The following is a 70,162-nucleotide window of genomic DNA, read 5'->3' as shown; positions in this document are numbered from 1 at the left end:
TCAGAGGCGGGGAATCAGAGGCGGGGAATCAGAGGCAGGGAATCAGAGGCAGGGAATCTGAGGCAGGGAATCTGTGTTGGGGAACCAGAGGTGGGAAAACAGGCGGGTAAACAGAGGCAGGTAAACATAGGTGGGGAATCAGAGGCAGGGAATCAGAGTCGGGGAATCAGAGGCGGGGAATCAGAGCCGTTAAATCAGAGGCGGGGAATCAGATGCAGGGAATCAGATGCGGGGAATCAGAGGCGCGGTATCAGAGGCGGGGAATCAGAGGCGGGGAATCAGAGGCGGGGAATCAGAGGCAGGGAATCAGAGGCGGGAAATCAGAAGCGGCGAATCTGAGGCGTGGAATCAGAGGTGGGGAAAGAGATGTGGGGAAACGTAGGCCAGGAAAGTTGCGCGGAAAGGGAGGCGGTGAATCAGAGGCGGGGAATCAGAGGCGGGGAATCAGAGGCGGGGAATCAGAGGCGTGGAATCAGAGGTGGGGAAAGAGATGTGGGGAAACAGGCGGGTAAACAGAAGCGGGTAAACATAGCTGCATAAATAGATGCAGCGAAAGAGATGGGCGAAACATAGTGGTTGGAACTTGTGTGTTGAAAATTAGGTAAACAGAACAGATCAAACAGAGTTGTTGAAATTGAGGGAGGGAAAGAGAGGTACGGAAAGAGTGGAGGGGAAAGAGTGCAGGCAAAATAGAGGCATAGAGACAGAGGTGGGGAATCAGATGCGGGGAATCAGAGGCGGGGAATCTGAGGGAGGGAATCGGAGGCAGGGAATCTGAGGCAGGGAATCAGTAAAAAGTTATCAGAGGCAGGGTATCAGAGGCGGAGAATCAGAGGTGGGGAATCAGAAGTGGGGAATCAGAGGTGGGGAATCAGAGGCGTGGAATCAGAGGCGGGGAATCAGAGGTGGGGAATCAGAAGTGGGGAATCAGAGGTGGGGAATCAGAGGCGGGGAATCAGAGGCGTGGAATCAGAGGCGGTCAATCAGAAGTGGGGAATCAGAGGCGGGGAATCAGAGGCGGGGAATCAGAGGTGGTGAATCAGAGGCGGGGAATCAGAGGCGGGGAATCAGAGGCGGGGAATCAGAGACACAGAAAGAGAGGCGTGGAATCAGAGGTGCGGAATCAGAGCCGGTGAATCTGAGCCGGGAAATCAGAAGCAGAGCAATAGAGGCGGTGAAACATGGGTGTGGAATCAGACGCGGGGAATAAGAAGTGGGGACTCAGAGGCAGGGAATCAGAGGCAGGTTATCAGAGGCAGGGAATCAGAGGCGGGGAATCAGAGGCGAGGAATCAGAGGCGGGGAATCAGAGGCGGGGAATCAGAGGCGGGGACTCAGAGGCGGAGAATCAGAGGCGGGCAATCAGATGCAGGGAATCAGAGGCAGGGAATCAGAGGCAGAGAATCAGAGGCAGGGAATCTGAGGCAGGGACTCAGAGGTGGGGATTCAGAGGCTGGGAATCAGAGGCAGGGAATCAGATGAAGGGAATCTGATGCAGGGAATCTGAGGCAGGTAACCTGAGGCAGGGAATCTGTGGCAGGGAATCTGATGCGGGTTATCAGAAGGGGGAAATGAGATGTGGGAAACGAGATGCAGAGAAAGAGGCACGGAAATAGAGGCAGGGAAAGAGAGGCAGGGAATCAGAGGCGGGGAATCAGAGGCAGGGAATCAGAGGTGGGGAATCAGAGGCGGGGAATCAGAGGCGGGGAATCAGAGGCAGGGAATCAGAGGCGGGTAATCAGAGGCAGGGAATCAGAGGCGGGCAATCAGAGGCGGCGAATCAGAGGCGTGGAATCAGAGGAGGGGAAAGAGATGTGGGGAAACGTAGGCCAGGAAGGTTGCGTGGAAAGGGAGGCGGTGAATCAGAGGCAGGGAATCAGAGGCGGGGAATCAGAGGCGGGGAATCAGAGGCGGGGAATCAGAGGCGGGGAATGAGAGGCGGGGAATCAGAGGCGTGGAATCAGAGGTGGGGAAAGAGATGTGGGGAAACGCAGGCCAGGAATGTTGCGTGGAAAGGGAGGCGGTGAATCAGAGGCTGGGAATCAGAGGCGGGGAATGAGAGGCGGGGAATCAGAGGCGTGGAATCAGAGGTGGGGAAAGAGATGTGGGGAAACAGGCGGGTAAACAGAAGCGGGTAAACATAGGTGCATAAATAGAGGCGGCGAAAGAGATGGGCGAAACATAGTGGTTGGAACTTGTATGTTGAAAATGAGGTACACAGAACAGATCAAACAGAGTTGTTGAAATTGAGGGAGGGAAAGAGAGGCACGGAAAGAGTGGAGGCGAAAGAGTGCAGGCAAAAGAGAGGCGTAGAGACAGAGGTGGGGAATCAGAGGCTGGGAATCGGAGGCGGGGAATCAGAGGCAGGAAATCAGATGAAGGGAATCTGATGCAGGGAATTTGAGGCTGGGAATCTGAGGCAGGGAATCGGAGGCAGGGAATCTGAGGCAGGGAATCAGTAAAAAGTTATCAGAGGCAGGGTATCAGAGGCGGGGAATCAGAGGCGGGGTATCAGATGCGGGTCATCAGAGGCGGGGAATCAGAGGCGGGGAATCAGACGCGGGGAATCAGAGGCGGGGAATCAGAGGCAGGGAATCAGAGGCGGGGAATCAGAGGCGGGTAAACATAGGCGGGGAATCAGAGGAGGGAATCAGAGGCGGGGAATCAGAGGCGGGGAATCAGAGGCGGGGTATCAGAGGAGGGGAATCAGAGGCGGGGAATCAGAGGCGGGGAATCAGAGGCGGGGAATCAGAGGCGTTGGATCAGAGGCGGGGAATCAGAGCCGGGGAATCAGAAGTGGGGAATCAGATGTGGGGAATCAGAGGCGGGGAATCAGAGGCAGGGAATCAGAGGCGGGGTATCAGAGGAGGGGAATCAGTGGCGGGGAATCAGAGGCGGGGAATCAGAGGCGGGGAATCAGAGGCGTTGGATCAGAGGCGGGGAATCAGAGCCGGGTAATCAGAAGTGGGGAATCAGATGTGGGGAATCAGAGGCGGGGAATCAGAGGCAGGGAATCAGAGGCGGGCAATCAGAAGTGGGGAATCAGAGGCGGGGAATCAGAGGCGGGGAATCAGAGGCCGTGAATCAGAGGCGGGGAATAAGAGGCGGGGAATCAGAGGCGGGGAATCAGAAGTGGGGAATCAGAGGTGGGGAATCAGAGGCAGGGAATCAGAGGCGGGGAATCAGAGGCGGCCAATCAGATGCAGGGAATCATAGGCAGGGAATCAGAGGCAGGGAATCAGAGGCAGGGAATCTGAGGCAGGGAATCTGTGTTGGGGAACTAGAGACGGTAAAACAGGCGGGTAAACAGAGGCGGGTAAACATAGGTGGGGAATCAGAGGCGGGGAATCAGAGTCGGGGAATCAGAGGCGGGGAATCAGAGCCGGGAAATCAGAGGCGGGGAATCTGAGGCGGGGAATCAGATGCAGGGAATCAGATGCGGGGAATCAGAGGCGCGGTATCAGAGGCGGGGAATGAGAGGCGGGGAATGAGAGGCGGGAAATCAGAGGCGTGGAATCAGAGGTGGGAAAAGAGATGTGGGGAAACAGGTGGGTAAACAGAAGCGGGTAAACATAGGTGGATAAATAGAGGCGGCGAAAGAGATGGGCGAAACATAGTGGTTGGAACTTGTATGTTGAAAATGAGGTACACAGAACGGATCAAACAGAGTTGTTGAAATTGAGGGAGGGAAAGAGAGGCACGGAAAGAGGGGAGGGGAAAGAGTGCAGGCAAAAGAGAGGCGTAGAGACAGAGGTGGGGAATCAGAGGCTGGGAATCAGAGGCGGGGAATCAGAGGCAGGGAATCAGATGAAGGGAATCTGATGCAGGGAATTTGAGGCTGGGAATCTGAGGCAGGGAATCAGTAAAAAGTTATCAGAGGCAGGGTATCAGAGGCGGGGAATCGGAGGAGGGGTATCAGAGGCGGGGAAAGATATGTGGGGAAACGTAGGCCAGGAAAGTTGAGCGTAAAGGGAGGCAGTGAATCAGAGGTGGGGAATCAGACGCGGGGAATCAGAGGCGGGGAATCAGAGGCAGGTAATCAGAGGCGGGGAATCAGAGGCGGGTAAACATAGGCGGGGAATCAGAGGAGGGAATCAGAGGCGGGGAATCAGAGGCGGGGAATCAGAGGCGGGGAAGTAGAGGCGGGGAATCAGAGGCGGGGAATCAGATGCGGGGAATCAGAGGCGGGGAATCAGAGGCGGGGTATCAGAGGAGGGGAATCAGAAGCGGGGAATCAGAGGCGGGGAATCAGAGGCGGGGAATCAGAGGCGTGGAATCAGAGGCGGGGAATCAGAGGCGGGGAATCAGAAGTGGGGAATCAGATGTGGGGAATCAGAGGCGGGGAATCAGAGGCAGGGAATCAGAGGCGGGCAATCAGAAGTGGGGAATCAGAGGCGGGGAATCAGAGGCGGGGAATCAGAGGCGGGGAATCAGAGGCAGGGAATCAGAGGTGGGGAATCAGAGGCGGGTAAACATAGGCGGGGAATCAGAGGAGGGAATCAGAGGCGGGGAATCAGAGGCGGGGAATCAGACGTGGGGAATCAGAGGTGGGGAATCAGAGGCAGGGAATCAGAGGTGGGGATTCAGAGGCGTGGAATCAAAGGCGGGGAATCAGAGGCGGGTAAACATAGGCGGGGAATCAGAAGAGGGAATCAGAGGCGGGGAATCAGAGGCGGGGAATCAGAGGCGGGGAATCAGAGGCGGGGAATCAGAGGCGGGGAATCAGATGCGGGGAATCAGAGGCGGGGAATCAGAGGCGGGATATCAGAGGAGGGGAATCAGAGGCGGGGAATCAGAGGCGGGGAATCAGAGGCGGGGAATCAGAGGCGTGGAATCAGAGGCGGGGAATCAGAGGCGGGGAATCAGAGGCAGGGAATCAGAGGCGGGCAATCAGAATTGGGGAATCAGAGGCGGGGAGTCAGAGGCGGGGATTCAGAGGCGGTGAATCAGAGGCGGGGAATGAGAGGCGGGGAATCAGAGGCTGGGAATCAGAAGTGGGGAATCAGAGGTGGGGAATCAGAGGCGGGGAATCGGAGGCGGGGAATCAGAGGCAGGCACTCAGATGCAGGGAATCAGAGGCAGTTAATCAGAGGCAGGGAATCAGAGGCAGGGAATCTGAGGCAGGGAATATGTGTTGGGGAACTAGAGGCGGGAAAACAGGCGGGTAAACAGAGGCAGGTAAACATAGGTGGGGAATCAGAGGCAGGGAATCAGAGTCGGGGAATCAGAGGCGGGGAATCAGAGCCGTTAAATCAGAGGCGGGGAATCTGAGGCGGGGAATCAGATGCAGGGAATCAGAGGCGGGGAATCAGAGCCGTTAAATCAGAGGCGGGGAATCTGAGGCGGGGAATCAGATGCAGGGAATCAGAGGCGGGGAATCGGAGGCGGGGAATCAGAAGTGGGGAATCAGATGTGGGGAATCAGAGGCGGGGAATCAGAGGCAGGGAATCAGAGGCGGGCAATCAGAAGTGGGGAATCAGAGGCGGGGAATCAGAGGCGGGGATTCAGAGGCGGTGAATCAGAGGCGGGGAATCAGAGGCGGGGAATCAGAGGCTGGGAATCAGAAGTGGGGAATCAGAGGTGGGGAATCAGAGGCGGGGAATCAGAGGCGGGGAATCAGAGGCAGGGAATCAGAGGCAGGGAATCTGAGGCAGGGAATCTGTGTTGGGGAACCAGAGGTGGGAAAACAGGCGGGTAAACAGAGGCAGGTAAACATAGGTGGGGAATCAGAGGCAGGGAATCAGAGTCGGGGAATCAGAGGCGGGGAATCAGAGCCGTTAAATCAGAGGCGGGGAATCAGATGCAGGGAATCAGATGCGGGGAATCAGAGGCGCGGTATCAGAGGCGGGGAATCAGAGGCGGGGAATCAGAGGCGGGGAATCAGAGGCAGGGAATCAGAGGCGGGAAATCAGAAGCGGCGAATCTGAGGCGTGGAATCAGAGGTGGGGAAAGAGATGTGGGGAAACGTAGGCCAGGAAAGTTGCGCGGAAAGGGAGGCGGTGAATCAGAGGCGGGGAATCAGAGGCGGGGAATCAGAGGCGGGGAATCAGAGGCGTGGAATCAGAGGTGGGGAAAGAGATGTGGGGAAACAGGCGGGTAAACAGAAGCGGGTAAACATAGCTGCATAAATAGATGCAGCGAAAGAGATGGGCGAAACATAGTGGTTGGAACTTGTGTGTTGAAAATTAGGTACACAGAACAGATCAAACAGAGTTGTTGAAATTGAGGGAGGGAAAGAGAGGTACGGAAAGAGTGGAGGGGAAAGAGTGCAGGCAAAATAGAGGCATAGAGACAGAGGTGGGGAATCAGATGCGGGGAATCAGAGGCGGGGAATCTGAGGGAGGGAATCGGAGGCAGGGAATCTGAGGCAGGGAATCAGTAAAAAGTTATCAGAGGCAGGGTATCAGAGGCGGAGAATCAGAGGTGGGGAATCAGAAGTGGGGAATCAGAGGTGGGGAATCAGAGGCGTGGAATCAGAGGCGGGGAATCAGAGGTGGGGAATCAGAAGTGGGGAATCAGAGGTGGGGAATCAGAGGCGGGGAATCAGAGGCGTGGAATCAGAGGCGGTCAATCAGAAGTGGGGAATCAGAGGCGGGGAATCAGAGGCGGGGAATCAGAGGTGGTGAATCAGAGGCGGGGAATCAGAGGCGGGGAATCAGAGGCGGGGAATCAGAGACACAGAAAGAGAGGCGTGGAATCAGAGGTGCGGAATCAGAGCCGGTGAATCTGAGCCGGGAAATCAGAAGCAGAGCAATAGAGGCGGTGAAACATGGGTGTGGAATCAGACGCGGGGAATAAGAAGTGGGGACTCAGAGGCAGGGAATCAGAGGCAGGTTATCAGAGGCAGGGAATCAGAGGCGGGGAATCAGAGGCGAGGAATCAGAGGCGGGGAATCAGAGGCGGGGAATCAGAGGCGGGGACTCAGAGGCGGAGAATCAGAGGCGGGCAATCAGATGCAGGGAATCAGAGGCAGGGAATCAGAGGCAGAGAATCAGAGGCAGGGAATCTGAGGCAGGGACTCAGAGGTGGGGATTCAGAGGCTGGGAATCAGAGGCAGGGAATCAGATGAAGGGAATCTGATGCAGGGAATCTGAGGCAGGTAACCTGAGGCAGGGAATCTGTGGCAGGGAATCTGATGCGGGTTATCAGAAGGGGGAAATGAGATGTGGGAAACGAGATGCAGAGAAAGAGGCACGGAAATAGAGGCAGGGAAAGAGAGGCAGGGAATCAGAGGCGGGGAATCAGAGGCAGGGAATCAGAGGTGGGGAATCAGAGGCGGGGAATCAGAGGCGGGGAATCAGAGGCAGGGAATCAGAGGCGGGTAATCAGAGGCATGGAATCAGAGGCGGGCAATCAGAGGCGGCGAATCAGAGGCGTGGAATCAGAGGAGGGGAAAGAGATGTGGGGAAACGTAGGCCAGGAAGGTTGCGTGGAAAGGGAGGCGGTGAATCAGAGGCAGGGAATCAGAGGCGGGGAATCAGAGGCGGGGAATCAGAGGCGGGGAATCAGAGGCGGGGAATGAGAGGCGGGGAATCAGAGGCGTGGAATCAGAGGTGGGGAAAGAGATGTGGGGAAACGCAGGCCAGGAAAGTTGCGTGGAAAGGGAGGCGGTGAATCAGAGGCTGGGAATCAGAGGAGGGGAATGAGAGGCGGGGAATCAGAGGCGTGGAATCAGAGGTGGGGAAAGAGATGTGGGGAAACAGGCGGGTAAACAGAAGCGGGTAAACATAGGTGCATAAATAGAGGCGGCGAAAGAGATGGGCGAAACATAGTGGTTGGAACTTGTATGTTGAAAATGAGGTACACAGAACAGATCAAACAGAGTTGTTGAAATTGAGGGAGGGAAAGAGAGGCACGGAAAGAGTGGAGGGGAAAGAGTGCAGGCAAAAGAGAGGCGTAGAGACAGAGGTGGGGAATCAGAGGCTGGGAATCGGAGGCGGGGAATCAGAGGCAGGAAATCAGATGAAGGGAATCTGATGCAGGGAATTTGAGGCTGGGAATCTGAGGCAGGGAATCGGAGGCAGGGAATCTGAGGCAGGGAATCAGTAAAAAGTTATCAGAGGCAGGGTATCAGAGGCGGGGAATCAGAGGCGGGGTATCAGATGCGGGTCATCAGAGGCGGGGAATCAGAGGCGGGGAATCAGAGGCGGGGTATCAGAGGTGGGGAAAGATATGTGGGGAAACGTAGGCCAGGAAAGTTGAGCGGAAAGGGAGGCAGTGAATCAGAGGTGGGGAATCAGAAGCGGGGAATCAGAGGCGGGGAATCAGAGGCAGGGAATCAGAGGCGGGGAATCAGAGGCGGGTAAACATAGGCGGGGAATCAGAGGAGGGAATCAGAGGCGGGGAATCAGAGGCGGGGAATCAGAGGCGGGGTATCAGAGGAGGGGAATCAGAGGCGGGGAATCAGAGGCGGGGAATCAGAGGTGGGGAATCAGAGGCGTTGGATCAGAGGCGGGGAATCAGAGCCGGGTAATCAGAAGTGGGGAATCAGATGTGGGGAATCAGAGGCGGGGAATCAGAGGCAGGGAATCAGAGGCGGGCAATCTGAAGTGGGGAATCAGAGGCGGGGAATCAGAGGCGGGGAATCAGAGGCCGTGAATCAGAGGTGGGGAATAAGAGGCGGGGAATCAGAGGCGGGGAATCAGAAGTGGGGAATCAGAGGTGGGGAATCAGAGGCAGGGAATCAGAGGCGGGGAATCAGAGGCGGCCAATCAGATGCAGGGAATCATAGGCAGGGAATCAGAGGCAGGGAATCAGAGGCAGGGAATCTGAGGCAGGGAATCTGTGTTGGGGAACTAGAGACGGTAAAACAGGCGGGTAAACAGAGGCGGGTAAACATAGGTGGGGAATCAGAGGCGGGGATTCAGAGTCGGCGAATCAGAGGCGGGGAATCAGAGCCAGGAAATCAGAGGCGGGGAATCTGAGGCGGGGAATCAGATGCAGGGAATCAGATGCGGGGAATCCTAGGCGCGGTATCAGAGGCGGGGAATGAGAGGCGGGGAATGAGAGGCGGGAAATCAGAGGCGTGGAATCAGAGGTGGGGAAAGAGATGTGGGGAAACAGGTGGGTAAACAGAAGCGGGTAAACATAGGTGGATAAATAGAGGCGGCGAAAGAGATGGGCGAAACATAGTGGTTGGAACTTGTATGTTGAAAATGAGGTACACAGAACGGATCAAACAGAGTTGTTCAAATTGAGGGAGGGAAAGAGAGGCACAGAAAGAGGGGAGGGGAAAGAGTGCAGGCAAAAGAGAGGCGTAGAGACAGAGGTGGGGAATCAGAGGCTGGGAATCAGAGGCGGGGAATCAGAGGCAGGGAATCAGATGAAGGGAATCTGATGCAGGGAATTTGAGGCTGGGAATCTGAGGCAGGGAATCAGTAAAAAGTTATCAGAGGCAGGGTATCAGAGGCGGGGAATCAGAGGAGGGGTATCAGAGGCGGGGAAAGATATGTGGGGAAACGTAGGCCAGGAAAGTTGAGCGTAAAGGGAGGCAGTGAATCAGAGGTGGGGAATCAGACGCGGGGAATCAGAGGCGGGGAATCAGAGGCAGGTAATCAGAGGCGGGGAATCAGAGGCGGGTAAACATAGGCGGGGAATCAGAGGAGGGAATCAGAGGCGGGGAATCAGAGGCGGGGAATCAGAGGCGGGGAAGTAGAGGCGGGGAATCAGAGGCGGGGAATCAGATGCGGGGAATCAGAGGCGGGGAATCAGAGGCGGGATATCAGAGGAGGGGAATCAGAGGCGGGGAATCAGAGGCGGGGAATCAGAGGCAGGGAATCAGAGGCGGGGAATCAGAAGTGGGGAATCAGATGTGGGGAATCAGAGGCGGGGAATCAGAGGCAGGGAATCAGAGGTGGGCAATCAGAAGTGGGGAATCAGAGGCGGGGAATCAGAGGCGGGGAATCAGAGGCGGGGAATCAGAGGCAGGGAATCAGAGGTGGGGAATCAGAGGCGGGTAAACATAGGCGGGGAATCAGAGGAGGGAATCAGAGGCGGGGAATCAGAGGCGGGGAATCAGACGTGGGGAATAAGAGGCGGGGAATCAGAGGCAGGGAATCAGAGGTGGGGAATCAGTGGCGGGGAATCAAAGGCGGGGAATCAGAGGCGGGTAAACATAGGCGGGGAATCAGAAGAGGGAATCAGAGGCGGGGAATCAGAGGCGGGGAATCAGAGGCGGGGAATCAGAGGCGGGGAATCAGAGGCGGGGAATCAGATGCGGGGAATCAGAGGCGGGGAATCAGAGGCGGGATATCAGAGGAGGGGAATCAGAGGCGGGGAATCAGAGGCGGGGAATCAGAGGCGGGGAATCAGAGGCGTGGAATCAGAGGCGGGGAATCGGAGGCGGGGAATCAGAAGTGGGGAATCAGATGTCGGGAATCAGAGGCAGGGAATCAGAGGCAGGGAATCAGAGGCGGGCAATCAGAATTGGGGAATCAGAGGCGGGGAGTCAGAGGCGGGGATTCAGAGGCGGTGAATCAGAGGCGGGGAATGAGAGGCGGGAAATCAGAGGCTGGGAATCAAAAGTGGGGAATCAGAGGTGGGGAATCAGAGGCGGGGAATCGGAGGCGGGGAATCAGAGGCAGGCACTCAGATGCAGGGAATCAGAGGCAGTTAATCAGAGGCAGGGAATCAGAGGCAGGGAATCTGAGGCAGGGAATATGTGTTGGGGAACTAGAGGCGGGAAAACAGGCGGGTAAACAGAGGCAGGTAAACATAGGTGGGGAATCAGAGGCAGGGAATCAGAGTCGGGGAATCAGAGGCGGGGAATCAGAGCCGTTAAATCAGAGGCGGGGAATCTGAGGCGGGGAATCAGATGCAGGGAATCAGAGGCGGGGAATCAGAGCCGTTAAATCAGAGGCGGGGAATCTGAGGCGGGGAATCAGATGCAGGGAATCAGAGGCGGGGAATCGGAGGCGGGGAATCAGAAGTGGGGAATCAGATGTGGGGAATCAGAGGCGGGGAATCAGAGGCAGGGAATCAGAGGCGGGCAATCAGAAGTGGGGAATCAGAGGCGGGGAATCAGAGGTGGGGATTCAGAGGCGGTGAATCAGAGGCGGGGAATCAGAGGCTGGGAATCAGAAGTGGGGAATCAGAGGTGGGGAATCAGAGGCGGGGAATCAGAGGCGGGGAATCAGAGGCAGGGAATCAGAGGCAGGGAATCTGAGGCAGGGAATCTGTGTTGGGGAACCAGAGGCGGGAAAACAGGCTGGTAAACAGAGGCAGGTAAACATAGGTGGGGAATCAGAGGCAGGGAATCAGAGTCGGGGAATCAGAGGCGGGGAATCAGAGCCGTTAAATCAGAGGCGGGGAATCAGATGCAGGGAATCAGATGCGGGGAATCAGAGGCGCGGTATCAGAGGCGGGGAATCAGAGGCGGGGAATCAGAGGCGGGGAATCAGAGGCAGGGAATCAGAGGCGGGAAATCAGAAGCGGCGAATCTGAGGCGTGGAATCAGAGGTGGGGAAAGAGATGTGGGGAAACGTAGGCCAGGAAAGTTGCGCGGAAAGGGAGGCGGTGAATCAGAGGCGGGGAATCAGAGGCGGGGAATCAGAGGCGGGGAATCAGAGGCGTGGAATCAGAGGTGGGGAAAGAGATGTGGGGAAACAGGCGGGTAAACAGAAGCGGGTAAACATAGCTGCATAAATAGATGCAGCGAAAGAGATGGGCGAATCATAGTGGTTGGAACTTGTGTGTTGAAAATTAGGTACACAGAACAGATCAAACAGAGTTGTTGAAATTGAGGGAGGGAAAGAGAGGTACGGAAAGAGTGGAGGGGAAAGAGTGCAGGCAAAATAGAGGCATAGAGACAGAGGTGGGGAATCAGATGCGGGGAATCAGAGGCGGGGAATCTGAGGGAGGGAATCGGAGGCAGGGAATCTGAGGCAGGGAATCAGTAAAAAGTTATCAGAGGCAGGGTATCAGAGGCGGAGAATCAGAGGTGGGGAATCAGAAGTGGGGAATCAGAGGTGGGGAATCAGAGGCGTGGAATCAGAGGCGGGGAATCAGAGGTGGGGAATCAGAAGTGGGGAATCAGAGGTGGGGAATCAGAGGCGGGGAATCAGAGGCGTGGAATCAGAGGCGGTCAATCAGAAGTGGGGAATCAGAGGCGGGGAATCAGAGGCGGGGAATCAGAGACGGTGATTCAGAGGCGGGGAATCAGAGGCGGGGAATCAGAGGCGGGGAATCAGAGGCGGGAAATCAGAGGCGGGCAATCAGATGCAGGGAATCAGAGGCAGGGAATCAGAGGCAGGGAACCAGACGCAGGGAATCAAATGAAGGGAATCTGATGCAGGGAATCTGAGGCAGGGAATCTGAGGCAGGGAATCTGTGGTGGGGAATCAGAGGCGGGAAAACAGGCGGGTAAACAGGGGCGGGTAAACATAGGCGGGGAATCAGAGGCGTGGAATCAGAGGCAGGAAATCAGAGGCGGGTAAAGATATGTGGGGAAAAGTAGGCCAGGAAAGTTGAGCGGAAAGGGAGGCAGTGAATCAAACGTGGGGAATAAGAGGCGGGGAATCAGATGCGGGGAATCAGAGGCGGGGAATCAGAGGCGGGGAATCAGAAGCGGGGAATCAGAGGTGGGGAATCAGAGGCGGGGAATCAGAGGCGGAGAATCAGAGGAGCGGAATAAGAGGCAGGGAATCAGAGGCGGGGAATCAGAGGCAGGGAATCAGATGCGGGAAATCAGAGGTGGGGAATCAGAGGCGGGGTATCAGAGGAGGGGAATCAGAGGCGGGGAATCAGAGGCGGGGAATCAGAGGCGGGGAATCAGAGGCGTACAATCAGAGGCGGCGAATCAGAGGCGTGCAATCAGATGCAGGGAATCAGAGGCAGGGAATCAGAGGCAGGGAATCAGAGGCAGGGAACCTGAGGTGGCGAATATGAGGTGGTGAATCAGAGGCGGGGAAACAGGCGGGTAAACAGAGGCGGGGAATCAGAGGCAGGGAATCAGCCGCGGGGAATCAGAGGCAGGGAATCAGATGAAGGGAATCTGATGCAGGGAATCTGAGGCAGGGTATCGGAGGCAGGGAATCTGTGGCAGGGAATCTGATGCGGGTTATCAGAAGGGGGAAATGAGATGTGGGAAACGAGATGCAGAGAAAGAGGCATGGAAATAGAGGCAGGGAAAGAGAGACAGTGTATCAGAGGCGGGTAATCAGAGGCGTGGAATCAGAGGCGGGGAATCAGAGACACAGAAAGAGAGGCGTGGAATCAGAGGTGCGGAATCAGAGCCGGTGAATCTGAGCCGGGAAATCAGAAGCAGAGCAACAGAGGTGGTGAAACATGGGTGCGGAATCGGACACGGGAAATCAGAGGTGGGGACTCAGAGGCCGGGAATCAGAGGCAGGGAATCAGAGGCAGGTTATCAGAGGCAGGGAATCAGAGGTGGGGAATCAGAGGCGGGGAATCAGAGGCGGGGAATCAGAGGCGGGGAATCAGAGGCGTGGAATCAGAGGCGGAGAATCAGAGGCGGGCAATCTGTTGCAGGAAATCAGAGGCAGGGAATCAGAGGTAGGGAATCAGATGCAGGGAATCTGAGGAAGGGAATCAGAGGTGGGGAATCAGAGGCGGGGAATCAGAGGCAGGGAATCAGATGAAGGGAATCTGATGCAGGGAATCTGAGGCAGGGAATCTGAGGCAGGGAATCTGTGGCAGGGAATCTGATGCGGGTTATCAGAAGGGGGAAATGAGATGTGGGAAACGAGATGCAGAGAAAGAGGCACGGAAATAGAGGCAGGGAAAGAGAGGCAGGGAATCAGAGGCGGGGAATCAGAGGTGGGGAATCAGAGGCTGGGAATCAGAGGCGGGGAATCAGAGGGGGGAATCAGAGGTGCGGAATCAGAGGCAGGGAATCAGAGGCAGGGAATCAGAGGCGGGAAATCAGAGGTGGCGAATCTGAGGCGTGGAATCAGAGGTGGGGAATGAGATGTGGGGAAACGTAGGCCAGGAAAGTTGCGCGGAAAGGGAGGCGGTGAATCAGAGGTGGGGAATCAGACGCGGGGAATCAGAGGCGGGGAATCAGAGGCGTGGAATCAGAGGTGGGGAAAGAGATGTGGGGAAACTGGCGGGTAAACAGAAGCGGGTAAACATAGCTGCATAAATAGAGGTAGCGAAAGAGATGGGCGAAACATAGTGGTTGGAACTTGTGCGTTGAAAATTAGGTACACAGAACAGATCAAACAGAGTTGTTGAAATTGAGGGAGGGAAAGAGAGGCACAGAAAGAGTGGAGGGGAAAGAGTTCAGGCAAAATAGAGGCGTAGAGACACAGGTGGGGAATCAGAGGCAGGGAATCAGAGGCAGGGAATCAGAGGCAGGGAATCAGATGAAGGGAATCTGATGCAGGGAATCTGAGGCAGGGAATCTGAGGCATGGAATCGGAGGCAGGGAATCTGAGGCAGGGAATCAGTAAAAAGTTATCAGAGGCAGGTTATCAGAGGCGGAGAATCAGAGGTGGGGAATCAGAAGTGGGGAATCAGAGGTGGGGAATCAGAGGCGTGGAATCAGAGGCGGGGAATCAGAGGTGGGGAATCAGAAGTGGGGAATCAGAGGTGGGGAATCAGATGCGGGGAATCACAGGCGTTGAATCAGAGGCGGGCAATCAGAAGTGGGGCATCAGAGGCGGGGAATCAGTGGCAGGGAATCAGAGGTGGGGAATCAGTGGCGGGGAATCAGAGGCGGGGAATCAGAGGCGGGTAAACATAGGCGGGGAATCAGAGCAGGGAATCAGAGGTGGGGAATCAGAGGCGGGGAATCAGAGGCGGGGAATCTGAGGCGGGGAATCAGAGGCGGGGAATCAGATGCGGGGAATCAGAGGTGGGGAATCAGAGGCGTGGAATCAGAGGCGGGGAATCAGAGGTGGGGAATCAGAAGTGGGGAATCAGAGGTGGGGAATCAGAGGCGGGGAATCAGAGGCGTGGAATCAGAGGCGGGCAATCAGAAGCGGGGAATCAGAGTCGGGGAATCAGAGGCGGGGAATCTGAGGCGGGGAATCAGATGCAGGGAATCAGAGGCGGGGAATCAGAGGCGGGGAATCAGAGGCGGGGAATCAGAGGCGGGGAATCAGAGGCGGTGATTTCGAGGCGGGGAATCAGACGCGGGAATCAGAGGCGGGGAATCAGAAGTGGGGAATCAGAGGTGGGGAATCTGAGGCGGGGAATCAGAGGCAGGTAATCAGAGGCGGGCAATCAGATGCAGGGAATCAGAGGCAGGGAATCAGAGGCAGGGAATCTGAGGCAGGGAATCTGAGGCAGGGAATCTGAGGTGGGCAATCAGAGGCGGGAAAACAGGCGGGTAAACAGAGGCGGGTAAACATAGGTGGGGAATCAGAGGCGGGGAATCAGAGGCGGGGAATCAGAGGCGGGGAATCAGAGTCGGGGAATCAGAGGCGGGGAATCTGAGGCGGGGAATCAGATGCAGGGAATCAGAGGCGGGGAATCAGAGGCGGGGAATCAGAGTCGGGGAATCAGAGGCGCGGAATCAGATGCGGGGAATCAGAGGCGTGGAATCAGAGACGGGGAATCAGAGGCGGGGAATCAGAAGTGGGGAATCAGAGGTGGTGGATCAGAGGCGGGGAATCAGAGGCGGGGAATCAGAGGCGGGGAATCAGAGGCAGGGATTCAGAGGCGGCAATCAGATGCAGGGAATCTGAGGCAGGGAATCAGAGGCAGGGAATCAGATGAAGGGAATCTGATGCAGGTAATCTGAGGCAGGGAATCGGATGCAGGGAATCTGAGGCAGGGAATCAGTTAAAAGTTATCAGAGGCAGGGTATCAGAGGCGGGGAATCAGAGGCGGGGTATCAGATGCGCATCATCAGAGGCGGGGAACCAGAGGCGGGGAATCAGAGCTGGGGTATCAGAGGCGGGGAAAGATATGTGGGGAAACGTAGGCCAGGAAAGTTGAGCGGAAAGGGAGGCAGGGAATCAGAGGCAGGGAATCAGAAGCAGGGAATCTGAGGCACGGAATCTGAGGTGGGGAATCAGAGGCGAGGAAACAGGCGGGTAAACAGAGGCGGGTAAACATAGACGGGGAATAAGAGGCGGGGAATCAGAGGCGGGGAATCAGAGGTGCGGAATCAGAGGCGTGGATTCAGAGGCGGGGAATCAGAGGCGGGGAATCAGATGCGGGGAATCAGAGGTGGGCAATCAGAGGTGGGGTATCTGAGGAGGGGAATCAGAGGCGGGGAATCAGAGACGGGGAATCAGAGGCGGGGAATCAGAGGCGTGGAATCAGAGGCGGGGAATCAGAGGCGGGGAATCAGAAGTGGGGAATCAGAGGTGGGGAATCAGAGGCGGGAAATCAGATGCAGGGAATCAGAGGCGGGCAATCAGAGGTGGGGAATCAGAGGCGGGGAATCAGATGCGGGGAATCAGAGGCGTTGAATCAGAGGCGGGGAATCAGAGGCGGGGAATCAGAGACGGGGAATCAGAAGTGGGGAAGCAGAGGTGGGGAATCAGAGGCAGGGAATCAGAGGCAGGGAATCAGAGGCATGCAATCTGAGGCAGGGAATCTGAGGTGGGGAATCAGAGGCGGGAAAACAGGCGGGTAAACAGAGGCGGGTAAACATAGGCGGGGAATCAGAGGCGGGGAATCAGAGGCGGGGAATCAGAGGCGGGGAATCAGAGGCGGGGAATCAGAGGCGGGGAATCTGAGGTGGGGAATCAGATGCAGGGAATCAGAGGCGGGGAATCAGAGGTGGGGTATCAAAGGCGGGGAATCAGAGGCGGGGAATCAGAGGCGGGGAATCAGAGGCGTGGAATCAGAGGCGGGGAATCAGAGGCGGGGAATCTGAAGTGGGGAATCAGAGGTGGGAAATCAGAGGCGGGGAATCAGAGGCGGGGAATCAGAGGCGGGGAATCAGAGGCAGGGAATCAGAGGCGGCCAATCAGATGCAGGGAATCAGAGGCAGGGAATCAGAGGCAGGGAATCTGAGGCGGCGAATATGAGGTGGTGAATCAGTGGCGGGGAACAGGCGGGTAAACAGAGGCGGGGAATCAGAGGCAGGGAATCAGAGGCGGGGAATCAGAGGCAGGGAATCGGATGAAGGGAATCTGATGCAGGGAATCTGAGGCAGGGAATCTGAGGCAGGGAATCTGTGGCAGGGAATCTGATGCGGGTTATCAGAAGGGGGAAATGAGATGTGGGAAACGAGATGCAGAGTAAGAGGCACGGAAATAGAGGCAGGGAAAGAGAGGCAGGGTATCAGATGTTGGTATTCAGAGGCGTGGAATCAGAGGCGGGGAATCAGAGACACAGAAAGATAGGCGGGGAATCAGAAGAGGGAATCAGAAGTGGGGAATCAGATGTGGGGAATCAGAGGCGGGGAATCAGAGGCAGGGAATCAGAAGAGGGAATCAGAAGTGGGGAATCAGATGTGGGGAATCAGAGGCGGGGAATCAGAGGCAGGGAATCAGAGGCGGGCAATCAGAAGTGGGGAATCAGAGGCGGGGAATCAGAGGCGGGGAATCAGAGGCGGGGAATCAGAGGCAGGGAATCAGAAGTGGGGAATCAGATGTGGGGAATCAGAGGCGGGGAATCAGAGGCAGGGAATCAGAGGCGGGCAATCAGAAGTGGGGAATCAGAGGAGGGAATCAGAGGCGGGGAATCAGAGGCGGGGAATCAGACGTGGGGAATCAGAGGTGGGGAATCAGAGGCAGGGAATCAGAGGTGGGGATTCAGAGGCGTGGAATCAAAGGCGGGGAATCAGAGGCGGGTAAACATAGGCGGGGAATCAGAAGAGGGAATCAGAGGCGGGGAATCAGAGGCGGGGAATCAGAGGCGGGGAATCAGAGGCGGGGAATCAGAGGCGGGGAATCAGATGCGGGGAATCAGAGGCGGGGAATCAGAGGCGGGATATCAGAGGAGGGGAATCAGAGGCGGGGAATCAGAGGCGGGGAATCAGAGGCGGGGAATCAGAGGCGTGGAATCAGAGGCGGGCAATCAGAATTGGGGAATCAGAGGCGGGGAGTCAGAGGCGGGGATTCAGAGGCGGTGAATCAGAGGCGGGGAATGAGAGGCGGGGAATCAGAGGCTGGGAATCAGAAGTGGGGAATCAGAGGTGGGGAATCAGAGGCGGGGAATCGGAGGCGGGGAATCAGAGGCAGGCACTCAGATGCAGGGAATCAGAGGCAGTTAATCAGAGGCAGGGAAGCAGAGGCAGGGAATCTGAGGCAGGGAATATGTGTTGGGGAACTAGAGGCGGGAAAACAGGCGGGTAAACAGAGGCAGGTAAACATAGGTGGGGAATCAGAGGCAGGGAATCAGAGTCGGGGAATCAGAGGCGGGGAATCAGAGCCGTTAAATCAGAGGCGGGGAATCTGAGGCGGGGAATCAGATGCAGGGAATCAGAGGCGGGGAATCAGAGCCGTTAAATCAGAGGCGGGGAATCTGAGGCGGGGAATCAGATGCAGGGAATCAGAGGCGGGGAATCGGAGGCGGGGAATCAGAAGTGGGGAATCAGATGTGGGGAATCAGAGGCGGGGAATCAGAGGCAGGGAATCAGAGGCGGGCAATCAGAAGTGGGGAATCAGAGGCGGGGAATCAGAGGCGGGGATTCAGAGGCGGTGAATCAGAGGCGGGGAATCAGAGGCGGGGAATCAGAGGCTGGGAATCAGAAGTGGGGAATCAGAGGTGGGGAATCAGAGGTGGGGAATCAGAGGCGGGGAATCAGAGGCAGGGAATCAGAGACAGGGAATCTGAGGCAGGGAATCTGTGTTGGGGAACCAGAGGTGGGAAAACAGGCGGGTAAACAGAGGCAGGTAAACATAGGTGGGGAATCAGAGGCAGGGAATCAGAGTCGGGGAATCAGAGGCGGGGAATCAGAGCCGTTAAATCAGAGGCGGGGAATCAGATGCAGGGAATCAGATGCGGGGAATCAGAGGCGCGGTATCAGAGGCGGGGAATCAGAGGCGGGGAATCAGAGGCGGGGAATCAGAGGCAGGGAATCAGAGGCGGGAAATCAGAAGCGGCGTATCTGAGGCGTGGAATCAGAGGTGGGGAAAGAGATGTGGGGAAACGTAGGCCAGGAAAGTTGCGCGGAAAGGGAGGCGGTGAATCAGAGGCGGGGAATCAGAGGCGGGGAATCAGAGGCGGGGAATCAGAGGCGTGGAATCAGAGGTGGGGAAAGAGATGTGGGGAAACAGGCGGGTAAACAGAAGCGGGTAAACATAGCTGCATAAATAGATGCAGCGAAAGAGATGGGCGAAACATAGTGGTTGGAACTTGTGTGTTGAAAATTAGGTACACAGAACAGATCAAACAGAGTTGTTGAAATTGAGGGAGGGAAAGAGAGGTACGGAAAGAGTGGAGGGGAAAGAGTGCAGGCAAAATAGAGGCATAGAGACAGAGGTGGGGAATCAGATGCGGGGAATCAGAGGCGGGGAATCTGAGGGAGGGAATCGGAGGCAGGGAATCTGAGGCAGGGAATCAGTAAAAAGTTATCAGAGGCAGGGTATCAGAGGCGGAGAATCAGAGGTGGGGAATCAGAAGTGGGGAATCAGAGGTGGGGAATCAGAGGCGTGGAATCAGAGGCGGGGAATCAGAGGTGGGGAATCAGAAGTGGGGAATCAGAGGTGGGGAATCAGAGGCGGGGAATCAGAGGCGTGGAATCAGAGGCGGTCAATCAGAAGTGGGGAATCAGAGGCGGGGAATCAGAGGCGGGGAATCAGAGGTGGTGAATCAGAGGCGGGGAATCAGAGGCGGGGAATCAGAGGCGGGGAATCAGAGACACAGAAAGAGAGGCGTGGAATCAGAGGTGCGGAATCAGAGCCGGTGAATCTGAGCCGGGAAATCAGAAGCAGAGCAATAGAGGCGGTGAAACATGGGTGTGGAATCAGACGCGGGGAATAAGAAGTGGGGACTCAGAGGCAGGGAATCAGAGGCAGGTTATCAGAGGCAGGGAATCAGAGGCGGGGAATCAGAGGCGAGGAATCAGAGGCGGGGAATCAGAGGCGGGGAATCAGAGGCGGGGACTCAGAGGCGGAGAATCAGAGGCGGGCAATCAGATGCAGGGAATCAGAGGCAGGGAATCAGAGGCAGAGAATCAGAGGCAGGGAATCTGAGGCAGGGACTCAGAGGTGGGGATTCAGAGGCTGGGAATCAGAGGCAGGGAATCAGATGAAGGGAATCTGATGCAGGGAATCTGAGGCAGGGAATCTGAGGCAGGGAATCTGTGGCAGGGAATCTGATGCGGGTTATCAGAAGGGGGAAATGAGATGTGGGAAACGAGATGCAGAGAAAGAGGCACGGAAATAGAGGCAGGGAAAGAGAGGCAGGGAATCAGAGGCGGGGAATCAGAGGCAGGGAATCAGAGGTGGGGAATCAGAGGCGGGGAATCAGAGGCGGGGAATCAGAGGCAGGGAATCAGAGGCGGGTAATCAGAGGCAGGGAATCAGAGGCGGGCAATCAGAGGCGGCGAATCAGAGGCGTGGAATCAGAGGAGGGGAAAGAGATGTGGGGAAACGTAGGCCAGGAAGGTTGCGTGGAAAGGGAGGCGGTGAATCAGAGGCAGGGAATCAGAGGCGGGGAATCAGAGGCGGGGAATCAGAGGCGGGGAATCAGAGGCGGGGAATGAGAGGCGGGGAATCAGAGGCGTGGAATCAGAGGTGGGGAAAGAGATGTGGGGAAACGCAGGCCAGGAAAGTTGCGTGGAAAGGGAGGCGGTGAATCAGAGGCTGGGAATCAGAGGCGGGGAATGAGAGGCGGGGAATCAGAGGCGTGGAATCAGAGGTGGGGAAAGAGATGTGGGGAAACAGGCGGGTAAACAGAAGCGGGTAAACATAGGTGCATAAATAGAGGCGGCGAAAGAGATGGGCGAAACATAGTGGTTGGAACTTGTATGTTGAAAATGAGGTACACAGAACAGATCAAACAGAGTTGTTGAAATTGAGGGAGGGAAAGAGAGGCACGGAAAGAGTGGAGGGGAAAGAGTGCAGGCAAAAGAGAGGCGTAGAGACAGAGGTGGGGAATCAGAGGCTGGGAATCGGAGGCGGGGAATCAGAGGCAGGAAATCAGATGAAGGGAATCTGATGCAGGGAATTTGAGGCTGGGAATCTGAGGCAGGGAATCGGAGGCAGGGAATCTGAGGCAGGGAATCAGTAAAAAGTTATCAGAGGCAGGGTATCAGAGGCGGGGAATCAGAGGCGGGGTATCAGATGCGGGTCATCAGAGGCGGGGAATCAGAGGCGGGGAATCAGAGGCGGGGTATCAGAGGTGGGGAAAGATATGTGGGGAAACGTAGGCCAGGAAAGTTGAGCGGAAAGGGAGGCAGTGAATCAGAGGTGGGGAATCAGAAGCGGGGAATCAGAGGTGGGGAATCAGAGGCAGGGAATCAGAGGCGGGGAATCAGAGGCGGGGAATCAGAGGCGGGGTATCAGAGGAGGGGAATCAGAGGCGGGGAATCAGAGGCGGGGAATCAGAGGCGGGGAATCAGAGGCGTTGGATCAGAGGCGGGGAATCAGAGCCGGGGAATCAGAAGTGGGGAATCAGATGTGGGGAATCAGAGGCGGGGAATCAGAGGCAGGGAATCAGAGGCGGGGTATCAGAGGAGGGGAATCAGAGGCGGGGAATCAGAGGCGGGGAATCAGAGGCGGGGAATCAGAGGCGTTGGATCAGAGGCGGGGAATCAGAGCCGGGTAATCAGAAGTGGGGAATCAGATGTGGGGAATCAGAGGCGGGGAATCAGAGGCAGGGAATCAGAGGCGGGCAATCAGAAGTGGGGAATCAGAGGCGGGGAATCAGAGGCGGGGAATCAGAGGCGGGGAATCAGAAGTGGGGAATCAGAGGTGGGGAATCAGAGGCAGGGAATCAGAGGCGGGGAATCAGAGGCGGCCAATCAGATGCAGGGAATCATAGGCAGGGAATCAGAGGCAGGGAATCAGAGGCAGGGAATCTGAGGCAGGGAATCTGTGTTGGGGAACTAGAGACGGTAAAACAGGCGGGAAAACAGAGGCGGGTAAACATAGGTGGGGAATCAGAGGCGGGGAATCAGAGTCGGGGAATCAGAGGCGGGGAATCAGAGCCAGGAAATCAGAGGCGGGGAATCTGAGGCGGGGAATCAGATGCAGGGAATCAGATGCGGGGAATCAGAGGCGCGGTATCAGAGGCGGGGAATGAGAGGCGGGGAATGAGAGGCGGGAAATCAGAGGCGTGGAATCAGAGGTGGGGAAAGAGATGTGGGGAAACAGGTGGGTAAACAGAAGTGGGTAAACATAGGTGGATAAATAGAGGCGGCGAAAGAGATGGGCGAAACATAGTGGTTGGAACTTGTATGTTGAAAATGAGGTACACAGAACGGATCAAACAGAGTTGTTGAAATTGAGGGAGGGAAAGAGAGGCACGGAAAGAGGGGAGGGGAAAGAGTGCAGGCAAAAGAGAGGCGTAGAGACAGAGGTGGGGAATCAGAGGCTGGGAATCAGAGGCGGGGAATCAGAGGCAGGGAATCAGATGAAGGGAATCTGATGCAGGGAATTTGAGGCTGGGAATCTGAGGCAGGGAATCAGTAAAAAGTTATCAGAGGCAGGGTATCAGAGGCGGGGAATCAGAGGAGGGGTATCAGAGGCGGGGAAAGATATGTGGGGAAACGTAGGCCAGGAAAGTTGAGCGTAAAGGGAGGCAGTGAATCAGAGGTGGGGAATCAGACGCGGGGAATCAGAGGCGGGGAATCAGAGGCAGGTAATCAGAGGCGGGGAATCAGAGGCGGGTAAACATAGGCGGGGAATCAGAGGAGGGAATCAGAGGCGGGGAATCAGAGGCGGGGAATCAGAGGCGGGGAAGTAGAGGCGGGGAATCAGAGGCGGGGAATCAGATGCGGGGAATCAGAGGCGGGGAATCAGAGGCGGGATATCAGAGGAGGGGAATCAGAGGCGGGGAATCAGAGGCGGGGAATCAGAGGCGGGGAATCAGAGGCGTGGAATCAGAGGCGGGGAATCAGAGGCGGGGAATCAGAAGTGGGGAATCAGATGTGGGGAATCAGATACGGGGAATCAGAGGCAGGGAATCAGAGGTGGGCAATCAGAAGTGGGGAATCAGAGGCGGGGAATCAGAGGCGGGGAATCAGAGGCGGGGAATCAGAGGCAGGGAATCAGAGGTGGGGAATCAGAGGCGGGTAAACATAGGCGGGGAATCAGAGGAGGGAATCAGAGGCGGGGAATCAGAGGCGGGGAATCAGACGTGGGGAATCAGAGGCGGGGAATCAGAGGCAGGGAATCAGAGGTGGGGAATCAGAGGCGGGGAATCAAAGGCGGGGAATCAGAGGCGGGTAAACATAGGCGGGGAATCAGAAGAGGGAATCAGAGGCGGGGAATCAGAGGCGGGGAATCAGAGGCGGGGAATCAGAGGCGGGGAATCTGAGGCGGGGAATCAGATGCGGGGAATCAGAGGCGGGGAATCAGAGGCGGGATATCAGAGGAGGGGAATCAGAGGCGGGGAATCAGAGGCGGGGAATCAGAGGCGGGGAATCAGAGGCGTGGAATCAGAGGCGGGGAATCGGAGGCGGGGAATCAGAAGTGGGGAATCAGATGTGGGGAATCAGAGGCGGGGAATCAGAGGCAGGGAATCAGAGGCGGGCAATCAGAATTGGGGAATCAGAGGCGGGGAGTCAGAGGCGGGGATTCAGAGGCGGTGAATCAGAGGCGGGGAATGAGAGGCGGGGAATCAGAGGCTGGGAATCAAAAGTGGGGAATCAGAGGTGGGGAATCAGAGGCGGGGAATCGGAGGCGGGGAATCAGAGGCAGGCACTCAGATGCAGGGAATCAGAGGCAGTTAATCAGAGGCAGGGAATCAGAGGCAGGGAATCTGAGGCAGGGAATATGTGTTGGGGAACTAGAGGCGGGAAAACAGGCGGGTAAACAGAGGCAGGTAAACATAGGTGGGGAATCAGAGGCAGGGAATCAGAGTCGGGGAATCAGAGGCGGGGAATCAGAGCCGTTAAATCAGAGGCGGGGAATCTGAGGCGGGGAATCAGATGCAGGGAATCAGAGGCGGGGAATCAGAGCCGTTAAATCAGAGGCGGGGAATCTGAGGCGGGGAATCAGATGCAGGGAATCAGAGGCGGGGAATCGGAGGCGGGGAATCAGAAGTGGGGAATCAGATGTGGGGAATCAGAGGCGGGGAATCAGAGGCAGGGAATCAGAGGCGGGCAATCAGAAGTGGGGAATCAGAGGCGGGGAATGAGAGGCGGGGAATCAGAGGCGGGGAATCAGAGGCAGGGAATCAGAAGTGGGGAATCAGATGTGGGGAATCAGAGGCGGGGAATCAGAGGCAGGGAATCAGAGGCGGGCAATCAGAGGAGGGGTATCAGAGGCGGGGAAAGATATGTGGGGAAACGTAGGCCAGGAAAGTTGAGCGTAAAGGGAGGCAGTGAATCAGAGGTGGGGAATCAGACGCGGGGAATCAGAGGCGGGGAATCAGAGGCAGGTAATCAGAGGCGGGGAATCAGAGGCGGGTAAACATAGGCGGGGAATCAGAGGAGGGAATCAGAGGCGGGGAATCAGAGGCGGGGAATCAGAGGCGGGGAAGTAGAGGCGGGGAATCAGAGGCGGGGAATCAGATGCGGGGAATCAGAGGCGGGGAATCAGAGGCGGGATATCAGAGGAGGGGAATCAGAGGCGGGGAATCAGAGGCGGGGAATCAGAGGCGGGGAATCAGAGGCGTGGAATCAGAGGCGGGGAATCAGAGGCGGGGAATCAGAAGTGGGGAATCAGATGTGGGGAATCAGATACGGGGAATCAGAGGCAGGGAATCAGAGGTGGGCAATCAGAAGTGGGGAATCAGAGGCGGGGAATCAGAGGCGGGGAATCAGAGGCGGGGAATCAGAGGCAGGGAATCAGAGGTGGGGAATCAGAGGCGGGTAAACATAGGCGGGGAATCAGAGGAGGGAATCAGAGGCGGGGAATCAGAGGCGGGGAATCAGACGTGGGGAATCAGAGGCGGGGAATCAGAGGCAGGGAATCAGAGGTGGGGAATCAGAGGCGGGGAATCAAAGGCGGGGAATCAGAGGCGGGTAAACATAGGCGGGGAATCAGAAGAGGGAATCAGAGGCGGGGAATCAGAGGCGGGGAATCAGAGGCGGGGAATCAGAGGCGGGGAATCTGAGGCGGGGAATCAGATGCGGGGAATCAGAGGCGGGGAATCAGAGGCGGGATATCAGAGGAGGGGAATCAGAGGCGGGGAATCAGAGGCGGGGAATCAGAGGCGGGGAATCAGAGGCGTGGAATCAGAGGCGGGGAATCGGAGGCGGGGAATCAGAAGTGGGGAATCAGATGTGGGGAATCAGAGGCGGGGAATCAGAGGCAGGGAATCATAGGCGGGCAATCAGAATTGGGGAATCAGAGGCGGGGAGTCAGAGGCGGGGATTCAGAGGCGGTGAATCAGAGGCGGGGAATGAGAGGCGGGGAATCAGAGGCTGGGAATCAAAAGTGGGGAATCAGAGGTGGGGAATCAGAGGCGGGGAATCGGAGGCGGGGAATCAGAGGCAGGCACTCAGATGCAGGGAATCAGAGGCAGTTAATCAGAGGCAGGGAATCAGAGGCAGGGAATCTGAGGCAGGGAATATGTGTTGGGGAACTAGAGGCGGGAAAACAGGCGGGTAAACAGAGGCAGGTAAACATAGGTGGGGAATCAGAGGCAGGGAATCAGAGTCGGGGAATCAGAGGCGGGGAATCAGAGCCGTTAAATCAGAGGCGGGGAATCTGAGGCGGGGAATCAGATGCAGGGAATCAGAGGCGGGGAATCAGAGCCGTTAAATCAGAGGCGGGGAATCTGAGGCGGGGAATCAGATGCAGGGAATCAGAGGCGGGGAATCGGAGGCGGGGAATCAGAAGTGGGGAATCAGATGTGGGGAATCAGAGGCGGGGAATCAGAGGCAGGGAATCAGAGGCGGGCAATCAGAAGTGGGGAATCAGAGGCGGGGAATCAGAGGCGGGGAATCAGAGGCGGGGAATCAGAGGCAGGGAATCAGAAGTGGGGAATCAGATGTGGGGAATCAGAGGCGGGGAATCAGAGGCAGGGAATCAGAGGCGGGCAATCAGAAGTGGGGAATCAGAGGAGGGAATCAGAGGCGGGGAATCAGAGGCGGGGAATCAGACGTGGGGAATCAGAGGTGGGGAATCAGAGGCAGGGAATCAGAGGTGGGGATTCAGAGGCGTGGAATCAAAGGCGGGGAATCAGAGGCGGGTAAACATAGGCGGGGAATCAGAAGAGGGAATCAGAGGCGGGGAATCAGAGGCGGGGAATCAGAGGCGGGGAATCAGAGGCGGGGAATCAGAGGCGGGGAATCAGATGCGGGGAATCAGAGGCGGGGAATCAGAGGCAGGATATCAGAGGAGGGGAATCAGAGGCGGGGAATCAGAGGCGGGGAATCAGAGGCGGGGAATCAGAGGCGTGGAATCAGAGGCGGGGAATCGGAGGCGGGGAATCAGAAGTGGGGAATCAGATGTGGGGAATTAGAGGCGGGGAATCAGAGGCAGGGAATCAGAGGCAGGCAATCAGAATTGGGGAATCAGAGGCGGGGAGTCAGAGGCGGGGATTCAGAGGCGGTGAATCAGAGGCGGGGAATGAGAGGCGGGGAATCAGAGGCTGGGAATCAGAAGTGGGGAATCAGAGGTGGGGAATCAGAGGCGGGGAATCGGAGGCGGGGAATCAGAGGCAGGCACTCAGATGCAGGGAATCAGAGGCAGTTAATCAGAGGCAGGGAATCAGAGGCAGGAAATCTGAGGCAGGGAATATGTGTTGGGGAACTAGAGGCGGGAAAACAGGCGGGTAAACAGAGGCAGGTAAACATAGGTGGGGAATCAGAGGCAGGGAATCAGAGTCGGGGAATCAGAGGCGGGGAATCAGAGCAGTTAAATCAGAGGCGGGGAATCTGAGGCGGGGAATCAGATGCAGGGAATCAGAGGCGGGGAATCAGAGCCGTTAAATCAGAGGCGGGGAATCTGAGGCGGGGAATCAGATGCAGGGAATCAGAGGCGGGGAATCGGAGGCGGGGAATCAGAAGTGGGGAATCAGATGTGGGGAATCAGAGGCGGGGAATCAGAGGCAGGGAATCAGAGGCGGGCAATCAGAAGTGGGGAATCAGAGGCGGGGAATCAGAGGCGGGGATTCAGAGGCGGTGAATCAGAGGCGGGGAATCAGAGGCGGGGAATCAGAGGCTGGGAATCAGAAGTGGGGAATCAGAGGTGGGGAATCAGAGGCGGGGAATCAGAGGCGGGGAATCAGAGGCAGGGAATCAGAGGCAGGGAATCTGAGGCAGGGAATCTGTGTTGGGGAACCAGAGGTGGGAAAACAGGCGGGTAAACAGAGGCAGGTAAACATAGGTGGGGAATCAGAGGCAGGGAATCAGAGTCGGGGAATCAGAGGCGGGGAATCAGAGCCGTTAAATCAGAGGCGGGGAATCAGATGCAGGGAATCAGATGCGGGGAATCAGAGGCGCGGTATCAGAGGCGGGGAATCAGAGGCGGGGAATCAGAGGCGGGGAATCAGAGGCAGGGAATCAGAGGCGGGAAATCAGAAGCGGCGAATCTGAGGCGTGGAATCAGAGGTGGGGAAAGAGATGTGGGGAAACGTAGGCCAGGAAAGTTGCGCGGAAAGGGAGGCGGTGAATCAGAGGCGGGGAATCAGAGGCGGGGAATCAGAGGCGGGGAATCAGAGGCGTGGAATCAGAGGTGGGGAAAGAGATGTGGGGAAACAGGCGGGTAAACAGAAGCGGGTAAACATAGCTGCATAAATAGATGCAGCGAAAGAGATGGGCGAAACATAGTGGTTGGAACTTGTGTGTTGAAAATTAGGTACACAGAACAGATCAAACAGAGTTGTTGAAATTGAGGGAGGGAAAGAGAGGTACGGAAAGAGTGGAGGGGAAAGAGTGCAGGCAAAATAGAGGCATAGAGACAGAGGTGGGGAATCAGATGCGGGGAATCCGAGGCGGGGAATCTGAGGGAGGGAATCGGAGGCAGGGAATCTGAGGCAGGGAATCAGTAAAAAGTTATCAGAGGCAGGGTATCAGAGGCGGAGAATCAGAGGTGGGGAATCAGAAGTGGGGAATCAGAGGTGGGGAATCAGAGGCGTGGAATCAGAGGCGGGGAATCAGAGGTGGGGAATCAGAAGTGGGGAATCAGAGGTGGGGAATCAGAGGCGGGGAATCAGAGGCGTGGAATCAGAGGCGGTCAATCAGAAGTGGGGAATCAGAGGCGGGGAATCAGAGGCGGGGAATCAGAGGTGGTGAATCAGAGGCGGGGAATCAGAGGCGGGGAATCAGAGGCGGGGAATCAGAGACACAGAAAGAGAGGCGTGGAATCAGAGGTGCGGAATCAGAGCCGGTGAATCTGAGCCGGGAAATCAGAAGCAGAGCAATAGAGGCGGTGAAACATGGGTGTGGAATCAGACGCGGGGAATAAGAAGTGGGGACTCAGAGGCAGGGAATCAGAGGCAGGTTATCAGAGGCAGGGAATCAGAGGCGGGGAATCAGAGGCGAGGAATCAGAGGCGGGGAATCAGAAGCGGGGAATCAGAGGCGGGGACTCAGAGGCGGAGAATCAGAGGCGGGCAATCAGATGCAGGGAATCAGAGGCAGGGAATCAGAGGCAGAGAATCAGAGGCAGGGAATCTGAGGCAGGGACTCAGAGGTGGGGATTCAGAGGCTGGGAATCAGAGGCAGGGAATCAGATGAAGGGAATCTGATGCAGGGAATCTGAGGCAGGGAATCTGAGGCAGGGAATCTGTGGCAGGGAATCTGATGCGGGTTATCAGAAGGGGGAAATGAGATGTGGGAAACGAGATGCAGAGAAAGAGGCACGGAAATAGAGGCAGGGAAAGAGAGGCAGGGAATCAGAGGCGGGGAATCAGAGGCAGGGAATCAGAGGTGGGGAATCAGAGGCGGGGAATCAGAGGCGGGGAATCAGAGGCAGGGAATCAGAGGCGGGTAATCAGAGGCAGGGAATCAGAGGCGGGCAATCAGAGGCGGCGAATCAGAGGCGTGGAATCAGAGGAGGGGAAAGAGATGTGGGGAAACGTAGGCCAGGAAGGTTGCGTGGAAAGGGAGGCGGTGAATCAGAGGCAGGGAATCAGAGGCGGGGAATCAGAGGCGGGGAATCAGAGGCGGGGAATCAGAGGTGGGGAATGAGAGGCGGGGAATCAGAGGCGTGGAATCAGAGGTGGGGAAAGAGATGTGGGGAAACGCAGGCCAGGAAAGTTGCGTGGAAAGGGAGGCGGTGAATCAGAGGCTGGGAATCAGAGGCGGGGAATGAGAGGCGGGGAATCAGAGGCATGGAATCAGAGGTGGGGAAAGAGATGTGGGGAAACAGGCGGGTAAACAGAAGCGGGTAAACATAGGTGCATAAATAGAGGCGGCGAAAGAGATGGGCGAAACATAGTGGTTGGAACTTGTATGTTGAAAATGAGGTACACAGAACAGATCAAACAGAGTTGTTGAAATTGAGGGAGGGAAAGAGAGGCACGGAAAGAGTGGAGGGGAAAGAGTGCAGGCAAAAGAGAGGCGTAGAGACAGAGGTGGGGAATCAGAGGCTGGGAATCGGAGGCGGGGAATCAGAGGCAGGAAATCAGATGAAGGGAATCTGATGCAGGGAATTTGAGGCTGGGAATCTGAGGCAGGGAATCGGAGGCAGGGAATCTGAGGCAGGGAATCAGTAAAAAGTTATCAGAGGCAGGGTATCAGAGGCGGGGAATCAGAGGCGGGGTATCAGATGCGGGTCATCAGAGGCGGGGAATCAGAGGCGGGGAATCAGAGGCGGGGTATCAGAGGTGGGGAAAGATATGTGGGGAAACGTAGGCCAGGAAAGTTGAGCGGAAAGGGAGGCAGTGAATCAGAGGTGGGGAATCAGAAGCGGGGAATCAGAGGTGGGGAATCAGAGGCAGGGAATCAGAGGCGGGGAATCAGAGGCGGGTAAACATAGGCGGGGAATCAGAGGAGGGAATCAGAGGCGGGGAATCAGAGGCGGGGAATCAGAGGCGGGGTATCAGAGGAGGGGAATCAGAGGCGGGGAATCAGAGGCGGGGAATCAGAGGCGGGGAATCAGAGGCGTTGGATCAGAGGCGGGGAATCAGAGCCGGGGAATCAGAAGTGGGGAATCAGATGTGGGGAATCAGAGGCGGGGAATCAGAGGCAGGGAATCAGAGGCGGGGTATCAGAGGAGGGGAATCAGAGGCGGGGAATCAGAGGCGGGGAATCAGAGGCGGGGAATCAGAGGCGTTGGATCAGAGGCGGGGAATCAGAGCCGGGTAATCAGAAGTGGGGAATCAGATGTGGGGAATCAGAGGCGGGGAATCAGAGGCAGGGAATCAGAGGCGGGCAATCAGAAGTGGGGAATCAGAGGCGGGGAATCAGAGGCGGGGAATCAGAGGCCGTGAATCAGAGGTGGGGAATAAGAGGCGGGGAATCAGAGGCGGGGAATCAGAAGTGGGGAATCAGAGGTGGGGAATCAGAGGCAGGGAATCAGAGGCGGGGAATCAGAGGCGGCCAATCAGATGCAGGGAATCATAGGCAGGGAATCAGAGGCAGGGAATCAGAGGCAGGGAATCTGAGGCAGGGAATCTGTGTTGGGGAACTAGAGACGGTAAAACAGGCGGGTAAACAGAGGCGGGTAAACATAGGTGGGGAATCAGAGGCGGGGAATCAGAGTCGGCGAATCAGAGGCGGGGAATCAGAGCCAGGAAATCAGAGGCGGGGAATCTGAGGCGGGGAATCAGATGCAGGGAATCAGATGCGGGGAATCAGAGGCGCGGTATCAGAGGCGGGGAATGAGAGGCGGGGAATGAGAGGCGGGAAATCAGAGGCGTGGAATCAGAGGTGGGGAAAGAGATGTGGGGAAACAGGTGGGTAAACAGAAGCGGGTAAACATAGGTGGATAAATAGAGGCGGCGAAAGAGATGGGCGAAACATAGTGGTTGGAACTTGTATGTTGAAAATGAGGTACACAGAACGGATCAAACAGAGTTGTTGAAATTGAGGGAGCGAAAGAGAGGCACGGAAAGAGGGGAGGGGAAAGAGTGCAGGCAAAAGAGAGGCGTAGAGACAGAGGTGGGGAATCAGAGGCTGGGAATCAGAGGTGGGGAATCAGAGGCAGGGAATCAGATGAAGGGAATCTGATGCAGGGAATTTGAGGCTGGGAATCTGAGGCAGGGAATCAGTAAAAACTTATCAGAGGCAGGGTATCAGAGGCGGGGAATCAGAGGAGGGGTATCAGAGGCGGGGAAAGATATGTGGGGAAACGTAGGCCAGGAAAGTTGAGCGTAAAGGGAGGCAGTGAATCAGAGGTGGGGAATCAGACGCGGGGAATCAGAGGCGGGGAATCAGAGGCAGGTAATCAGAGGCGGGGAATCAGAGGCGGGTAAACATAGGCGGGGAATCAGAGGAGGGAATCAGAGGCGGGGAATCAGAGGCGGGGAATCAGAGGCGGGGAAGTAGAGGCGGGGAATCAGAGGCGGGGAATCAGATGCGGGGAATCAGAGACGGGGAATCAGAGGCGGGATATCAGAGGAGGGGAATCAGAGGCGGGGAATCAGAGGCGGGGAATCAGAGGCGGGGAATCAGAGGCGTGGAATCAGAGGCGGGGAATCAGAGGCGGGGAATCAGAAGTGGGGAATCAGATGTGGGGAATCAGAGGCGGGGAATCAGAGGCAGGGAATCAGAGGTGGGCAATCAGAAGTGGGGAATCAGAGGCGGGGAATCAGAGGCGGGGAATCAGAGGCGGGGAATCAGAGGCAGGGAATCAGAGGTGGGGAATCAGAGGCGGGTAAACATAGGCGGGGAATCAGAGGAGGGAATCAGAGGCGGGGAATCAGAGGCGGGGAATCAGACGTGGGGAATCAGAGGCGGGGAATCAGAGGCAGGGAATCAGAGGTGGGGAATCAGAGGCGGGGAATCAAAGGCGGGGAATCAGAGGCGGGTAAACATAGGCGGGGAATCAGAAGAGGGAATCAGAGGCGGGGAATCAGAGGCGGGGAATCAGAGGCGGGGAATCAGAGGCGGGGAATCAGAGGCGGGGAATCAGATGCGGGGAATCAGAGGCGGGGAATCAGAGGCGGGATATCAGAGGAGGGGAATCAGAGGCGGGGAATCAGAGGCGGGGAATCAGAGGCGGGGAATCAGAGGCGTGGAATCAGAGGCGGGGAATCGGAGGCGGGGAATCAGAAGTGGGGAATCAGATGTGGGGAATCAGAGGCGGGGAATCAGAGGCAGGGAATCAGAGGCGGGCAATCAGAATTGGGGAATCAGAGGCGGGGAGTCAGAGGCGGGGATTCAGAGGCGGTGAATCAGAGGCGGGGAATGAGAGGCGGGGAATCAGAGGCTGGGAATCAAAAGTGGGGAATCAGAGGTGGGGAATCAGAGGCGGGGAATCGGAGGCGGGGAATCAGAGGCAGGCACTCAGATGCAGGGAATCAGAGGCAGTTAATCAGAGGCAGGGAATCAGAGGCAGGGAATCTGAGGCAGGGAATATGTGTTGGGGAACTAGAGGCGGGAAAACAGGCGGGTAAACAGAGGCAGGTAAACATAGGTGGGGAATCAGAGGCAGGGAATCAGAGTCGGGGAATCAGAGGCGGGGAATCAGAGCCGTTAAATCAGAGGCGGGGAATCTGAGGCGGGGAATCAGATGCAGGGAATCAGAGGCGGGGAATCAGAGCCGTTAAATCAGAGGCGGGGAATCTGAGGCGGGGAATCAGATGCAGGGAATCAGAGGCGGGGAATCGGACGCGGGGAATCAGAAGTGGGGAATCAGATGTGGGGAATCAGAGGCGGGGAATCAGAGGCAGGGAATCAGAGGCGGGCAATCAGAAGTGGGGAATCAGAGGCGGGGAATCAGAGGCGGGGATTCAGAGGCAGTGAATCAGAGGCGGGGAATCAGAGGCGGGGAATCAGAGGCTGGGAATCAGAAGTGGGGAATCAGAGGTGGGGAATCAGAGGCGGGGAATCAGAGGCGGGGAATCAGAGGCAGGGAATCAGAGGCAGGGAATCTGAGGCAGGGAATCTGTGTTGGGGAACCAGAGGCGGGAAAACAGGCTGGTAAACAGAGGCAGGTAAACATAGGTGGGGAATCAGAGGCAGGGAATCAGAGTCGGGGAATCAGAGGCGGGGAATCAGAGCCGTTAAATCAGAGGCGGGGAATCAGATGCAGGGAATCAGATGCGGGGAATCAGAGGCGCGGTATCAGAGGCGGGGAATCAGATGCGGGGAATCAGAGGCGGGGAATCAGAGGCAGGGAATCAGAGGCGGGAAATCAGAAGCGGCGAATCTGAGGCATGGAATCAGAGGTGGGGAAAGAGATGTGGGGAAACGTAGGCCAGGAAAGTTGCGCGGAAAGGGAGGCGGTGAATCAGAGGCGGGGAATCAGAGGCGGGGAATCAGAGGCGGGGAATCAGAGGCGTGGAATCAGAGGTGGGGAAAGAGATGTGGGGAAACAGGCGGGTAAACAGAAGCGGGTAAACATAGCTGCATAAATAGATGCAGCGAAAGAGATGGGCGAATCATAGTGGTTGGAACTTGTGTGTTGAAAATTAGGTACACAGAACAGATCAAACAGAGTTGTTGAAATTGAGGGAGGGAAAGAGAGGTACGGAAAGAGTGGAGGGGAAAGAGTGCAGGCAAAATAGAGGCATAGAGACAGAGGTGGGGAATCAGATGCGGGGAATCAGAGGCGGGGAATCTGAGCGAGGGAATCGGAGGCAGGGAATCTGAGGCAGGGAATCAGTAAAAAGTTATCAGAGGCAGGGTATCAGAGGCGGAGAATCAGAGGTGGGGAATCAGAAGTGGGGAATCAGAGGTGGGGAATCAGAGGCGTGGAATCAGAGGCGGGGAATCAGAGGTGGGGAATCAGAAGTGGGGAATCAGAGGTGGGGAATCAGAGGCGGGGAATCAGAGGCGTGGAATCAGAGGCGGTCAATCAGAAGTGGGGAATCAGAGGCGGGGAATCAGAGGCGGGGAATCAGAGACGGTGATTCAGAGGCGGGGAATCAGAGGCGGGGAATCAGAGGCGGGGAATCAGAGGCGGGAAATCAGAGGCGGGCAATCAGATGCAGGGAATCAGAGGCAGGGAATCAGAGGCAGGGAACCAGACGCAGGGAATCAAATGAAGGGAATCTGATGCAGGGAATCTGAGGCAGGGAATCTGAGGCAGGGAATCTGTGGTGGGGAATCAGAGGCGGGAAAACAGGCGGGTAAACAGGGGCGGGTAAACATAGGCGGGGAATCAGAGGCGTGGAATCAGAGGCAGGAAATCAGAGGCGGGTAAAGATATGTGGGGAAAAGTAGGCCAGGAAAGTTGAGCGGAAAGGGAGGCAGTGAATCAAATGTGGGGAATAAGAGGCGGGGAATCAGATGCGGGGAATCAGAGGCGGGGAATCAGAGGCGGGGAATCAGAAGCGGGGAATCAGAGGTGGGGAATCAGAGGCGGGGAATCAGAGGCGGAGAATCAGAGGAGCGGAATAAGAGGCAGGGAATCAGAGGCGGGGAATCAGAGGCAGGGAATCAGATGCGGGAAATCAGAGGTGGGGAATCAGAGGCGGGGTATCAGAGGAGGGGAATCAGAGGCGGGGAATCAGAGGCGGGGAATCAGAGGCGGGGAATCAGAGGCGTACAATCAGAGGCGGGGAATCAGAGGCGGGCAATCAGATGCAGGGAATCAGAGGCAGGGAATCAGAGGCAGGGAATCAGAGGCAGGGAACCTGAGGTGGCGAATATGAGGTGGTGAATCAGAGGCGGGGAAACAGGCGGGTAAACAGAGGCGGGGAATCAGAGGCAGGGAATCAGCCGCGGGGAATCAGAGGCAGGGAATCAGATGAAGGGAATCTGATGCAGGGAATCTGAGGCAGGGTATCTGAGGCAGGGAATCTGTGGCAGGGAATCTGATGCGGTTTATCAGAAGGGGGAAATGAGATGTGGGAAACGAGATGCAGAGAAAGAGGCATGGAAATAGAGGCAGGGAAAGAGAGACAGTGTATCAGAGGCGGGTAATCAGAGGCGTGGAATCAGAGGCGGGGAATCAGAGACACAGAAAGAGAGGCGTGGAATCAGAGGTGCGGAATCAGAGCCGGTGAATCTGAGCCGGGAAATCAGAAGCAGAGCAACAGAGGTGGTGAAACATGGGTGCGGAATCGGACACGGGAAATCAGAGGTGGGGACTCAGAGGCCGGGAATCAGAGGCAGGGAATCAGAGGCAGGTTATCAGAGGCAGGGAATCAGAGGTGGGGAATCAGAGGCGGGGAATCAGAGGCGGGGAATCAGAGGCGGGGAATCAGAGGCGGGGAATCAGAGGCGGAGAATCAGAGGTGGGCAATCAGTTGCAGGAAATCAGAGGCAGGGAATCAGAGGTAGGGAATCAGATGCAGGGAATCTGAGGCAGGGAATCAGAGGTGGGGAATCAGAGGCGGGGAATCAGAGGCAGGGAATCAGATGAAGGGAATCTGATGCAGGGAATCTGAGGCAGGGAATCTGAGGCAGGGAATCTGTGGCAGGGAATCTGATGCGGGTTATCAGAAGGGGGAAATGAGATGTGGGAAACGAGATGCAGAGAAAGAGGCACGGAAATAGAGGCAGGGAAAGAGAGGCAGGGAATCAGAGGCGGGGAATCAGAGGTGGGGAATCAGAGGCTGGGAATCAGAGGCGGGGAATCAGAGGGGGGAATCAGAGGTGCGGAATCAGAGGCAGGGAATCAGAGGCAGGGAATCAGAGGCGGGAAATCAGAGGCGGCGAATCTGAGGCGTGGAATCAGAGGTGGGGAATGAGATGTGGGGAAACGTAGGCCCGGAAAGTTGCGCGGAAAGGGAGGCGGTGAATCAGAGGTGGGGAATCAGACGCGGGGAATCAGAGGCGGGGAATCAGAGGCGTGGAATCAGAGGTGGGGAAAGAGATGTGGGGAAACTGGCGGGTAAACAGAAGCGGGTAAACATAGCTGCATAAATAGAGGTAGCGAAAGAGATGGGCGAAACATAGTGGTTGGAACTTGTGCGTTGAAAATTAGGTACACAGAACAGATCAAACAGAGTTGTTGAAATTGAGGGAGGGAAAGAGAGGCACAGAAAGAGTGGAGGGGAAAGAGTTCAGGCAAAATAGAGGCGTAGAGACACAGGTGGGGAATCAGAGGCAGGGAATCAGAGGCAGGGAATCAGAGGCAGCGAATCAGATGAAGGGAATCTGATGCAGGGAATCTGAGGCAGGGAATCTGAGGCATGGAATCGGAGGCAGGGAATCTGAGGCAGGGAATCAGTAAAAAGTTATCAGAGGCAGGTTATCAGAGGCGGAGAATCAGAGGTGGGGAATCAGAAGTGGGGAATCAGAGGTGGGGAATCATAGGCGTGGAATCAGAGGCGGGGAATCAGAGGTGGGGAATCAGAAGTGGGGAATCAGAGGTGGGGAATCAGAGGCGGGGAATCACAGGCGTTGAATCAGAGGCGGGCAATCAGAAGTGGGGCATCAGAGGCGGGGAATCAGAGGCAGGGAATCAGAGGTGGGGAATCAGTGGCGGGGAATCAGAGGCGGGGAATCAGAGGCGGGTAAACATAGGCGGGGAATCAGAGCAGGGAATCAGAGGTGGGGAATCAGAGGCGGGGAATCAGAGGCGGGGAATCTGAGGCGGGGAATCAGAGGCGGGGAATCAGATGCGGGGAATCAGAGGTGGGGAATCAGAGGCGTGGAATCAGAGGCGGGGAATCAGAGGTGGGGAATCAGAAGTGGGGAATCAGAGGTGGGGAATCAGAGGCGGGGAATCAGAGGCGTGGAATCAGAGGCGGGCAATCAGAAGCGGGGAATCAGAGTCGGGGAATCAGAGGCGGGGAATCTGAGGCGGGGAATCAGATGCAGGGAATCAGAGGCGGGGAATCAGAGGCGGGGAATCAGAGGCGGGGAATCAGAGGCGGGGAATCAGAGGCGGTGATTTCGAGGCGGGGAATCAGACGCGGGAATCAGAGGCGGGGAATCAGAAGTGGGGAATCAGAGGTGGGGAATCTGAGGCGGGGAATCAGAGGCAGGTAATCAGAGGCGGGCAATCAGATGCAGGGAATCAGAGGCAGGGAATCAGAGGCAGGGAATCTGAGGCAGGGAATCTGAGGCAGGGAATCTGAGGTGGGCAATCAGAGGCGGGAAAACAGGCGGGTAAACAGAGGCGGGTAAACATAGGTGGGGAATCAGAGGCGGGGAATCAGAGGCGGGGAATCAGAGGCGGGGAATCAGAGTCGGGGAATCAGAGGCAGGAAATCTGAGGCAGGGAAACAGATGCAGGGAAACAGAGGCGGGGAATCAGAGGCGGGGTATCAGAGGCGGGGAATCAGAGGCGCGGAATCAGATGAGGGGAATCAGAGGCGTGGAATCAGAGACGGGGAATCAGAGGCGGGGAATCAGAAGTGGGGAATCAGAGGTGGTGGATCAGAGGCGGGGAATCAGAGGCGGGGAATCAGAGGCGGGGAATCAGAGGCAGGGATTCAGAGGCGGGCAATCAGATGCAGGGAATCTGAGGCAGGGAATCAGAGGCAGGGAATCAGATGAAGGGAATCTGATGCAGGTAATCTGAGGCAGGGAATCGGATGCAGGGAATCTGAGGCAGGGAATCAGTTAAAAGTTATCAGAGGCAGGGTATCAGAGGCGGGGAATCAGAGGCGGGGTATCAGATGCGCATCATCAGAGGCGGGGAACCAGAGGCGGGGAATCAGAGCTGGGGTATCAGAGGCGGGGAAAGATATGTGGGGAAACGTAGGCCAGGAAAGTTGAGCGGAAAGGGAGGCAGGGAATCAGAGGCAGGGAATCAGAAGCAGGGAATCTGAGGCACGGAATCTGAGGTGGGGAATCAGAGGCGAGGAAACAGGCGGGTAAACAGAGGCGGGTAAACATAGACGGGGAATAAGAGGCGGGGAATCAGAGGTGGGGAATCAGAGGTGGGGTATCTGAGGAGGGGAATCAGAGGCGGGGAATCAGAGACGGGGAATCAGAGGCGGGGAATCAGAGGCGTGGAATCAGAGGCGGGGAATCAGAGGCGGGGAATCAGAAGTGGGGAATCAGAGGTGGGGAATCAGAGGCGGGAATTCAGATGCAGGGAATCAGAGGCGGGCAATCAGAGGTGGGGAATCAGAGGCGGGGAATCAGATGCGGGGAATCAGAGGCGTTGAATCAGAGGCGGGGAATCAGAGGCGGGGAATCAGAGACGGGGAATCAGAAGTGGGGAAGCAGAGGTGGGGAATCAGAGGCAGGGAATCAGAGGCAGGGAATCAGAGGCATGCAATCTGAGGCAGGGAATCTGAGGTGGGGAATCAGAGGCGGGAAAACAGGCGGGTAAACAGAGGCGGGTAAACATAGGCGGGGAATCAGAGGCGGGGAATCAGAGGCGGGGAATCAGAGGCGGGGAATCAGAGGCGGGGAATCAGAGGCGGGGAATCTGAGGTGGGGAATCAGATGCAGGGAATCAGAGGCGGGGAATCAGAGGTGGGGTATCAAAGGCGGGGAATCAGAGGCGGGGAATCAGAGGCGGGGAATCAGAGGCGTGGAATCAGAGGCGGGGAATCAGAGGCGGGGAATCTGAAGTGGGGAATCAGAGGTGGGAAATCAGAGGCGGGGAATCAGAGGCGGGGAATCAGAGGCGGGGAATCAGAGGCAGGGAATCAGAGGCGGCCAATCAGATGCAGGGAATCAGAGGCAGGGAATCAGAGGCAGGGAATCTGAGGCGGCGAATATGAGGTGGTGAATCAGTGGCGGGGAACAGGCGGGTAAACAGAGGCGGGGAATCAGAGGCAGGGAATCAGAGGCGGGGAATCAGAGGCAGGGAATCGGATGAAGGGAATCTGATGCAGGGAATCTGAGGCAGGGAATCTGAGGCAGGGAATCTGTGGCAGGGAATCTGATGCGGGTTATCAGAAGGGGGAAATGAGATGTGGGAAACGAGATGCAGAGTAAGAGGCACGGAAATAGAGGCAGGGAAACAGAGGCAGGGTATCAGATGTTGGTATTCAGAGGCGTGGAATCAGAGGCGGGGAATCAGAGACACAGAAAGAGAGGCGTGGAATCAGAGGTGCGGAATCAGAGCCGGTGAATCTGAGCCGGGAAATCAGAAGCAGAGCAACAGAGGCGTTGAAACATGGGTGCGGAATCGGACGCGGGGAATCAAAGGTGGGGACTCAGAGGCAGGGTATCAGAGGCGGGTAATCAGAGGCGTGGAATCAGAGGCGGGGAATCAGAGACACAGAAAGAGAGGCGTGGAATCAGAGGTGCGGAATCAGAGCCGGTGAATCTGAGCCGGGAAATCAGAAGCAGAGCAACAGAGGCGGTGAAACATGGGTGCGGAATCGGACGCGGGGAATAAGAAGTGGGGACTCAGAGGCAGGGAATCAGAGGCAGGTTATCAGAGGCAGGGAATCAGAGGCGGGGAATAAGAGGCGAGGAATCAGAGGTGGGGAATCAGAGGCGGGGAATCAGAGGCGGGGAGTCAGAGGCGGAGAATCAGAGGCGGGCAATCAGATGCAGGGAATCAGAGGCAGGGAATCAGAGGCAGAGAATCAGAGGCAGGGAATCTGAGGCAGGGACTCAGAGGTGGGGATTCAGAGGCGGGGAATCAGAGGCAGGGAATCAGATGAAGGGAATCTGATGCAGGGAATCTGAGGCTGGGAATCTGAGGCAGGGAATCTGTGGCAGGGAATCTGATGCGGGTTATCAGAAGGGGGAAATGAGATGTGGGAAACGAGTTGCAGAGAAAGAGGCACGGAAATAGAGGCAGGGAATCAGAGGCGGGGAATCAGAGGCAGGGAATTAGAGGCGGGGAATCAGAGGCGGGGAATCAGAGGCGGGGAATCAGAGGCGGGGAATCAGAGGCGGGGAATCAGAGGCAGGGCATCAGAGGCGGGCAATCAGAGGCGGCGAATCAGAGGCGTGGAATCAGAGGAGGGGAAAGAGATGTGGGGAAACGTAGGCCAGGAAGGTTGCGTGGAAAGGGAGGCGGTGAATCAGAGGCAGGGAATCAGAGGCGGGGAATCAGAGGCGGGGAATCAGAGGCGGGGAATCAGAGGCGGGGAATCAGAGGCGGGGAATCAGAGGCGGGGAATCAGAGGCAGGGAATCAGAGGCGTGCAATCAGAGGCGGCGAATCAGAGGCGTGGAATCAGAGGTGGGGAAAGAGATGTGGGGAAACGTAGGCCAGGAAAGTTGCGTGGAAAGGGAGGCGGTGAATCAGAGGCTGGGAATCAGAGGCGGGGAATGAGAGGCGGGGAATCAGAGGCGTGGAATCAGAGGTGGGGAAAGAGATGTGGGGAAACAGGCGGGTAAACAGAAGCGGGTAAACATAGGTGCATAAATAGAGGCGGCGAAAGAGATGGGCGAAACATAGTGGTTGGAACTTGTATGTTGAAAATGAGGTACACAGAACAGATCAAACAGAGTTGTTGAAATTGAGGGAGGGAAAGAGAGGCACGGAAAGAGTGGAGGGGAAAGAGTGCAGGCAAAAGAGAGGCGTAGAGACAGAGGTGGGGAATCAGAGGCTGGGAATCAGAGACGGGGAATCAGAGGCAGGGAATCAGATGAAGGGAATCTGATGCAGGGAATTTGAGGCTGGGAATCTGAGGCAGGGAATCGGAGGCAGGGAATCTGAGGCAGGGAATCAGTAAAAAGTTATCAGAGGCAGGGTATAAGAGGCGGGGAATCAGAGGCGGGGTATCAGATGCGGGTCATCAGAGGCGGGGAATCAGAGGCGCGGAATCAGAGGCGGGGTATCAGAGGTGGGGAAAGATATGTGGGGAAACGTAGGCCAGGAAAGTTGAGCGGAAAGGGAGGCAGTGAATCAGAGGTGGGGAATCAGACGCGGGGAATCAGAGGCGGGGAATCAGAGGCAGGGAATCAGAGGCGGGGAATCAGAGGCGGGTAAACATAGGCGGGGTATCAGAGGAGGGAATCAGAGGCGGGGAATCAGAGGCGGGTAAACATAGGTGGGGAATCAGAGGAGGGAATCAGAGGCGGGGAATCAGAGGCGGGGAATCAGAGGCGGGGAATCAGATGTGGGGAATCAGAGGCGGGGAATCAGAGGCGGGGTATCAGAGGAGGGGAATCAGAGGTGGGGAATCAGAGGTGGGGAATCAGAAGTGAGGAATCAGAGGTGGGGAATCAGAGGCGGTGAATCAGAGGCAGGTAATCAGAGGCGGGCAATCAGATGCAGGGCATCAGAGGCAGGGAATCAGAGTCAGGGAATCTGAGGCAGGGAATCTGAGGTGGGCAATCAGAGGCGGGAAAACAGGCTGGTAAACAGAGGCGTGTAAACATAGGCGGGGAATCAGAGGCGGGGAATCAGAGGTGTGGAATCAGAGTCGGGGAATCAGAGGCAGGGAATCAGAGGCGGGGAATCAGAGGCAGGGAATCAGAGGCGGCCAATCAGATGCAGGGAATCAGAGGCAGGGAATCAGAGGCAGGGAATCAGAGGCAGGGAAATTGAGGCGGCGAATATGAGGTGGTGAATCAGTAGCGGGGAACAGGCGGGTAAACAGAGGCGGGGAATCAGAGGCGGGGAATCAGAGGCGGGGAATCAGAGGCGGGGAATCAGAGGCGGGGAATCAGAGGCGGGGAATCTGAGGTGGGGAATCAGATGCAGGGAATCAGAGGCGGGGAATCAGAGGTGGGGTATCAAAGGCGGGGAATCAGAGGCGGGGAATCAGAGGCGGGGAATCAGAGGCGTGGAATCAGAGGCGGGGAATCAGAGGCGGGGAATCTGAAGTGGGGAATCAGAGGTGGGAAATCAGAGGCGGGGAATCAGAGGCGGGGAATCAGAGGCGGGGAATCAGAGGCAGGGAATCAGAGGCGGCCAATCAGATGCAGGGAATCAGAGGCAGGGAATCAGAGGCAGGGAATCTGAGGCGGCGAATATGAGGTGGTGAATCAGTGGCGGGGAACAGGCGGGTAAACAGAGGCGGGGAATCAGAGGCAGGGAATCAGAGGCGGGGAATCAGAGGCAGGGAATCGGATGAAGGGAATCTGATGCAGGGAATCTGAGGCAGGGAATCTGAGGCAGGGAATCTGTGGCAGGGAATCTGATGCGGGTTATCAGAAGGGGGAAATGAGATGTGGGAAACGAGATGCAGAGTAAGAGGCACGGAAATAGAGGCAGGGAAAGAGAGGCAGGGTATCAGATGTTGGTATTCAGAGGCGTGGAATCAGAGGCGGGGAATCAGAGACACAGAAAGAGAGGCGTGGAATCAGAGGTGCGGAATCAGAGCCGGTGAATCTGAGCCGGGAAATCAGAAGCAGAGCAACAGAGGCGTTGAAACATGGGTGCGGAATCGGACGCGGGGAATCAAAGGTGGGGACTCAGAGGCAGGGTATCAGAGGCGGGTAATCAGAGGCGTGGAATCAGAGGCGGGGAATCAGAGACACAGAAAGAGAGGCGTGGAATCAGAGGTGCGGAATCAGAGCCGGTGAATCTGAGCCGGGAAATCAGAAGCAGAGCAACAGAGGCGGTGAAACATGGGTGCGGAATCGGACGCGGGGAATAAGAAGTGGGGACTCAGAGGCAGGGAATCAGAGGCAGGTTATCAGAGGCAGGGAATCAGAGGCGGGGAATAAGAGGCGAGGAATCAGAGGTGGGGAATCAGAGGCGGGGAATCAGAGGCGGGGAGTCAGAGGCGGAGAATCAGAGGCGGGCAATCAGATGCAGGGAATCAGAGGCAGGGAATCAGAGGCAGAGAATCAGAGGCAGGGAATCTGAGGCAGGGACTCAGAGGTGGGGATTCAGAGGCGGGGAATCAGAGGCAGGGAATCAGATGAAGGGAATCTGATGCAGGGAATCTGAGGCAGGGAATCTGAGGCAGGGAATCTGTGGCAGGGAATCTGATGCGGGTTATCAGAAGGGGGAAATGAGATGTGGGAAACGAGTTGCAGAGAAAGAGGCACGGAAATAGAGGCAGGGAATCAGAGGCGGGGAATCAGAGGCAGGGAATTAGAGGCGGGGAATCAGAGGCGGGGAATCAGAGGCGGGGAATCAGAGGCGGGGAATCAGAGGCGGGGAATCAGAGGCAGGGCATCAGAGGCGGGCAATCAGAGGCGGCGAATCAGAGGCGTGGAATCAGAGGAGGGGAAAGAGATGTGGGGAAACGTAGGCCAGGAAGGTTGCGTGGAAAGGGAGGCGGTGAATCAGAGGCAGGGAATCAGAGGCGGGGAATCAGAGGCGGGGAATCAGAGGCGGGGAATCAGAGGCGGGGAATCAGAGGCGGGGAATCAGAGGCGGGGAATCAGAGGCAGGGAATCAGAGGCGTGCAATCAGAGGCGGCGAATCAGAGGCGTGGAATCAGAGGTGGGGAAAGAGATGTGGGGAAACGTAGGCCAGGAAAGTTGCGTGGAAAGGGAGGCGGTGAATCAGAGGCTGGGAATCAGAGGCGGGGAATGAGAGGCGGGGAATCAGAGGCGTGGAATCAGAGGTGGGGAAAGAGATGTGGGGAAACAGGCGGGTAAACAGAAGCGGGTAAACATAGGTGCATAAATAGAGGCGGCGAAAGAGATGGGCGAAACATAGTGGTTGGAACTTGTATGTTGAAAATGAGGTACACAGAACAGATCAAACAGAGTTGTTGAAATTGAGGGAGGGAAAGAGAGGCACGGAAAGAGTGGAGGGGAAAGAGTGCAGGCAAAAGAGAGGCGTAGAGACAGAGGTGGGGAATCAGAGGCTGGGAATCAGAGACGGGGAATCAGAGGCAGGGAATCAGATGAAGGGAATCTGATGCAGGGAATTTGAGGCTGGGAATCTGAGGCAGGGAATCGGAGGCAGGGAATCTGAGGCAGGGAATCAGTAAAAAGTTATCAGAGGCAGGGTATAAGAGGCGGGGAATCAGAGGCGGGGTATCAGATGCGGGTCATCAGAGGCGGGGAATCAGAGGCGCGGAATCAGAGGCGGGGTATCAGAGGTGGGGAAAGATATGTGGGGAAACGTAGGCCAGGAAAGTTGAGCGGAAAGGGAGGCAGTGATTCAGAGGTGGGGAATCAGACGCGGGGAATCAGAGGCGGGGAATCAGAGGCAGGGAATCAGAGGCGGGGAATCAGAGGCGGGTAAACATAGGCGGGGTATCAGAGGAGGGAATCAGAGGCTGGGAATCAGAGGCGGGTAAACATAGGTGGGGAATCAGAGGAGGGAATCAGAAGCGGGGAATCAGAGGCGGGGAATCAGAGGCGGGGAATCAGATGTGGGGAATCAGAGGCGGGGAATCAGAGGCGGGGTATCAGAGGAGGGGAATCAGAGGTGGGGAATCAGAGGCGGGGAATCAGAAGTGAGGAATCAGAGGTGGGGAATCAGAGGCGGTGAATCAGAGGCAGGTAATCAGAGGCGGGCAATCAGATGCAGGGCATCAGAGGCAGGGAATCAGAGTCAGGGAATCTGAGGCAGGGAATCTGAGGTGGGCAATCAGAGGCGGGAAAACAGGCTGGTAAACAGAGGCGTGTAAACATAGGCGGGGAATCAGAGGCGGGGAATCAGAGGTGTGGAATCAGAGTCGGGGAATCAGAGGCAGGGAATCAGAGGCGGGGAATCAGAGGCAGGGAATCAGAGGCGGCCAATCAGATGCAGGGAATCAGAGGCAGGGAATCAGAGGCAGGGAATCAGAGGCAGGGAAATTGAGGCGGCGAATATGAGGTGGTGAATCAGTAGCGGGGAACAGGCGGGTAAACAGAGGCGGGGAATCAGAGGCAGGGAATCAGAGGCGGGGAATCAGAGGCAGGGAATCGGATGAAGGGAATCTGATGCAGGGAATCTGAGGCAGGGAATCTGAGTCAGGGAATCTGTGGCAGGGAACCTGATGCGGGTTATCAGAAGGGGGAAATGAGATGTGGGAAACGAGATGCAGAGAAAGAGGCAAGGAAATAGAGGCAGGGAAAGAGAGGCAGGGAATCAGAGGTGGGGAATCAGAGGTGGGGAATCAGAGGCGGGGAATCAGAGGCGGGGAATCAGAGAGGGGAATCAGAGGTGGGGATTCAGAGGCAGGGAATCAGAGGCAGGGAATCAGATGAAGGGAATCTGATGCAGGGAATTTGAGGCTGGTAATCTGAGGCAGGGAATCGGAGGCAGGGAATCTGAGGCAGGGAATCAGTAAAAAGTTATCAGAGGCAGGGTATAAGAGGCGGGGAATCAGAGGCGGGGTATCAGATGCGGGTCATCAGAGGCGGGGAATCAGAGGCGGGGAATCAGAGGCGGGGTATCAGAGGTGGGGAAAGATATGTGGGGAAACGTAGGCCAGGAAAGTTGAGCGGAAAGGGAGGCAGTGAATCAGAGGTGGGGAATCAGACGCGGGGAATCAGAGGTGGGGAATCAGAGGCAGGGAATCAGAGGCGGGGAATCAGAGGCGGGTAAACATAGGCGGGGAATCAGAGGAGGGAATCAGAGGCGGGGAATCAGAGGCGGGTAAACATAGGCGGAGAATCAGAGGAGGGAATCAGAGGCGGGGATCAGAGGCGGGGAATCAGAGGCGGGGAATCAGAGGCGGGGAATCAGAGGCGGGGAATCAGAGGCGGGGAATCAGATGTGGGGAATCAGAGGCGGGGAATCAGAGGCGGGGTATCAGAGGAGGGGAATCAGAGGTGGGGAATCAGAGGCGGGGAATCAGAAGTGGGGAATCAGAGGTGGGGAATCAGAGGCGGTGAATCAGAGGCAGGTAATCAGAGGCGGGCAATCAGATGCAGGGAATCAGAGGCAGGGAATCAGAGGCGGGGAATCAGAGGCGGGGAATCAGAGGCGGGGAATCAGAGGCGGGGAATCTGAGGTGGGGAATCAGATGCAGGGAATCAGAGGCGGGGAATCAGAGGTGGGGTATCAAAGGCGGGGAATCAGAGGCGGGGAATCAGAGGCGGGGAATCAGAGGCGTGGAATCAGAGGCGGGGAATCAGAGGCGGGGAATCTGAAGTGGGGAATCAGAGGTGGGAAATCAGAGGCGGGGAATCAGAGGCGGGGAATCAGAGGCGGGGAATCAGAGGCAGGGAATCAGAGGCGGCCAATCAGATGCAGGGAATCAGAGGCAGGGAATCAGAGGCAGGGAATATGAGGCGGCGAATATGAGGTGGTGAATCAGTGGCGGGGAACAGGCGGGTAAACAGAGGCGGGGAATCAGAGGCAGGGAATCAGAGGCGGGGAATCAGAGGCAGGGAATCGGATGAAGGGAATCTGATGCAGGGAATCTGAGGCAGGGAATCTGAGGCAGGGAATCTGTGGCAGGGAATCTGATGCGGGTTATCAGAAGGGGGAAATGAGATGTGGGAAACGAGATGCAGAGTAAGAGGCACGGAAATAGAGGCAGGGAAAGAGAGGCAGGGTATCAGATGTTGGTATTCAGAGGCGTGGAATCAGAGGCGGGGAATCAGAGACACAGAAAGAGAGGCGTGGAATCAGAGGTGCGGAATCAGAGCCGGTGAATCTGAGCCGGGAAATCAGAAGCAGAGCAACAGAGGCGTTGAAACATGGGTGCGGAATCGGACGCGGGGAATCAAAGGTGGGGACTCAGAGGCAGGGTATCAGAGGCGGGTAATCAGAGGCGTGGAATCAGAGGCGGGGTATCAGAGACACAGAAGGAGAGGCGTGGAATCAGAGGTGCGGAATCAGAGCCGGTGAATCTGAGCCGGGAAATCAGAAGCAGAGCAACAGAGGCGGTGAAACATGGGTGCGGAATCGGACGCGGGGAATAAGAAGTGGGGACTCAGAGGCAGGGAATCAGAGGCAGGTTATCAGAGGCAGGGAATCAGAGGCGGGGAATAAGAGGCGAGGAATCAGAGGTGGGGAATCAGAGGCGGGGAATCAGAGGCGGGGAGTCAGAGGCGGAGAATCAGAGGCGGGCAATCAGATGCAGGGAATCAGAGGCAGGGAATCAGAGGCAGAGAATCAGAGGCAGGGAATCTGAGGCAGGGACTCAGAGGTGGGGATTCAGAGGCGGGGAATCAGAGGCAGGGAATCAGATGAAGGGAATCTGATGCAGGGAATCTGAGGCAGGGAATCTGAGGCAGGGAATCTGTGGCAGGGAATCTGATGCGGGTTATCAGAAGGGGGAAATGAGATGTGGGAAACGAGTTGCAGAGAAAGAGGCACGGAAATAGAGGCAGGGAATCAGAGGCGGGGAATCAGAGGCAGGGAATTAGAGGCGGGGAATCAGAGGCGGGGAATCAGAGGCGGGGAATCAGAGGCGGGGAATCAGAGGCGGGGAATCAGAGGCAGGGCATCAGAGGCGGGCAATCAGAGGCGGCGAATCAGAGGCGTGGAATCAGAGGAGGGGAAAGAGATGTGGGGAAACGTAGGCCAGGAAGGTTGCGTGGAAAGGGAGGCGGTGAATCAGAGGCAGGGAATCAGAGGCGGGGAATCAGAGGCGGGGAATCAGAGGCGGGGAATCAGAGGCGGGGAATCAGAGGCGGGGAATCAGAGGCGGGGAATCAGAGGCAGGGAATCAGAGGCGTGCAATCAGAGGCGGCGAATCAGAGGCGTGGAATCAGAGGTGGGGAAAGAGATGTGGGGAAACGTAGGCCAGGAAAGTTGCGTGGAAAGGGAGGCGGTGAATCAGAGGCTGGGAATCAGAGGCGGGGAATGAGAGGCGGTGAATCAGAGGCGTGGAATCAGAGGTGGGGAAAGAGATGTGGGGAAACAGGCGGGTAAACAGAAGCGGGTAAACATAGGTGCATAAATAGAGGCGGCGAAAGAGATGGGCGAAACATAGTGGTTGGAACTTGTATGTTGAAAATGAGGTACACAGAACAGATCAAACAGAGTTGTTGAAATTGAGGGAGGGAAAGAGAGGCACGGAAAGAGTGGAGGGGAAAGAGTGCAGGCAAAAGAGAGGCGTAGAGACAGAGGTGGGGAATCAGAGGCTGGGAATCAGAGACGGGGAATCAGAGGCAGGGAATCAGATGAAGGGAATCTGATGCAGGGAATTTGAGGCTGGGAATCTGAGGCAGGGAATCGGAGGCAGGGAATCTGAGGCAGGGAATCAGTAAAAAGTTATCAGAGGCAGGGTATAAGAGGCGGGGAATCAGAGGCGGGGTATCAGATGCGGGTCATCAGAGGCGGGGAATCAGAGGCGCGGAATCAGAGGCGGGGTATCAGAGGTGGGGAAAGATATGTGGGGAAACGTAGGCCAGGAAAGTTGAGCGGAAAGGGAGGCAGTGAATCAGAGGTGGGGAATCAGACGCGGGGAATCAGAGGCGGGGAATCAGAGGCAGGGAATAAGAGGCGGGGAATCAGAGGCGGGTAAACATAGGCGGGGTATCAGAGGAGGGAATCAGAGGCGGGGAATCAGAGGCGGGTAAACATAGGTGGGGAATCAGAGGAGGGAATCAGAGGCGGGGAATCAGAGGCGGGGAATCAGAGGCGGGGAATCAGATGTGGGGAATCAGAGGCGGGGAATCAGAGGCGGGGTATCAGAGGAGGGGAATCAGAGGTGGGGAATCAGAGGCGGGGAATCAGAAGTGAGGAATCAGAGGTGGGGAATCAGAGGCGGTGAATCAGAGGCAGGTAATCAGAGGCGGGCAATCAGATGCAGGGCATCAGAGGCAGGGAATCAGAGTCAGGGAATCTGAGGCAGGGAATCTGAGGTGGGCAATCAGAGGCGGGAAAACAGGCTGGTAAACAGAGGCGTGTAAACATAGGCGGGGAATCAGAGGCGGGGAATCAGAGGTGTGGAATCAGAGTCGGGGAATCAGAGGCAGGGAATCAGAGGCGGGGAATCAGAGGCAGGGAATCAGAGGCGGCCAATCAGATGCAGGGAATCAGAGGCAGGGAATCAGAGGCAGGGAATCAGAGGCAGGGAAATTGAGGCGGCGAATATGAGGTGGTGAATCAGTAGCGGGGAACAGGCGGGTAAACAGAGGCGGGGAATCAGAGGCAGGGAATCAGAGGCGGGGAATCAGAGGCAGGGAATCGGATGAAGGGAATCTGATGCAGGGAATCTGAGGCAGGGAATCTGAGTCAGGGAATCTGTGGCAGGGAACCTGATGCGGGTTATCAGAAGGGGGAAATGAGATGTGGGAAACGAGATGCAGAGAAAGAGGCACGGAAATAGAGGCAGGGAAAGAGAGGCATGGAATCAGAGGTGGGGAATCAGAGGTGGGGAATCAGAGGCGGGGAATCAGAGGCGGGGAATCAGAGAGGGGAATCAGAGGTGGGGATTCAGAGGCAGGGAATCAGAGGCAGGGAATCAGATGAAGGGAATCTGATGCAGGGAATTTGAGGCTGGTAATCTGAGGCAGGGAATCGGAGGCAGGGAATCTGAGGCAGGGAATCAGTAAAAAGTTATCAGAGGCAGGGTATAAGAGGCGGGGAATCAGAGGCGGGGTATCAGATGCGGGTCATCAGAGGCGGGGAATCAGAGGCGGGGAATCAGAGGCGGGGTATCAGAGGTGGGGAAAGATATGTGGGGAAACGTAGGCCAGGAAAGTTGAGCGGAAAGGGAGGCAGTGAATCAGAGGTGGGGAATCAGACGCGGGGAATCAGAGGTGGGGAATCAGAGGCAGGGAATCAGAGGCGGGGAATCAGAGGCGGGTAAACATAGGCGGGGAATCAGAGGAGGGAATCAGAGGCGGGGAATCAGAGGCGGGTAAACATAGGCGGGGAATCAGAGGAGGGAATCAGAGGCGGGGATCAGAGGCGGGGAATCAGAGGCGGGGAATCAGAAGTGGGGAATCAGAGGTGGGGAATCAGAGGCGGTGAATCAGAGGCAGGTAATCAGAGGCGGGCAATCAGATGCAGGGAATCAGAGGCAGGGAATCAGAGGCAGGGAATCTGAGGCAGGGAATCTGAGGTGGGCAATCAGAGGCGGGAAAACAGGCGGGTAAACAGAGGCGTGTAAACATAGGCGGGGAATCAGAGGCGGGGAATCAGAGGCGTGGAATCAGAGTCGGGGAATCAGAGGCAGGGAATCAGAGGCGGGGAATCAGAGGCAGGGAATCAGAGGCGGCCAATCAGATGCAGGGAATCAGAGGCAGGGAATCAGAGGCAGGGAATCAGAGGCAGGGAAATTGAGGCGGCGAATATGAGGTGGTGAATCAGTAGCGGGGAACAGGCGGGTAAACAGAGGCGGGGAATCAGAGGCAGGGAATCAGAGGCGGGGAATCAGAGGCAGGGAATCGGATGAAGGGAATCTGATGCAGGGAATCTGTGGCAGGGAACCTGATGCGGGTTATCAGAAGGGGGAAATGAGATTTGGGAAACTAGATGCAGAGTAAGAGGCACGGAAATAGAGGCAGGGAAAGAGAGGCAGGGTATCAGCTGTGGGTAATCAGAGGCGTGGAATCAGAGGCGGGGAATCAGAGACACAGAAAGAGAGGCGTGGTATCAGAGGTGCGGAATCAGAGCCGGTGAATCTGAGCCGGGAAATCAGAAGCAGAGCAATAGAGGCGGTGAAACATGGGTGTGGAATCGGACGCGGGGAATAAGAAGTGGGGACTCAGAGGCAGGGAATCAGAGGCAGGTTATCAGAGGCAGGGAATCAGAGGCGGGGAATCAGAGGCGAGGAATCAGAGGCGGGGAATCAGAGGCGGGGAATCAGAGGCGGGGACTCAGAGGCGGAGAATCAGAGGTGGGCAATCAGAGGCGGGGAATCAGAGGCAGGGAATCAGAGGCGGGTAATCAGAGGCAGGGAATCAGAGGCGGGCAATCAGAGGCGGCGAATCAGAGGCGTGGAATCAGAGGAGGGGAAAGAGATGTGGGGAAACGTAGGCCAGGAAGGTTGCGTGGAAAGGGAGGCGGTGAATCAGAGGCGGGGAATCAGAGGCGTGGAATCAGAGGTGGGGAAAGAGATGTGGGGAAACGCAGGCCAGGAAAGTTGCGTGGAAAGGGAGGCGGTGAATCAGAGGCTGGGAATCAGAGGCGGGGAATGAGAGGCGGGGAATCAGAGGCGTGGAATCAGAGGTGGGGAAAGAGATGTGGGGAAACAGGCGGGTAAACAGAAGCGGGTAAACATAGGTGCATAAATAGAGGCGGCGAAAGAGATGGGCGAAACATAGTGGTTGGAACTTGTATGTTGAAAATGAGGTACACAGAACAGATCAAACAGAGTTGTTGAAATTGAGGGAGGGAAAGAGAGGCACGGAAAGAGTGGAGGGGAAAGAGTGCAGGCAAAAGAGAGGCGTAGAGACAGAGGTGGGGAATCAGAGGCTGGGAATCGGAGGCGGGGAATCAGAGGCAGGGAATCAGATGAAGGGAATCTGATGCAGGGAATTTGAGGCTGGGAATCTGAGGCAGGGAATCGGAGGCAGGGAATCTGAGGCAGGGAATCAGTAAAAAGTTATCAGAGGCAGGGTATCAGAGGCGGGGAATCAGAGGCGGGGTATCAGATGCGGGTCATCAGAGGCGGGGAATCAGAGGCGGGGAATCAGAGGCGGGGTATCAGAGGTGGGGAAAGATATGTGGGGAAACGTAGGCTAGGAAAGTTGAGCGGAAAGGGAGGCAGTGAATCAGAGGTGGGGAATCAGACGCGGGGAATCAGAGGCGGGGAATCAGAGGCAGGGAATCAGAGGCGGGGAATCAGAGGCGGGTAAACATAGGCGGGGAATCAGAGGAGGGAATCAGAGGCGGGGAATCAAAGGCGGGGAATCAGAGGCGGGGTATCAGAGGAGGGGAATCAGAGGCGGGGAATCAGAGGCGGGGAATCAGAGGCGGGGAATCAGAGGCGGGGAATCAGAGGCGTTGGATCAGAGGCGGGGAATCAGAGCCGGGGAATCAGAAGTGGGGAATCAGAGGCAGGGAATCAGAGGCGGGGAATCAGAGGCAGGGAATCAGAGGCGGGGTATCAGAGGAGGGGAATCAGAGGCGGGGAATCAGAGGCGGGGAATCAGAGGCGGGGAATCAGAGGCGTTGGATCAGAGGCGGGGAATCAGAGCCGGGTAATCAGAAGTGGGGAATCAGATGTGGGGAATCAGAGGCGGGGAATCAGAGGCAGGGAATCAGAGGCGGGCAATCAGAAGTGGGGAATCAGAGGCGGGCAATCAGATGCAGGAAATCAGAGGCAGGGAATCAGAGGCAGGGAATCAGAGGCAGGGAATCTGAGGCAGGGACTCAGAGGTGGGGATTCAGAGGCTGGGAATCAGAGGCAGGGAATCAGATGAAGGGAATCTGATGCAGGGAATCTGAGGCAGGGAATCTGAGGCTGGGAATCTGTGGCAGGGAATCTGATGCGGGTTATCAGAAGGGGGAAATGAGATGTGGGAAACGAGATGCAGAGAAAGAGGCACGGAAATAGAGGCAGGGAAAGAGAGGCAGGGAATCAGAGGCGGGGAATCAGAGGCAGGGAATAAGAGGTGGGGAATCAGAGGCGGGGAATCAGAGGCGGGGAATCAGAGGCAGGGAATCAGAGGCGGGTAATCAGAGGCAGGGAATCAGAGGCGGGCAATCAGAGGCGGCGAATCAGAGGCGTGGAATCAGCGGAGGGGAAAGAGATGTGGGGAAACGTAGGCCAGGAAGGTTGCGTGGAAAGGGAGGCGGTGAATCAGAGGCAGGGAATCAGAGGCGGGGAATCAGAGGCGGGGAATCAGAGGCGGGGAATCAGAGGCGGGGAATGAGAGGCGGGGAATCAGAGGCGTGGAATCAGAGGTGGGGAAAGAGATGTGGGGAAACGCAGGCCAGGAAAGTTGCGTGGAAAGGGAGGCGGTGAATCAGAGGCTGGGAATCAGAGGCGGGGAATGAGAGGCGGGGAATCAGAGGCGTGGAATCAGAGGTGGGGAAAGAGATGTGGGGAAACAGGCGGGTAAACAGAAGCGGGTAAACATAGGTGCATAAATAGAGGCGGCGAAAGAGATGGGCGAAACATAGTGGTTGGAACTTGTATGTTGAAAATGAGGTACACAGAACAGATCAAACAGAGTTGTTGAAATTGAGGGAGGGAAAGAGAGGCACGGAAAGAGTGGAGGGGAAAGAGTGCAGGCAAAAGAGAGGCGTAGAGACAGAGGTGGGGAATCAGAACTGGGAATCGGAGGCGGGGAATCAGAGGCAGGGAATCAGATGAAGGGAATCTGATGCAGGGAATTTGAGGCTGGGAATCTGAGGCAGGGAATCGGAGGCAGGGAATCTGAGGCAGGGAATCAGTAAAAAGTTATCAGAGGCAGGGTATCAGAGGCGGGGAATCAGAGGCGGGGTATCAGATGCGGGTCATCAGAGGCGGGGAATCAGAGGCGGGGAATCAGAGGCGGGGTATCAGAGGTGGGGAAAGATATGTGGGGAAACGTAGGCTAGGAAAGTTGAGCGGAAAGGGAGGCAGTGAATCAGAGGTGGGGAATCAGACGCGGGGAATCAGAGGCGGGGAATCAGAGGCAGGGAATCAGAGGCGGGGAATCAGAGGCGGGTAAACATAGGCGGGGAATCAGAGGAGGGAATCAGAGGCGGGCAATCAAAGGCGGGGAATCAGAGGCGGGGTATCAGAGGAGGGGAATCAGAGGCGGGGAATCAGAGGCGGGGAATCAGAGGCGGGGAATCAGAGGCGTTGGATCAGAGGCGGGGAATCAGAGCTGGGGAATCAGAAGTGGGGAATCAGATGTGGGGAATCAGAGGCGGGGAATCAGAGGCAGGGAATCAGAGGCGGGGTATCAGAGGAGGGGAATCAGAGGCGGGGAATCAGAGGCGGGGAATCAGAGGCGGGGAATCAGAGGCGTTGGATCAGAGGCGGGGAATCAGAGCCGGGTAATCAGAAGTGGGGAATCAGATGTGGGGAATCAGAGGCGGGGAATCAGAGGCAGGGAATCAGAGGCGGGCAATCAGAAGTGGGGAATCAGAGGCGGGCAATCAGATGCAGGAAATCAGAGGCAGGGAATCAGAGGCAGGGAATCAGAGGCAGGGAATCTGAGGCAGGGACTCAGAGGTGGGGATTCAGAGGCTGGGAATCAGAGGCAGGGAATCAGATGAAGGGAATCTGATGCAGGGAATCTGAGGCAGGGAATCTGAGGCTGGGAATCTGTGGCAGGGAATCTGATGCGGGTTATCAGAAGGGGGAAATGAGATGTGGGAAACGAGATGCAGAGAAAGAGGCACGGAAATAGAGGCAGGGAAAGAGAGGCAGGGAATCAGAGGCGGGGAATCAGAGGCAGGGAATCAGAGGTGGGGAATCAGAGGCGGGGAATCAGAGGCGGGGAATCAGAGGCAGGGAATCAGAGGCGGGTAATCAGAGGCAGGGAATCAGAGGCGGGCAATCAGAGGCGGCGAATCAGAGGCGTGGAATCAGAGGAGTGGAAAGAGATGTGGGGAAACGTAGGCCAGGAAGGTTGCGTGGAAAGGGAGGCGGTGAATCAGAGGCAGGGAATCAGAGGCGGGGAATCAGAGGCGGGGAATCAGAGGCGGGGAATCAGAGGCGGGGAATGAGAGGCGGGGAATCAGAGGCGTGGAATCAGAGGTGGGGAAAGAGATGTGGGGAAACGCAGGCCAGGAAAGTTGCGTGGAAAGGGAGGCGGTGAATCAGAGGCTGGGAATCAGAGGCGGGGAATGAGAGGCGGGGAATCAGAGGCGTGGAATCAGAGGTGGGGAAAGAGATGTGGGGAAACAGGCGGGTAAACAGAAGCGGGTAAACATAGGTGCATAAATAGAGGCGGCGAAAGAGATGGGTGAAACATAGTGGTTGGAACTTGTATGTTGAAAATGAGGTACACAGAACAGATCAAACAGAGTTGTTGAAATTGAGGGAGGGAAAGAGAGGCACGGAAAGAGTGGAGGGGAAAGAGTGCAGGCAAAAGAGAGGCGTAGAGACAGAGGTGGGGAATCAGAGGCTGGGAATCGGAGGCGGGGAATCAGAGGCAGGGAATCAGATGAAGGGAATCTGATGCAGGGAATTTGAGGCTGGGAATCTGAGGCAGGGAATCGGAGGCAGGGAATCTGAGGCAGGGAATCAGTAAAAAGTTATCAGAGGCAGGGTATCAGAGGCGGGGAATCAGAGGCGGGGTATCAGATGCGGGTCATCAGAGGCGGGGAATCAGAGGCGGGGAATCAGAGGCGGGGTATCAGAGGTGGGGAAAGATATGTGGGGAAACGTAGGCCAGGAAAGTTGAGCGGAAAGGGAGGCAGTGAATCAGATGTGGGGAATCAGACGCGGGGAATCAGAGGCGGGGAATCAGAGGCAGGGAATCAGAGGCGGGGAATCAGAGGCGGGTAAACATAGGCGGGGAATCAGAGGAGGGAATCAGAGGCGGGGAATCAAAGGCGGAGAATCAGAGGCGGGGTATCAGAGGAGGGGAATCAGAGGCGGGGAATCAGAGGCGGGGAATCAGAGGCGGGGAATCAGAGGCGTTGGATCAGAGGCGGGGAATCAGAGCCGGGGAATCAGAAGTGGGGAATCAGATGTGGGGAATCAGAGGCGGGGAATCAGAGGCAGGGAATCAGAGGCGGGGTATCAGAGGAGGGGAATCAGAGGCGGGGAATCAGAGGCGGGGAATCAGAGGCGGGGAATCAGAGGCGTTGGATCAGAGGCGGGGAATCAGAGCCGGGTAATCAGAAGTGGGGAATCAGATGTGGGGAATCAGAGGCGGGGAATCAGAGGCTGGGAATTAGAGGCGGGCAATCAGAAGTGGGGAATCAGAGGCGGGGAATAAGAGGCGGGGAATCAGAGGCGGTGAATCAGAGGCGGGGAATAAGAGGCGGGGAATCAGAGGCGGGGAATCAGAAGTGGGGAATCAGAGGTGGGGAATCAGAGGCGGGGAATCAGAGGCGGGGAATCAGAGGCGGGCAATCAGATGCAGGGAATCAGAGGCAGGGAATCAGAGGCAGGGAATCAGAGGCAGGGAATCTGAGGCAGGGAATCTGTGTTGGGGAACTAGAGACGGTAAAACAGGCGGGTAAACAGAGGCGGGTAAACATAGGTGGGGAATCAGAGGCGGGGAATCAGAGTCGGGGAATCAGAGGCGGGGAATCAGAGCCGGGAAATCAGAGGCGGGGAATCTGAGGCGGGGAATCAGATGCAGGGAATCAGATGCGGGGAATCAGAGGCGCGGTATCAGAGGCGGGGAATGAGAGGCGGGGAATGAGAGGCGGGAAATCAGAGGCGTGGAATCAGAGGTGGGGAAAGAGATGTGGGGAAACAGGTGGGTAAACAGAAGCGGGTAAACATAGGTGGATAAATAGAGGCGGCGAAAGAGATGGGCGAAACATAGTGGTTGGAACTTGTATGTTGAAAATGAGGTACACAGAACAGATCAAACAGAGTTGTTGAAATTGAGGGAGGGAAAGAGAGGCACGGAAAGAGGGGAGGGGAAAGAGTGCAGGCAAAAGAGAGGCGTAGAGACAGAGGTGGGGAATCAGAGGCTGGGAATCAGAGGCGGGGAATCAGAGGCAGGGAATCAGATGAAGGGAATCTGATGCAGGGAATTTGAGGCTGGGAATCTGAGGCAGGGAATCAGTAAAAAGTTATCAGAGGCAGGGTATCAGAGGCGGGGAATCAGAGGAGGGGTATCAGAGGCGGGGAAAGATATGTGGGGAAACGTAGGCCAGGAAAGTTGAGCGTAAAGGGAGGCAGTGAATCAGAGGTGGGGAATCAGACGCGGGGAATCAGAGGCGGGGAATCAGAGGCAGGTAATCAGAGGCGGGGAATCAGAGGCGGGTAAACATAGGCGGGGAATCAGAGGAGGGAATCAGAGGCGGGCAATCAGAAGTGGGGAATCAGAGGCGGGGAATCAGAGGCGGGGAATCAGAGGCGGGGAATCAGAGGCAGGGAATCAGAGGTGGGGAATCAGAGGCGGGTAAACATAGGCGGGGAATCAGAGGAGGGAATCAGAGGCGGGGAATCAGAGGCGGGGAATCAGACGCGGGGAATCAGAGGCGGGGAATCAGAGGCAGGGAATCAGAGGTGGGGAATCAGAGGCGGGGAATCAGAGGCGGAGAATCAGAGGCGGGTAAACATAGGCGGGGAATCAGAAGAGGGAATCAGAGGCGGGGAATCAGAGGCGGGGAATCAGAGGCGGGGAATCAGAGGCGGGGAATCAGAGGCGGGGAATCAGAGGCGGGGAATCAGATGCGGGGAATCAGAGGCGGGGAATCAGAGGCGGGATATCAGAGGAGGGGAATCAGAGGCGGGGAATCAGAGGCGGGGAATCAGAGGCGGGGAATCAGAGGCGTGGAATCACAGGTGGGGAATCGGAGGCGGGGAATCAGAAGTGGGGAATCAGATGTGGGGAATCAGAGGCGGGGAATCAGAGGCAGGGAATCAGAGGCGGGCAATCAGAATTGGGGAATCAGAGGCGGGGAGTCAGAGGCGGGGATTCAGAGGCGGTGAATCAGAGGCGGGGAATCAGAGGCGGGGAATCAGAGGCTGGGAATCAGAAGTGGGGAATCAGAGGTGGGGAATCAGAGGCGGGGAATCGGAGGCGGGGAATCAGAGGCAGGCACTCAGATGCAGGGAATCAGAGGCAGTTAATCAGAGGCAGGGAATCAGAGGCAGGGAATCTGAGGCAGGGAATATGTGTTGGGGAACTAGAGGCGGGAAAACAGGCGGGTAAACAGAGGCAGGTAAACATAGGTGGGGAATCAGAGGCAGGGAATCAGAGTCGGGGAATCAGAGGCGGGGAATCAGAGCCGTTAAATCAGAGGCGGGGAATCTGAGGCGGGGAATCAGATGCAGGGAATCAGATGCGGGGAATCAGAGGCGCGGTATCAGAGGCGTGGAATCAGAGGCGGGGAATCGGAGGCGGGGAATCAGAAGTGGGGAATCAGATGTGGGGAATCAGAGGCGGGGAATCAGAGGCAGGGAATCAGAGGCGGGCAATCAGAAGTGGGGAATCAGAGGCGGGGAATCAGAGGCGGGGATTCAGAGGCGGTGAATCAGAGGCGGGGAATCAGAGGCTGGGAATCAGAAGTGGGGAATCAGAGGTGGGGAATCAGAGGCAGGGAATCAGAGGCGGGGAATCAGAGGCAGGCACTCAGATGCAGGGAATCAGAGGCAGTTAATCAGAGGCAGGGAATCAGAGGCAGGGAATCTGAGGCAGGGAATCTGTGTTGGGGAACTAGAGGCGGGAAAACAGGCAGGTAAACAGAGGCAGGTAAACATAGGTGGGGAATCAGAGGCAGGGAATCAGAGTCGGGGAATCAGAGGCGGGGAATCAGAGCCGTTAAATCAGAGGCGGGGAATCAGATGCAGGGAATCAGATGCGGGGAATCAGAGGCGCGGTATCAGAGGCGGGGAATCAGAGGCGGGGAATCAGAGGCGGGGAATCAGAGGCAGGGAATCAGAGGCGGGAAATCAGAGGCGGCGAATCTGAGGCATGGAATCAGAGGTGGGGAAAGAGATGTGGGGAAACGTAGGCCAGGAAAGTTGCGCGGAAAGGGAGGCGGTGAATCAGAGGCGGGGAATCAGAGGCGGGGAATCAGAGGCGGGGAATCAGAGGCGTGGAATCAGAGGTGGGGAAAGAGATGTGGGGAAACAGGCGGGTAAACAGAAGCGGGTAAACATAGCTGCATAAATAGATGCAGCGAAAGAGATGGGCGAAACATAGTGGTTGGAACTTGTGTGTTGAAAATTAGGTACACAGAACAGATCAAACAGAGTTGTTGAAATTGAGGGAGGGAAAGAGAGGTACGGAAAGAGTGGAGGGGAAAGAGTGCAGGCAAAATAGAGGCATAGAGACAGAGGTGGGGAATCAGATGCGGGGAATCAGAGGCGGGGAATCAGAGGCAGGGAATCTGAGGGAGGGAATCGGAGGCAGGGAATCTGAGGCAGGGAATCAGTAAAAAGTTATCAGAGGCAGGGTATCAGAGGCGGAGAATCAGAGGTGGGGAATCAGAAGTGGGGAATCAGAGGTGGGGAATCAGAGGCGTGGAATCAGAGGCGGGGAATCAGAGGTGGGGAATCAGAAGTGGGGAATCAGAGGCGGGGAATCAGAGGCGGGGAATCAGAGGCGGTGAATCAGAGGCGGGGAATCAGAGGCGGGGAATCAGAGGCGGGGAATCAGAGGCGGGGAATCAGAGGCGGGCAATCAGATGCAGGGAATCAGAGGCAGGGAATCAGAGGCAGGGAACCAGACGCAGGGAATCAAATGAAGGGAATCTGATGCAGGGAATCTGAGGCAGGGAATCTGAGGCAGGGAATCTGTGGTGGGGAATCAGAGGCGGGAAAACAGGCGGGTAAACAGGGGCGGGTAAACATAGGCGGGGAATCAGAGGCGTGGAATCAGAGGCAGGAAATCAGAGGCGGGTAAAGATATGTGGGGAAAAGTAGGCCAGGAAAGTTGAGCGGAAAGGGAGGCAGTGAATCAAAGGTGGGGAATAAGAGGCGGGGAATCAGATGCGGGGAATCAGAGGCGGGGAATCAGAGGCGGGGAATCAGAAGCGGGGAATCAGAGGTGGGGAATCAGAGGCGGGGAATCAGAGGCGGAGAATCAGAGGAGCGGAATCAGAGGCAGGGAATCAGAGGCGGGGAATCAGAGGCAGGGAATCAGATGTGGGAAATCAGAGGTGGGGAATCAGAGGCGGGGTATCAGAGGAGGGGAATCAGAGGCGGGGAATCAGAGGCGGGGAATCAGAGGCGGGGAATCAGAGGCGTGCAATCAGAGGCGGGGAATCAGAGGTGGGCAATCAGATGCAGGGAATCAGAGGCAGGGAATCAGAGGCAGGGAATCTGATGCAGGGAATCTGAGGCAGGGTATCTGAGGCAGGGAATCTGTGGCAGGGAATCTGATGCGGGTTATCAGAAGGGGGAAATGAGATGTGGGAAACGAGATGCAGAGAAAGAGGCGTGGAAATAGAGGCAGGGAAAGAGAGGCAGGGTATCAGAGGCGGGTAATCAGAGGCGTGGAATCAGAGGCGGGGAATCAGAGACACAGAAAGAGAGGCGTGGAATCAGAGGTGCGGAATCAGAACCGGTGAATCTGAGCCGGGAAATCAGAAGCAGAGCAACAGAGGTGGAGAAACATGGGTGCGGAATCGGACACGGGAAATCAGAGGTGGGGACTCAGAGGCCGGGAATCAGAGGCAGGGAATCAGAGGCAGGTTATCAGAGGCAGGGAATCAGAGGTGGGGAATCAGAGGCGGGGAATCAGAGGCGGGGAATCAGAGGCGGGGAATCAGAGGCGGGGAATCAGAGGCGGAGAATCAGAGGCGGGCAATCAGATGCAGGAAATCAGAGGCAGGGAATCAGAGGCAGGGAATCAGAGGCAGGGAATCTGAGGCAGGGAATCAGAGGTGGGGAATCAGAGGCGGGGAATCAGAGGCAGGGAATCAGATGAAGGGAATCTGATGCAGGGAATCTGAGGCAGGGAATCTGAGGCAGGGAATCTGTGGCAGGGAATCTGATGCGGGTTATCAGAAGGGGGAAATGAGATGTGGGAAACGAGATGCAGAGAAAGAGGCACGGAAATAGAGGCAGGGAAAGAGAGACAGGGAATCAGAGGCGGGGAATCAGAGGTGGGGAATCAGAGGCTGGGAATCAGAGGCGGGGAATCAGAGGGGGGAATCAGAGGTGCGGAATCAGAGGCAGGGAATCAGAGGCAGGGAATCAGAGGCGGGGAATCAGAGGCGGGGAATCAGAGGCGGGGAATCAGAGGCGGGGAATGAGAGGCGGGGAATCAGAGGCATGGAATCAGAGGTGGGGAAAGAGATGTGGGGAAACGCAGGCCAGGAAAGTTGCGTGGAAAGGGAGGCGGTGAATCAGAGGCTGGGAATCAGAGGCGGGGAATGAGAGGCGGGGAATCAGAGGCGTGGAATCAGAGGTGGGGAAAGAGATGTGGGGAAACAGGCGGGTAAACAGAAGCGGGTAAACATAGGTGCATAAATAGAGGCGGCGAAAGAGATGGGTGAAACATAGTGGTTGGAACTTGTATGTTGAAAATGAGGTACACAGAACAGATCAAACAGAGTTGTTGAAATTGAGGGAGGGAAAGAGAGGCACGGAAAGAGTGGAGGGGAAAGAGTGCAGGCAAAAGAGAGGCGTAGAGACAGAGGTGGGGAATCAGAGGCTGGGAATCGGAGGCGGGGAATCAGAGGCAGGGAATCAGATGAAGGAAATCTGATGCAGGGAATTTGAGGCTGGGAATCTGAGGCAGGGAATCGGAGGCAGGGAATCTGAGGCAGGGAATCAGTAAAAAGTTATCAGAGGCAGGGTATCAGAGGCGGGGAATCAGAGGCGGGGTATCAGATGCGGGTCATCAGAGGCGGGGAATCAGAGGCGGGGAATCAGAGGCGGGGTATCAGAGGTGGGGAAAGATATGTGGGGAAACGTAGGCCAGGAAAGTTGAGCGGAAAGGGAGGCAGTGAATCAGAGGTGGGGAATCAGACGCGGGGAATCAGAGGCGGGGAATCAGAGGCAGGGAATCAGAGGCGGGGAATCAGAGGCGGGTAAACATAGGCGGGGAATCAGAGGAGGGAATCAGAGGCGGGGAATCAAAGGCGGAGAATCAGAGGCGGGGTATCAGAGGAGGGGAATCAGAGGCGGGGAATCAGAGGCGGGGAATCAGAGGCGGGGAATCAGAGGCGTTGGATCAGAGGCGGGGAATCAGAGCCGGGGAATCAGAAGTGGGGAATCAGATGTGGGGAATCAGAGGCGGGGAATCAGAGGCAGGGAATCAGAGGCGGGGTATCAGAGGAGGGGAATCAGAGGCGGGGAATCAGAGGCGGGGAATCAGAGGCGGGGAATCAGAGGCGTTGGATCAGAGGCGGGGAATCAGAGCCGGGTAATCAGAAGTGGGGAATCAGATGTGGGGAATCAGAGGCGGGGAATCAGAGGCTGGGAATTAGAGGCGGGCAATCAGAAGTGGGGAATCAGAGGCGGGGAATAAGAGGCGGGGAATCAGAGGCGGTGAATCAGAGGCGGGGAATAAGAGGCGGGGAATCAGAGGCGGGGAATCAGAAGTGGGGAATCAGAGGTGGGGAATCAGAGGCGGGGAATCAGAGGCGGGGAATCAGAGGCGGGCAATCAGATGCAGGGAATCAGAGGCAGGGATTCAGAGGCAGGGAATCAGAGGCAGGGAATCTGAGGCAGGGAATCTGTGTTGGGGAACTAGAGACGGTAAAACAGGCGGGTAAACAGAGGCGGGTAAACATAGGTGGGGAATCAGAGGCGGGGAATCAGAGTCGGGGAATCAGAGGCGGGGAATCAGAGCCGGGAAATCAGAGGCGGGGAATCTGAGGCGGGGAATCAGATGCAGGGAATCAGATGTGGGGAATCAGAGGCGCGGTATCAGAGGCGGGGAATGAGAGGCGGGAAATCAGAAGCGCGGTATCAGAGGCGTGGAATCAGAGGCGGGGAATCGGAGGCGGGGAATCAGAAGTGGGGAATCAGATGTGGGGAATCAGAGGCGGGGAATCAGAGGCAGGGAATCAGAGGCGGGCAATCAGAAGTGGGGAATCAGAGGCGGGGAATCAGAGGCGGGGATTCAGAGGCGGTGAATCAGAGGCGGGGAATCAGAGGCGGGGAATCAGAGGCTGGGAATCAGAAGTGGGGAATCAGAGGTGGGGAATCAGAGGCGGGGAATCAGAGGCGGGGAATCAGAGGCAGGCACTCAGATGCAGGGAATCAGAGGCAGTTAATCAGAGGCAGGGAATCAGAGGCAGGGAATCTGAGGCAGGGAATCTGTGTTGGGGAACTAGAGGCGGGAAAACAGGCGGGTAAACAGAGGCAGGTAAACATAGGTGGGGAATCAGAGGCAGGGAATCAGAGTCGGGGAATCAGAGGCGGGGAATCAGAGCCGTTAAATCAGAGGCGGGGAATCAGATGCAGGGAATCAGATGCGGGGAATCAGAGGCGCGGTATCAGAGGCGGGGAATCAGAGGCGGGGAATCAGAGGCGGGGAATCAGAGGCAGGGAATCAGAGGCGGGAAATCAGAGGCGGCGAATCTGAGGCATGGAATCAGAGGTGGGGAAAGAGATGTGGGGAAACGTAGGCCAGGAAAGTTGCGCGGAAAGGGAGGCGGTGAATCAGAGGCGGGGAATCAGAGGCGGGGAATCAGAAGCGGGGAATCAGAGGCGTGGAATCAGAGGTGGGGAAAGAGATGTGGGGAAACAGGCGGGTAAACAGAAGCGGGTAAACATAGCTGCATAAATAGATGCAGCGAAAGAGATGGGCGAAACATAGTGGTTGGAACTTGTGTGTTGAAAATTAGGTACACAGAACAGATCAAACAGAGTTGTTGAAATTGAGGGAGGGAAAGAGAGGTACGGAAAGAGTGGAGGGGAAAGAGTGCAGGCAAAATAGAGGCATAGAGACAGAGGTGGGGAATCAGATGCGGGGAATCAGAGGCGGGGAATCAGAGGCAGGGAATCAGATGAAGGGAATCTAATGCAGGGAATCTGAGGCAGGGAATCTGAGGGAGGGAATCGGAGGCAGGGAATCTGAGGCAGGGAATCAGTAAAAAGTTATCAGAGGCAGGGTATCAGAGGCGGAGAATCAGAGGTGGGGAATCAGAAGTGGGGAATCAGAGGTGGGGAATCAGAGGCGGGGAATCAGAGGCGTGGAATCAGAGGCGGGCAATCAGAAGTGGGGAATCAGAGGCGGGGAATCAGAGGCGGGGAATCAGAGGCGGTGAATCAGAGGCGGGGAATCAGAGGCGGGGAATCAGAGGCGGGGAATCAGAGGCGGGGAATCAGAGGCGGGCAATCAGATGCAGGGAATCAGAGGCAGGGAATCAGAGGCAGGGAACCAGACGCATGGAATCAAATGAAGGGAATCTGATGCAGGGAATCTGAGGCAGGGAATCTGAGGCAGGGAATCTGTGGTGGGGAATCAGAGGCGGGAAAACAGGCGGGTAAACAGGGGCGGGTAAACATAGGCGGGGAATCAGAGGCGTGGAATCAGAGGCAGGAAATCAGAGGCGGGTAAAGATATGTGGGGAAAAGTAGGCCAGGAAAGTTGAGCGGAAAGGGAGGCAGTGAATCAAAGGTGGGGAATAAGAGGCGGGGAATCAGATGCGGGGAATCAGAGGCGGGGAATCAGAGGCGGGGAATCAGAAGCGGGGAATCAGAGGTGGGGAATCAGAGGCGGGGAATCAGAGGCGGAGAATCAGAGGAGCGGAATCAGAGGCAGGGAATCAGAGGCGGGGAATCAGAGGCAGGGAATCAGATGTGGGAAATCAGAGGTGGGGAATCAGAGGCGGGGTATCAGAGGAGGGGAATCAGAGGCGGGGAATCAGAGGCGGGGAATCAGAGGCGGGGAATCAGAGGCGTGCAATCAGAGGCGGGGAATCAGAGGTGGGCAATCAGATGCAGGGAATCAGAGGCAGTGAATCAGAGGCAGGGAATCTGATGCAGGGAATCTGAGGCAGGGTATCTGAGGCAGGGAATCTGTGGCAGGGAATCTGATGCGGGTTATCAGAAGGGGGAAATGAGATGTGGGAAACGAGATGCAGAGAAAGAGGCATGGAAATAGAGGCAGGGAAAGAGAGGCAGGGTATCAGAGGCGGGTAATCAGAGGCGTGGAATCAGAGGCGGGGAATCAGAGACACAGAAAGAGAGGCGTGGAATCAGAGGTGCGGTATCAGAACCGGTGAATCTGAGCCGGGAAATCAGAAGCAGAGCAACAGAGGTGGAGAAACATGGGTGCGGAATCGGACACGGGAAATCAGAGGTGGGGACTCAGAGGCCGGGAATCAGAGGCAGGGAATCAGAGGCAGGTTATCAGAGGCAGGGAATCAGAGGTGGGGAATCAGAGGCGGGGAATCAGAGGACGGGAATCAGAGGCGGGGAATCAGAGGCGGGGAATCAGAGGCGGAGAATCAGAGGCGGGCAATCAGATGCAGGAAATCAGAGGCAGGGAATCAGAGGCAGGGAATCAGAGGCAGGGAATCTGAGGCAGGGAATCAGAGGTGGGGAATCAGAGGCGGGGAATCAGAGGCAGGGAATCAGATGAAGGGAATCTGATGCAGGGAATCTGAGGCAGGGAATCTGAGGCAGGGAATCTGTGGCAGGGAATCTGATGCGGGTTATCAGAAGGGGGAAATGAGATGTGGGAAACGAGATGCAGAGAAAGAGGCACGGAAATAGAGGCAGGGAAAGAGAGGCAGGGAATCAGAGGCGGGGAATCAGAGGTGGGGAATCAGAGGCTGGGAATCAGAGGCGGGGAATCAGAGGGGGGAATCAGAGGTGCGGAATCAGAGGCAGGGAATCAGAGGCAGGGAATCAGAGGCGGGAAATCAGAGGCGGCGAATCTGAGGCGTGGAATCAGAGGTGGGGAAAGAGATGTGGGGAAACGTAGGCCAGGAAAGTTGCGCGGAAAGGGAGGCGGTGAATCAGAGGTGGGGAATCAGAGGCGGGGAATCAGAGGCGGGGAATCAGAGGCGTGGAATCAGAGGTGGGGAAGAGATGTGGGGAAACTGGCGGGTAAACAGAAGCGGGTAAACATAGCTGCATAAATAGAGGAAGCGAAAGAGATGGGCGAAACATAGTGGTTGGAACTTGTGCGTTGAAAATTAGGTACACAGAACAGATCAAACAGAGTTGTTGAAATTGAGGGAGGGAAAGAGAGGCACAGAAAGAGTGGAGGGGAAAGAGTTCAGGCAAAATAGAGGCGTAGAGACACAGGTGGGTAATCAGAGGCGGGGAATCAGAGGCAGGGAATCAGAGGCAGGGAATCAGATGAAGGGAATCTGATGCAGGGAATCTGAGGCAGGGAATCTGAGGCAGGGAATCAGTAAAAAGTTATCAGAGGCAGGTTATCAGAGGCGTAGAATCAGAGGTGGGGAATCAGAAGTGGGGAATCAGAGGTGGGGAATCAGAGGCGTGGAATCAGAGGCGGGGAATCAGAGGTGGGGAATCAGAAGTGGGGAATCAGAGGTGGGGAATCAGAGGCGGGGAATCAGAGGCGTGGAATCAGAGGCGGGCAATCAGAAGTGGGGCATCAGAGGCGGGGAATCAGAGGCAGGGAATCAGAGGTGGGGAATCAGAGGCGGGGAATCAGAGGCGGGGAATCAGAGGCGGGTAAACATAGGCGGGGAATCAGAGGAGGGTATCAGAGGCGGGGAATCAGAGGCGGGGAATCAGAGGCGGGGAATCTGAGGTGGGGAATCAGAGGCGGGGAATCAGATGCGGGGAATCAGATGCGGGTCATCAGAGGCGGGGAATCAGAGGCGGGGAATCAGAGGCGGGGTATCAGAGGTGGGGAAAGATATGTGGGGAAACGTAGGCCAGGAAAGTTGAGCGGAAAGGGAGGCAGTGAATCAGAGGTGGGGAATCAGACGCGGGGAATCAGAGGCGGGGAATCAGAGGCAGGGAATCAGAGGTGGGGAATCAGAGGCGGGTAAACATATGCGGGGAATCAGAGGAGGGAATCAGAGGCGGGGAATCAGAGGCGGGGAATCAGAGGCGGGGTATCAGAGGTGGGGAATCAGAGGCGGGGAATCAGAGGCGGGGAATCAGAGGCGGGGAATCAGAGGCGTTGGATCAGAGGCGGGGAATCAGAGCCGGGGAATCAGAAGTGGGGAATCAGATGTGGGGAATCAGAGGCGGGGAATCAGAGGCAGGGAATCAGAGGCGGGGTATCAGAGGAGGGAAATCAGAGGCGGGGAATCAGAGGCGGGGAATCAGAGGCGGGGAATCAGAGGCGTTGGATCAGAGGCGGGGAATCAGAGCTGGGTAATCAGAAGTGGGGAATCAGATGTGGGGAATCAGAGGCGGGGAATCAGAGGCAGGGAATCAGAGGCGGGCAATCAGAAGTGGGGAATCAGAGGCGGGGAATCAGAGGCGGGGAATCAGAGGCGGTGAATCAGAGGCGGGGAATAAGAGGCGGGGAATCAGAGGCGGGGAATCAGAAGTGGGGAATCAGAGGTGGGGAATCAGAGGCGGGGAATCAGAGGCGGGGAATCAGAGGCGGGCAATCAGATGCAGGGAATCAGAGGCAGGGAATCAGAGGCAGGGAATCAGAGGCAGGGAATCTGAGGCAGGGAATCTGTGTTGGGGAACTAGAGACGGTAAAACAGGCGGGTAAACAGAGGCGGGTAAACATAGGTGGGGAATCAGAGGCGGGGAATCAGAGTCGGGGAATCAGAGGCGGGGAATCAGAGCCGGGAAATCAGAGGCGGGGAATCTGAGGCGGGGAATCAGATGCAGGGAATCAGATGCGGGGAATCAGAGGCGCGGTATCAGAGGCGGGGAATGAGAGGCGGGGAATGAGAGGCGGGAAATCAGAGGCGTGGAATCAGAGGTGGGGAAAGAGATGTGGGGAAACAGGTGGGTAAACAGAAGCGGGTAAACATAGGTGGATAAATAGAGGCGGCGAAAGAGATGGGCGAAACATAGTGGTTGGAACTTGTATGTTGAAAATGAGGTACACAGAACAGATCAAACAGAGTTGTTGAAATTGAGGGAGGGAAAGAGAGGCACGGAAAGAGGGGAGGGGAAAGCGTGCAGGCAAAAGAGAGGCGTAGAGACAGAGGTGGGGAATCAGAGGCTGGGAATCAGAGGCGGGGAATCAGAGGCAGGGAATCAGATGAAGGGAATCTGATGCAGGGAATTTGAGGCTGGGAATCTGAGGCAGGGAATCAGTAAAAAGTTATCAGAGGCAGGGTATCAGAGGCGGGGAATCAGAGGAGGGGTATCAGAGGCGGGGAAAGATATGTGGGGAAACGTAGGCCAGGAAAGTTGAGCGTAAAGGGAGGCAGTGAATCAGAGGTGGGGAATCAGACGCGGGGAATCAGAGGCGGGGAATCAGAGGCAGGTAATCAGAGGCGGGGAATCAGAGGCGGGTAAACATAGGCGGGGAATCAGAGGAGGGAATCAGAGGCGGGGAATCAGAGGCGGGGAATTAGAGGCGGGGAATTAGAGGCGGGGAATCAGAGGCGGGGAATCAGATGCGGGGAATCAGAAGCGGGGAATCAGAGGCGGGGTATCAGAGGAGGGGAATCAGAGGCGGGGAATCAGAGGCGGGGAATCAGAGGCGGGGAATCAGAGGCGTGGAATCAGAGGCGGGGAATCAGGGGCGGGGAATCAGAAGTGGGGAATCAGATGTGGGGAATCAGAGGCGGGGAATCAGAGGCAGGGAATCAGAGGCGGGCAATCAGAAGTGGGGAATCAGAGGCAGGCACTCAGATGCAGGGAATCAGAGGCAGTTAATCAGAGGCAGGGAATCAGAGGCAGGGAATCTGAGGCAGGGAATATGTGTTGGGGAACTAGAGGCGGGAAAACAGGCGGGTAAACAGAGGCAGGTAAACATAGGTGGGGAATCAGAGGCAGGGAATCAGAGTCGGGGAATCAGAGGCGGGGAATCAGAGCCGTTAAATCAGAGGCGGGGAATCTGAGGCTGGGAATCAGATGCAGGGAATCAGATGCGGGGAATCAGAGGCGCGGTATCAGAGGCGTGGAATCAGAGGCGGGGAATCGGAGGCGGGGAATCAGAAGTGGGGAATCAGATGTTGGGAATCAGAGGCGGGGAATCAGAGGCAGGGAATCAGAGGCGGGCAATCAGAAGTGGGGAATCAGAGGCGGGGAATCAGAGGCGGGGATTCAGAGGCGGTGAATCAGAGGCGGGGAATCAGAGGCAGGGAATCTGAGGCAGGGAATCTGTGTTGGGGAACTAGAGGCGGGAAAACAGGCGGGTAAACAGAGGCAGGTAAACATAGGTGGGGAATCAGAGGCAGGGAATCAGAGTCGGGGAATCAGAGGCGGGGAATCAGAGCCGTTAAATCAGAGGCGGGGAATCAGATGCAGGGAATCAGATGCGGGGAATCAGAGGCGCGGTATCAGAGGCGGGGACTCAGAGGCGGGGAATCAGAGGCGGGGAATCAGAGGCAGGGAATCAGAGGCGGGAAATCAGAGGCGGCGAATCTGAGGCGTGGAATCAGAGGTGGGGAAAGAGATGTGGGGAAACGTAGGCCAGGAAAGTTGCGCGGAAAGGGAGGCGGTGAATCAGAGGCGGGGAATCAGAGGCGGGGAATCAGAGGCGGGGAATCAGAGGCGTGGAATCAGAGGTGGGGAAAGAGATGTGGGGAAACAGGCGGGTAAACAGAAGCGGGTAAACATAGCTGCATAAATAGATGCAGCGAAAGAGATGGGCGAAACATAGTGGTTGGAACTTGTGTGTTGAAAATTAGGTACACAGAACAGATCAAACAGAGTTGTTGAAATTGAGGGAGGGAAAGAGAGGTACGGAAAGAGTGGAGGGGAAAGAGTGCAGGCAAAATAGAGGCATAGAGACAGAGGTGGGGAATCAGATGCGGGGAATCAGAGGCGGGGAATCAGAGGCAGGGAATCAGATGAAGGGAATCTAATGCAGGGAATCTGAGGCAGGGAATCTGAGGGAGGGAATCGGAGGCAGGGAATCTGAGGCAGGGAATCAGTAAAAAGTTATCAGAGGCAGGGTATCAGAGGCGGAGAATCAGAGGTGGGGAATCAGAAGTGGGGAATCAGAGGTGGGGAATCAGAGGCGTGGAATCAGAGGCGGGGAATCAGAGGTGGGGAATCAGAAGTGGGGAATCAGAGGCGGGGAATCAGAGGCGTGGAATCAGAGGCGGGCAATCAGAAGTGGGTAATCAGAGGCGAGGAATCAGAGGCGGGGAATCAGAGGCGGTGAATCAGAGGCAGGGAATCAGAGGCGGGGAATCAGAGGCGGGGAATCAGAGGCGGGGAATCAGAGGCGGGCAATCAGATGCAGGGAATCAGAGGCAGGGAATCAGAGGCAGGGAACCAGACGCAGGGAATCAAATGAAGGGAATCTGATGCAGGGAATCTGAGGCAGAGAATCTGAGGCAGGGAATCTGTGGTGGGGAATCAGAGGCGGGAAAACAGGCGGGTAAACAGGGGCGGGTAAACATAGGCGGGGAATCAGAGGCGTGGAATCAGAGGCAGGAAATCAGAGGCGGGTAAAGATATGTGGGGAAAAGTAGGCCAGGAAAGTTGAGCGGAAAGGGAGGCAGTGAATCAAAGGTGGGGAATAAGAGGCGGGGAATCAGATGCGGGGAATCAGAGGCGGGGAATCAGAGGCGGGGAATCAGAAGCGGGGAATCAGAGGTGGGGAATCAGAGGCGGGGAATGAGAGGCGGAGAATCAGAGGAGCGGAATCAGAGGCAGGGAATCAGAGGCGGGGAATCAGAGGCAGGGAATCAGATGCGGGAAATCAGAGGTGGGGAATCAGAGGCGGGGTATCAGAGGAGGGGAATCAGAGGCGGGGAATCAGAGGCGGGGAATCAGAGGCGGGGAATCAGAGGCGTGCAATCAGAGGCGGGGAATCAGAGGCGGGCAATCAGATGCAGGGAATCAGAGGCAGGGAATCAGAGGCAGGGAATCAGAGGCAGGGAACCTGAGGTGGCGAATATGAGGTGGTGAATCAGAGGTGGGGAAACAGGCGGGTAAACAGAGGCGGGGAATC

This window comes from Narcine bancroftii, chromosome 4, assembly GCF_036971445.1.
Source record: "Narcine bancroftii isolate sNarBan1 chromosome 4, sNarBan1.hap1, whole genome shotgun sequence".
Lineage (NCBI taxonomy): Eukaryota > Metazoa > Chordata > Chondrichthyes > Torpediniformes > Narcinidae > Narcine > Narcine bancroftii.
The sequence above is the reverse complement of the archived record's forward strand: the minus strand, read 5'-3'. Positions refer to the sequence as shown.